At 38.1% G+C, this 65,297-nt stretch overlaps 3 protein-coding genes, 6 long non-coding RNA genes and 2 pseudogenes across 9 annotated transcripts; 8 read left to right on the forward strand and 3 right to left on the reverse strand.

Annotated features, from left to right (window-relative positions):
* The first annotated feature begins 2,431 nt into the window (after positions 1–2,431).
* Positions 2,432–4,106, forward strand: LOC148737369 (uncharacterized). Its single transcript, XM_088751312.1, has 2 exons — positions 2,432–2,666; positions 2,830–4,106. Exons 1-2 carry the CDS (start codon positions 2,558–2,560, stop codon positions 3,882–3,884), a joined length of 1,164 nt encoding a protein of 387 aa, XP_088607438.1. The 5' UTR covers positions 2,432–2,557; the 3' UTR covers positions 3,885–4,106.
* Positions 4,107–9,161: 5,055 nt separating this feature from the next.
* On the forward strand, positions 9,162–11,371 carry LOC148737370 (uncharacterized). The gene is made up of 3 exons (XR_015997403.1): positions 9,162–9,442; positions 9,650–9,810; positions 10,318–11,371. It is a non-coding gene; the product is annotated as an uncharacterized LOC148737370 (long non-coding RNA).
* A 213-nt stretch (positions 11,372–11,584) lies between these two features.
* LOC148737371 (uncharacterized) lies at positions 11,585–12,938 on the reverse strand. Its single transcript, XR_015997402.1, has 3 exons — positions 12,811–12,938; positions 12,443–12,603; positions 11,585–11,935 (listed from the first exon to the last, which is right to left on the reverse strand). It is a non-coding gene; the product is annotated as an uncharacterized LOC148737371 (long non-coding RNA).
* A 337-nt stretch (positions 12,939–13,275) lies between these two features.
* LOC148737372 (uncharacterized) lies at positions 13,276–15,209 on the forward strand. The gene is made up of 4 exons (XM_088751306.1): positions 13,276–14,312; positions 14,510–14,619; positions 14,884–14,939; positions 15,050–15,209. The coding sequence occupies exons 1-4, from the start codon at positions 13,943–13,945 to the stop codon at positions 15,141–15,143; spliced, it is 630 nt and encodes a 209-aa protein (XP_088607432.1). The 5' UTR covers positions 13,276–13,942; the 3' UTR covers positions 15,144–15,209.
* A 183-nt stretch (positions 15,210–15,392) lies between these two features.
* LOC148737373 (uncharacterized) lies at positions 15,393–18,753 on the forward strand. The gene is made up of 4 exons (XR_015997404.1): positions 15,393–15,426; positions 16,038–16,157; positions 17,549–18,002; positions 18,341–18,753. It is a non-coding gene; the product is annotated as an uncharacterized LOC148737373 (long non-coding RNA).
* Positions 18,754–22,473: 3,720 nt separating this feature from the next.
* LOC148737374 (uncharacterized) lies at positions 22,474–25,801 on the forward strand. The gene is made up of 2 exons (XR_015997408.1): positions 22,474–22,876; positions 23,589–25,801. It is a non-coding gene; the product is annotated as an uncharacterized LOC148737374 (long non-coding RNA).
* Positions 25,602–27,410, reverse strand: LOC148737375 (uncharacterized). The gene is made up of 2 exons (XR_015997405.1): positions 27,197–27,410; positions 25,602–26,444 (listed from the first exon to the last, which is right to left on the reverse strand). It is a non-coding gene; the product is annotated as an uncharacterized LOC148737375 (long non-coding RNA).
* A 6,945-nt stretch (positions 27,411–34,355) lies between these two features.
* On the forward strand, positions 34,356–37,591 carry LOC148737376 (uncharacterized; annotated as a pseudogene).
* A 771-nt stretch (positions 37,592–38,362) lies between these two features.
* On the forward strand, positions 38,363–40,199 carry LOC148737377 (uncharacterized). The gene is made up of 2 exons (XR_015997406.1): positions 38,363–38,641; positions 40,041–40,199. It is a non-coding gene; the product is annotated as an uncharacterized LOC148737377 (long non-coding RNA).
* Positions 40,200–40,592: 393 nt separating this feature from the next.
* Positions 40,593–42,952, forward strand: LOC148737378 (uncharacterized). The gene is given in 2 exon segments (XM_088749294.1): positions 40,593–40,797; positions 41,300–42,952. Coding segments are annotated over 2 exon segments (876 nt in total). The 3' UTR covers positions 41,971–42,952.
* A 4,460-nt stretch (positions 42,953–47,412) lies between these two features.
* On the reverse strand, positions 47,413–48,109 carry LOC148737379 (uncharacterized; annotated as a pseudogene).
* Positions 48,110–65,297: the final 17,188 nt, after the last annotated feature.

Genomic DNA, 65,297 nt, shown 5'->3' on the forward strand with positions numbered 1-65,297 from the left:
AGCCCGGTCTAACTAAGACGTCAATGGATGTTACTGTCAGGTTATATTCGAAGGGTACTCAAACTAAATTATTTGTCAGAGAGCGATCAAGAACTAGCGATTATTCAAATACAACTGAATCCGTTCACCTGAGATCTTTCGCCTTTACATATCGAGCTCTCATCGGAATGTGACTGTCAGGTTATATTTGTGAAATTCTGCGTGAGACTGTTTCAGTCTCTCCCACGTCGCAGCGATAAATAAAGAGTTATTTGTGTCGGTTGGTACTTACAGTGTCAAGAGCCGTGTAGTCCTGTTGAAAACTCCCAGGGGTAAGTTCTTTAACTGATTATTCGACAAGTCCCTGTTAACAAGAAGTGATTACGTCAGATAGTTAGATTTGCACTGTTAAACAGCGTGTAGAGCCTTTTTGGACTCTTAGAAATAACTTTGGTCGATGAAGTTTGAAGGGAGGTTTTTTCGATGAATATGAAGTGGGACACTCCATTCGATTAGCCATGATAAAACTCTTTCGCAGAAGTATTTTTAGAGAGCTAATTCAAGATTTTTCTAGATGATGCTACAAAAGTTAATAGTTTAACCGGCTCTCGATTACCCTCCTCCCCTGCCCTTAACTCATGATCGACGACTTTTTTAAATAATTACGTAAATAAGTAGGTCGACAATGTGGTAGAAATCATAGTCCACTTCAAAGCCATTCCCTCCTCTGTGAAATATTTAATTGCCGCCACTTTCGCTAGAATGGTTACAATCGCATTGTTACTGAACATTTACGTCGCTGATAATGAAAGTAACGCAATATTATATAAGGCTTACCAAACACTCAAAAACGGAGTATTAGATAAATGGGAGCTTTTCACACATTGTTCTATTGAGTTGTGTCCATTTTCTCTTATGAGGGTCACTTTATTTACTCATATAATATGAATATACCTAACGTAAACAGCTGATTCTGAATGGTCTACGCAAGTTAGTTATTAAATCAACTGAAACATCACACTTTCTATCGGTTTACTGGCGTAATAACCCACGCCGAGGTGTAACAAGTCGCAATGGGGCTTAAGTCAGCGGCCAAAATGAAAGAAAACCTATGCTCTATTACTTTTTAGATTTTCTTAGCCTTTGCTAGTCCTCAAAAGTGAAACAGTCAAGGCGAACAAATTCTTAGAACCGGAGAGTCTTTTTTTTTTTATATGATTGCTGGTTTGAGTAGATAAGAGACTCCAACTAATACTTCGGTAAGGACAGGTGTCAATCAGCCACAATCTTTAAAAAAAAAAAAAAAAACAGACAACGAAGTTACGGCGGTTTGGTCGATTTTTTTTTATGGATTTCTCTCACCTTGAGATACATAAGTAAGGATGGGCCTTAACGTTACCAAACATCGGTAAAGGAGGCTCGAAAGGGTTTTATTGACCCCCCGGAGAATGGATTCCAAGATACACGCAAGCAAATTACTCGCGAGAGAAATAAGCGATGGCGCGCGCGATCAGATCTGCGGGCGACTTGTAAACAAATATGTCAGCCATGGCCTCTGTTGTTGCCTGGGGATGTGGTTGTTTGAGCAACAAAAATGGAAAGTTTACTTCTTGAAAGCAGGTAGGAAAACAGAAGTTTGTGTTCAGAAGAGTCGTAACTGACTTAAACAATGACCAAAAGTCACTTGAAAAATCTTTTTTCATTCCAGAACTAAGAAAAAGCAGTTGTTATTGTATCAGTTTTCGACTAAATCTTCGAATTTACGCTATATGTTCTTTTCAGCCAAAATTATAGTGTCGGAAAGTAATAGTTAACTTGCCAAGTTAATCATTAACAGTCATTTAACTGACAACTGACACATGGCCGAGATTTGAACTGACAACTGACATTTCTACCCCCTTCCCCCCCCCCCCCCCTCCATCCAGAACCTATTAAATGGCGTACTCTGATCTTTCAAACCCGGTCTAACATTTAAAAAGTGTCATAGTCACGTTATTTTGGTACGGCACCCGAACTTAATTCTTCCTGAGATATCGATCAAGATGGGAAAGGAATTAACTGGACTTAGTGCAATAACTAGAGATTATTCCAATACAACTGAATTCACCTTTTTTTTCTTTTAACCATCATGCATTAAAGTAACTTACGAAATTCATAGTCGTCGATTTAATTTTCTATTCACTCTAACAGCATTTATTTGGCATTAGGTCCAATTTTAACATCAAAAGTGAAATCAAGAAAGTCGCCGAAGCTCCTTGTCGCATTTCAAGTGTTCACCAGCAGGTACCTTATCGTGTCCAAGTGATATATTTTGCTTAAGCCATAAATTGCGATAAAGTGCTGTGCGCTCTTTGTTACATTGCTGTAGAGATATATCAGTGACATATATCGGAAGAAAATTACCTTTACGCTGTACTTTTGATCATCTCAGTTAATTGTCTCTCCTTAGTTAATAGAGGGGACTGGTTATGAAGGCCGGCATACATGAAAGGGCCGGCCTATTGTTCGGCTCCTGAGGTTGAAACGGACCGTGACGTCACGCGAACGTGCACATCCTTGATTTGTACTACAAGGCAACATGGCGGATAGTAGTGACCTTTTTATTTTCGGAGACGATTTTGATGCCATTTTAGACATTTTAGAAGAGGAAGAAGAGCTAGATGAATACTTTACAGAAGCTGCTGACGATTTAAGTATTATAACCTTCCTCATCAGTTTAAAAAGCGAGAGAAAACAACTGTTTTGCTATTACCATTTCGGTATGTTTGACAAGATCGAGTTCAACTGTTTATCGTGCTTTTATATCGACGGGTATTCTGTAACCTTTTTAATATCATATCTATTTGTAATAGGTCGAATTCGATGACCTAGTATGCGAACTGTGTTCCAAGAAGTGCAAAAGCAAGAGTGGGTTAAAGCGACACAAAACAGCGAAGCACAAAGATCAAAATAGTGCAGATTCGTCCGAAAAGCCAAGGGAAACAGAGGAGTTCAGCTTCGAGATTTATTGTGAAATCATCCACAAAGCAAAAGCCAAAATAGTTGGAAAGAAATTGTATCCAAGTTCGATTAGAGAGGAAATAAATACCTACCAAACAAATCCAGCAATTGGAGGTATAAGCGAAATCAAAGACATGTATGGTCGCTTGGTCAAGTCTGGCAACGCGGAACAATTCTATACTTCCTTCTACTCTTCAGTAGTCTCAAATGCAGTAATTTATTTTAAGGGGTTATCTAGGGATGCAGCGACATTGCTATCTACCAAAGTGGCAGATTGTATATTGGCTAGCAGCAAGGAGAAAGTCAAAGACTCTAGTATTTGTACTTGTGCACCATTAACTAAACTCTCAGCTGAAGAAGAAGCTGGACTACAGTACATAGGAGGATATGTTCTACATAAACTTCATAACAAACTGGCAAATAGTAAAAAATCACCGGAAATTGAGCAAGTAATCTCAATTCTTAAGGTTGGAAAGTCAGATGATCAGGCAGTTTCAGATAGCCAGAGGCTAACTTCATCTTTAAACCGTGGAGGCTTATGGACAATAACAAAGAATACCCAAACAATTTTTGAAAGAGTTGAGCACTATTTTAGGGATATAACTTCAAAGGCTGACATAAGAAAGCTTGATTGTACTGACATTAGATCAAGATCCACCCATGACATAGATGTAGTCTCTGCATATCATTTAATTTTGTCTGATGCTGAACTTACAGCAGAAAGCACTGTTGCCAAAGATATACTACATAACATCATTCAACTGTATGTAAGAGTCCGCTCCTTTTCTTTCGCAAAGGATATCATACAGAAGCATAAGGTACAAGCAAAGCAGTTGAAATCCAAAGCGCTACGTAAGGACATAAGCAGAGCTTGTAAAGAATCTGAAAATGACAGGCAGTCCTAGTCCAATATAAATTTTAACGACTTTTCACCATATTGCTAAAATTGTATTGATTGACTCAGAGGATTTTAATGAGCATTAAAAGTTACCTGGCTTATACTTTTCCCAAGAAACATTGTTATTGATGTTATACAAAATGAACATTTTATCATTACATTTAAAAGCTGTTACTGACTGTATGCATGAAACCCGTGTTCCTCATCTCTCTGGAATCAAATAAATACTTGTCACAATTTATAATTACTTTCAGCTAATTGAAATGGTAACAAGTATAGTTTAGTTAATACAATAGAGTGAGCACAAAAATCATGCATTAAATATAGTCATTGGACTAAGAGTTATCTCTTGATCTTCTCCTGGTACCATTTGATTGATATTTTGTAACTGCCATATTGCAATAAATTATGGTTGCATAATGCATGTCTATTTCTTCTTTCTTTTGGCAACAGGGTCATTAGATACATTGACCCATGATTTATCGCGGTCTTTCCTGCCTTGTGTGTTACCTGATGGACAAGAAACAGCTCGCTGTACCCTAATGGTATTGTTATTATAACCGAACATCTTCATATCAGGATTGTCGTTCCTTCTTCCAAGCTTTCGTTGGTTTCCAGAGTATTCCTCAAGTGGATCTTGGCAAAATCTTTCCGATAGAACAAACTCCATACCTTTAATTTAGAATAAAATTAATCAATAATAATGTTATATTATGTGATAGAGTGGTTTCATAAGCCCTTGAATTTTTAATTTACTTTTTAGCTTGTTCTTGTTGTAAATTCATGGTCATTACTATTACTAGAAACTTAATAAGTATATTTAGTTTCAAGGGTTTATGAAAAGCACTCTAATTAACAGTTCTCCAATCAGTAAAATGCCATGTATTTCTGTAAATATGCAAATTGCAGGGTTATTGTGAGGAAAAGTGGGCTAGCCAGCAGTTCAACCAATCACAGGAGATTATGATATAAGTCAAACAAGTGTCATGCTTTGATCGGTTGATCAATGGGTTAGCCCATATTACCGAACCATAACCATACAATTTGCATGTTTCTGGAATGATAAATGGTGTTTTACTGACTTAACCCTAACACTAAAAAGCAGCCTAACCCTACCTTTTTCATCTGATCCTACATTAAATAGACCTACTTGGTTGTTTAATGCTGAAAAATGGATTTTTCACAAAAACCTTGCTGCTCTCTTAAATGGACTTTTATAATTATAGAGAATACTACTGTACACAGAGATACAAGTACATAATTATATTTTATTTTTGAGACGTGAAAACAAATAAATACAATTCAAGCCACAGTGAAATGTTCTGTTTTATTATATGGTTACTGGCGTTTTACTTGTTATTTTAAAAACACTAGTAACTGATAACATAAAAAGTCGTTCTCACCTTCATTGAAAAGAAATTTTGTTGCTTCATTCAGTGAATGTGCAGTGATTTGCAAACCCTCGTAGGTCTGCCATGACAGGAACATCTTACTTCTGGCATTTTGAGTGAAATTACCAGGGTGATTGATGATGCTGTGTTTCCAGTCCCTCAGAAAACCAAGGAAGTCATTGGTCAACCAGAGAAATCTACCATCATTCTGTGACATGTATGGGGCAAGGAAAGGTTTCTTCTTTCTGATGTGCTCAGTAGTGCTTTGCACATTGAGGCAGTCAAAATATGAATCCATCATCATGCACAATTTAGAGGTTGCCTCTGTGTCAGGTGGACCAAATGACCTCAACACTGTAGCTACAGTAGCACTCAGTACCTGAGCTGCTAAACTTACTCGCATGGTAGAATACGAGTTTAACTTGATATGATCGTAAGTTAATCTGGGTACTAACTTGAGACCATTTTCTGCATCTTGATGGAACAGCTGCACTATATGTTGCCACAATACATAATTGCCATCATTCCACATGTACCTAATATCAATTAAAAATCAGAAATTTTTAAATATTATTTAATCTTTAAAATCCTCAAAACAAATAAATTTTACTCCCTTACACAAAATTCTAGGGAAAATCCCAAGGGTAGGATTTATCACACTTTTCGTAATTACAGTACTTTGGTTTTTTGTGGTACTCAGTCATGATCATATGTAGGGTTAAAATGGCATATATTGATTGTTTATTATGAATTGTGTACAATGTGTAATTAAAGATACTTACCGAGTGCATTTTCCATGTCCTGAACTGTAAAGGCAATTTCTTGTGGTTTTGATGAGGTGAGGCGCATCAGAGAAGAAGTATACGTAACGATGTGGTGCATAGAAGTTCAATGTGCGATAGCACACTTCATCGGCAGCATTACCATCTAATGATTTGTGCATTCGATAGAATCTCCTGTTTGGAGAAGCTCCATCGGATGTACTGGCAATTACCCAAAGGTTGCATACCTTCTCAAGAACAAATATCGCTTCCCAGAAGAGAGGCATGAGCTGGTATGATGTTATCCCATTAGTAGCAAAATAAGCAAGGCTGAACTTGAGTTCAGTGAAAACACCTCTGATGAAAAACACCAAAGCACGACAGGCAATTTCATCAACTTTGTTGAGCGTTGCAAAGTTGAGGTCTGGATCTCCCAGATCTAAGTAACCAATAAGTTCACCAGTTGTTTTGTCAAACACTAGGTTTGAACTGACTTTCATCTCGTCAAACAAAAGTACTATGTACCTTTGTACATCAAAGTAACTATTGGTCATCTCTTTTAACTCCTCAATAACTTCCTCTTGAAATCCTGCCTTTGGACGAATACAGTTCCTGTAGTCTTTGAGGGTTCTTTGACTTGGAAGCACCAGGATGCCACTTCTCCGCAGTTCTTCGTAACATGCTGGAGATTTTGTAGCAAGCGACAAACAATATCGTATTATCATCAGATGGAATCTTACACCGGCAGAGCTGCAACCCATCAACTTTTTTTGTTGCTGCCAGAACAGCTCCATGAACGGTGTTAGTTTTTTGCCTGATTTACTTAGAATGTTAGTCAAGTCCTCACCCAGCTGATGATCTACCTCTACGCTTGATTTCTTTATTTCAGCCTCCATTTCTACAATCTTTTGTTCGAGCTCCGCACACCTAAGCCGCTGCCTCTGCAGAGTGAGTTTAATCCGCTGTGTGGCTGTCTGAGATACTGGAGAAAATAAGTGGGCAGGCTCATTCAGCTTCTTCTCTTTAGCCTTGTGATTTATCTCTGACTTGTGTGAATATTGGTGACAGCTGGGACATTGTGAATCGTCACTTTCACACAAGACAGAGCAGTTCTTTGTTCTCCAATATTCTTGATGTGGAAATGAGCTATCACTGTCAGCGAACAATGGATCGTCAGGCTTGGGAATCGAGTGATGAACTATTTTGCTAGATAACTCATAAGGCTCAACACCAGGACAGATTTGCAGGCTATTTATAGATTTGAGAAGATCAGAGACAGTTATATTGCAAACTGATCTCAAGTTTGTAGTATATATATCATGGTCTTCTGGGAGTAGCCATCCATATACAGAAATTGAAAACCCAAGGCTGTCATCGATCATTAGCTCAATTTCTGGAAGAGTTACTCCTGCTGTTTTCTTTTGAAAAAGCATTCTATCGCTAAGTTCATTCACCGTCCACTCCTGCAATGTTTTCAGCGTTTTGACTCTTTTACATACTTCAATAAAGCTGCTATAGCATTTCTTGTTGACTTCAACCGCAGGTTGATCTTGCACAACAGACCTCAATGGTCGTGAAGGAGGGTTTACTGAGTCATGACTTCTCTTTGGAAAATTTAAAGTCAGTAAAGCTCCAAACTTTAGCTTTAGCTTTTTCTTTACCATTTTTTCCGGTGGAACTGAAATAGAAATAAAAGAAAAGCAATATTAATAAGAATAAGCACGACAACTGCTGTTGGTACTGCAGTAAGCGTGTAGGTTTGTGAGCTGGCCAAACAGAATTGAAAATGCAAAAATTACTCGAATACTTACACGTTTCGATATCCTTTGGATCGAAATGCTTCTCACATGTGAATACATTTCCTTTATCGATTTGACTTTGGAAATCTTTGTCGTTAATTCTTGTTTTGGTCAGCTGATTCAGCCACTCTTTGCGCCATTTTTCATACTCGGCATTTCGCAGCGAGGGCAACTTAAATATGCCGATTCGTTTCGTTCTACGACATGTACCGCAACCAAACACGGCACAGTTGTCGCCAGGCATTGTAATTTCGAGTTTAGATACTTAAATAAACTGTCCCAGTGGACAGAACTACATCATGACGCTTTAGAAACAGATCAAACCATGTACACAAGTCTTCTAGCTCCCCGCCATCTTGAACGTGTGTGCACGGTCACGCTTGGTTGGCTTCAATGAACTCGAACAATAACCTAGCTTTCTGATGTATGCCGGCCTTCATAACCAGTCCCCTCTATGTGAGAAACCTGTTTTTACGACCCGCCACAGAAGTAACTTTCCAGTCATGTTTTCTTGAATTTTGCCATGAGACTAAGACTAAATTTGCGTTTTCTGATTTCCAATTACAAATGTACTTCTCTTAGATTGAATAATCATTAAAGTTTGGATATTATTATACGGTTTGTGGTGGTCGTCTGAGCTGACCAGTTCCGAGTAAGGAGACACTGAAGAAAAAATGCATAAATGTTTCATATTTCGCACACCGTGCACTCTCGTACTATCCCGGTATCTATTTTATTCGTGAGCTTTTGTGCTTAAAAGATATTGGTGTGAAAAAAAAAAAAAAAATAGGTTGGAATAGTTTTCAGAATTTTTTTCCGAAAATATTGTAATCGTTGCAGATATAAAGTAGTAATAATAATCTTCGTTCAATTAATTAATTAATTTTTTAATTATATAAATACGATGGTCGTTGCTATGTAAATTCCTCACGTTACTATCTTAGAGTTAGAGTTCACGTGACGAGGCGTTCACGGCTTAAGCAGATTCAAACACGAAGGCGCGCTATAAAAAGGTTGGCTCCGCCCCTTGATTTCAGCTCAAATGAAAGAATCATGCAATATTGCGACCAACGGTCCCACCATAAGAGAAACGGTGTGCATGGAGGACACTGTAAAAGTATTACTTTGGGTCAAAAATTAGAAGAAATTGAGTCTTGTTGACTCTCACTCCCAGAATTTAGCTTATTTTGATTCTATTTGGCACCTAAACATCGTTTGGCCGTTCAAAGTATGATCTACGGTCGACTCTGCAGTCGTACAGTTGTGTTTTCAAAATTCGCGCCGTGTAGCAGAGAGGCATTTTGTCTGCGCATGCGCGAGCGGAGTTAGTTTGTCGCGTTCGGCGCCATTTGTAGAGTTTTCGACGCGTTTCTGCGAGGTTTCACTGGACGATCGACACCTTTTTGTAATATTTTGTGCATATGGATGAAGGAGTATGACAAGTTCACCAACATTTCTAACGCTGTGGATACTCATGGTGTTTGCTGGCTCTTCGGTTGAGGATATTTTAATGATCAAAGTGCGAACAAAACGCGAAAAAAGCCCAAAAACTTGAAGTTTGAGATTTGAGTTACTGAAGATCAATATGTACACATGAGACAACAAACCTTGAAGGTTAGTCTTAAGATGTTGATGTTTTATTTTTGTGAATCACAAAGTTGTCTGTGGAGACGATCGTGAGATATTTGATCCGAGGAAAGATAGAAATTTAGAGTTTGATATTACTTTACTTCAACTTCGAAGTAGAATTGCGTTAAGTTTGAGGTGGCCCCCAAGCATCAAATCACTTTAAATAACATCGTCTTTTCCTTCTCTTTACAGTCATATAGGACACAAGGCTTTAAAAGATGTTCCAGCTTCAGGATTAAGTTGCTCTAACTACAACCCTCGGCGAATTATTTTTCGGGAGGTTTTGGTGGATTTTTCAAGTCATGACCCAAAACCGTCTTTGGCCTTTTTGCTCTCTAAGTCTGTTGAATATGGTGGGTAGGCATGTGTCTTAACAACGGTTATGGTCTTACCTCAATCAACTACGGTTTTGGCTTATTTTTTTACTGTGTTTTGGCGGTAATTTTTATTATTGCCTTTTCGAGCTTCATGTGCTAACTAGAGGAAAAAATTCGGTAAAACGTATTTATCAATTGGCCCCCAAATCCCTTTCTATTGTCAGTTCATTGTTTATTGATCTAACTTTCGGTCTAACTAGTCCATTAACCTCAAAAAAATGCGTGGGCTTTGTCTCATGAGTAAAACTGGTGCCCTTTTCTTCATGTTCATGTGTTATTCGAAACGAATGGCGTCAGCTGTATTCTGTCCTGTTCATTTCAGTACAATGCTTCGCCTTGCGAAATGAATGTTGAGTCGAAGTGCACTATGAATTTCAAACCAGTTGAGTTATATTTCACTTTGCTGTATATGTCGTGATCATGAAATTCTTATTTATTAAGATTGATGATATGAATTAACTTTTATGTTCTCTTCTGTTTAAGGTAATGTGAAGTGACCCAATAATTGGTAGTATAGACAGAATGGTTGGCAGTGACATTTACTGTGGCAAGCTGTTATTCAAGAATTTGTCATTATTCCCAGAAGCTTACCACTGGTTTAAATTATTAGTCTTTTGTTCCCTGTACACAACTTGCCTAGACTAATATGCTATATGGGAGTTATGCCTACTTTATTTGTAAAATTGGTAAAATTACCAATAAAATTTCCAATAAAGTTTTCAGAAGTTTTGTCCAGATTTCATTGAAAATGAATGTGAGAAGTGATCAGTCATATTCCTTAAGAGTGTTTAAGCTTCCACGATGAGAGCTTCCTCACTGATACTATCAGCTGTACAGGTTCTCATCAAATTGTCAGACAACTCTTGTAACTTAATAGGTTGAAACGCAACGTTGCGGAAGGTGTATGTGATGTTTTTGGGCAGTTCTGGGCTTTTACATAGATCAACCAGAGAGGCATTTTGTCTGCACTTGTTCAGTAAATTTCTGTTTGAAGTGGATAACTGCTGCTACATGCCTCTGTGGGTTTCCCGTGAAAAAAGTCAAGCAGGAAAATGCATTGGAAAACAATAGTAGAGCAACTTCTTGAGACAACTTTTCTTGTCATTTTTCCCTCTGTAACTTAGACGGAAGCACCCTAGTCTTAATATGGTTGTGTGGTGTGAAAGGAAGTCACATTGATTGATTTTCCAAATGCAAAAGCGTGTACAATCGAGTTCAATTCCTTTGAGTGTTTTAGAGCTTAAACTGCTAGTGCAATGTATTTGCAAAAAGTAAAAGTTCACAGAAGTTTAGGTTTTGGTTGAAAAGTTTTTTTAACAAATCACAACTGAATCAATTATTTTCCTAATAAAAAATATGTTTGACTTCATCCATCCTTCTTACAGCCCAAAAACATCACATACACCTTTTGCAACCTATTAAGTTATGAGAGTTATCTGACAATTTCATAAGAACCTGCACAGCTGATAGTATCAGTGAGGACAAAACCCAAACTTTTCCCCAAGGCTTGTATCCCCTGGAAACAAGACTGACTAAACTCAGATTAAAATAACGAGGAGAGTTTTGCGTTTTTATGAAAATGGATCACTTATACCTATAAGATTTTAGAGAAATAAGACTGAAGTCAAAAGGAGACTTTGATACTGCATTTTAAGTGGTACTGAACACCAACCTGGCTGCTATATTAAAGAAATTTATAGACATTTGCCAGGGGGCTTAGCTGTGACAATTTTACAGGAGACAAATCATGTATGAATCACTCAATAAATTTATTAGCTCTCATCCTGGAAGCTTAAACACTCTTAAGCAATATGACTGATCACTCCTCACATTCATTTTCAATGAAATCTGGACAAAACTTCTGAAAACTTTATTGGAAATTTTATTGGTAATTTTACCAATTTTACAAATAAAGTAGGCATAACTCCCATATAGCATATTAGTCTAGGCAAGTTGTGTACAAAGAACAAAAGACTAATAATTTAAACCAGTGGTAACCTTCTGGGAATAATGACAAATTCTTGAATAACAGCTTGCCACAGTAAATGTCACTGCCAACCATTCTGTCTATACTACCAATTATTGGGTCACTTCACATTACCTTAAACAGAAGAGAACATAAAAGTTAATTCATATCATCAATCTTAATAAATAAGAATTTCATGATCACGACATATACAGCAAAGTGAAATATAACTCAACTGGTTTGAAATTCATAGTGCACTTCGACTCAACATTCATTTCGCAAGGCGAAGCATTGTACTGAAATGAACAGGACAGAATACAGCTGACGCCATTCGTTTCGAATAACACATGAACATGAAGAAAAGGGCACCAGTTTTACTCATGAGACAAAGCCCACGCATTTTTTTTAGGTTAATGGACTAGTTAGACCGAAAGCTTGATAAATAAACAATGAACTGACAATAGAAAGGGATTTGGGGGCCAATTGATAAATACGTTTTACCGAATTTTTTCCTCTAGTTAGCACATGAAGCTCGAAAAGGCAATAATAAAAATTACCGCCAAAACACAGTAAAAAAATAAGCCAAAACCGTAGTTGATTGAGGTAAGACCATAACCGTTGTTAAGACACATGCCTACCCACCATATTCAACAGACTTAGAGAGCAAAAAGGCCAAAGACGGTTTTGGGTCATGACTTGAAAAATCCACCAAAACCTCCCGAAAAATAATTCGCCGAGGGTTGTAGTTAGAGCAACTTAATCCTGAAGCTGGAACATTTTTTAAAGCCTTGTGTCCTATATGACTGTAAAGAGAAGGAAAAGACGATGTTATTTAAAGTGATTTGATGCTTGGGGGCCACCTCAAACTTAACGCAATTCTACTTCGAAGTTGAAGTAAAGTAATATCAAACTCTAAATTTCTATCTTTCCTCGGATCAAATATCTCACGATCGCCTCCACAGACAACTTTGTGATTGACAAAAATAAAACATCAACATCTTAAGACTAACCTTCAAGGTTTGTTGTCTCATGTGTACATATTGATCTTCAGTAACTCAAATCTCAAACTTCAAGTTTTTGGGCTTTTCACGCGTTTTGTTCGCACTTTGATCATTAGAATATCCTCAACCGAAGAGCCAGCAAACACCATGAGTATCCACAGAGTTAGAAATGTTGGTGAACTTGTCATACTTTTTCATCCATATTCACAAAATATTACAAAACGGTGTCGATCGTCCAGTGAAACCTCGCAGAAACGCGTCGAAAACTCTACAAATGGCGCCGAACGCGACAAACTAATTCCGCTCGCGCATGCGCAGAAAAAATACCTTTCTGCTGCGCCGTGTAACTTCGGCTTACATCCCCAAGCCCCTTGTACACAGCGGTTGGCTGAGCCTTCACATTATTCCAATTGAATCTAGCGGCGTCATAAATACTGCATGCGCAATATTGTTTGTGACACTGCATCTAAAGAATGAATAAGTTCGCAAGTAAGTGCGATTAGAAGCCAGAATTTCACAACTCTAGTGGTAGTTCGGCAACATTCTTAGCTGTCGCTGCTTGAAGGATATTTATTGTGGAATTTGTGCGTCATGGCTGACGGAAATAACCCATCTATGCCCAAGAAAAAGCGGCCAACAGATCGAGCTCTTCAGTTCTCTTTCAACATAGAGCTTCCTCGAACTCAAGAGAGCAGACTAGACTTCTTGGCATCAAAGGCTGCGTCAAAATGGCAAAATGCGCGTTAAATCTAACAAAAGCGACCTCAAGTACACATAATGTGGAGCTGATGGAGGCTCTTCTGTTAGCTTTTGAGGAGAAAATGGAGAGGAAAGGACTTGCATGGAGCCAACTGAGCTTATCATCAACTGGAAGCACAGCTAGTGCGGACCCCTTTCTTGTTTCTACACCATCTATCACACGCTTTTCTTTTCCTTTAGCGTCTTCTATTCCATCTTCGCGTATTTCTTTGCCTTTCTCTGATCCTGTTTCACCAATTTTCACTCCACATGCAGAACATACACCACAAAGAATGTAGATCACTGCGCCTTTGGCAGAGAACGACCCCATATAAATTATCTCTGCAGCGAGGGAGCTCTGCGAACTTTGCATTCTTTTTTTTGGTAACACTCTCTCCCCAGTATGCTGTTATTGTGGAAAACTCATCGATTGCGATTCACTAATCTTCAATGGACAAAGTCATGTTGTGTCCATAACAGTTTCATGTGTATGTGGAGATTCATTCAAGTGGCTCTCCTCCTCTATCATGGAAGGATCTCCTCCAAAGTACTATGTAAATTTGAGGTAAGTACCTTTTCGTTTTCAGCTGGAAATTTTCTGAAATTCGCTCTCTCAGTATTCTTAAGTTTTGTCGTAACTGGTCACTTATCTGCCTCTCTTTTTCATAGATTGATCCATGGAGTATTGTCCTGTGGCGTGACAGAGCCACAGTACACAAGTTTCTCTCGAGTAGCCAACATTGGGTCAGAGGGAGAAAAAACCTTTGACACAGGTTATTAATGCACTTCTCTAATGCTCCTTAACTCGTGTTGTATTTCTTCTTGCAAGCAAATGGCAGTCAACAACAGTTTACAGGAAGCCAAATGATGATCTCTCCACCAAAATACCTCAAATGGACTGAGCAGTTTCTTATTTGGTTTCTCTCTTACCTGAGTTCTAAAATACCTCTTTTTTAAATTACTTCAACAGTCTTGAAAAAGTATTGTTATGCAACCATTATGAATAGGGTTTCCAATCAGTCCATGTCTGCTGCCCAGGAAGAAGTGAAAAACACCCCTGGTTATGGTGCAAATGGAGAGGTACAAGTTGGTTTCAATTTTAATTTCTCTTTGGCCACATACTTATACACCAGTCTTTGTTTTGTTTAATTGTTCCTTTTTGCAAGCGAGGATCTCTGCAAGCAGTCAGTTTGATGCATGGGATCTAGTAGACTTCTGCAAAGTTCTGCTGACCAGCACATCTAAGCATACAATATCTGATATCAAAGTGTAACCCCTGAGAGATTTGTGAGTACAGAAATGTGTTCAATGTTATGTTTTGATATCTACCATTTCTTCCTGTAGTGTGTTACTACAGATGCAAGGCATGACTCGAGTAGATCAGCAGCAGACATGACGGTGTAGGCATCTTCTTTCTATTAAGATGCTTTTGAAATCTTTGTATATGTTGAACCTTGATACACTCAATGCTATTCCTAAAAATATTTTTATTTTTACTGATTCTGTTTAGAACCAAAAAAGTTTTAGGGGTCGTAAACTGGAGTAGGGCGTGGGGACGGGGAGCGTTGCGTGACTCCGGCCCGAGCGGCTCTGAAGGAGACTAGTGAAACTTCAGCAGTGAGCATTGAAGTCCCTATGACAAAAGAGCTGCTGACTTTTCTAACTGAGACCCAAGGTATGATATATTTGCATCCTCAATAATATCCTACCATTAATGTAATATGAGTATGGAGGACAGAAAAATCTTCTATAGTGTGACTAAAGTAATTCTCTTTTGGTTTGTTTGTTTGTTTATTTATTTCTCATGTGTACTTCTGCACGAAGAACAGTCCACTCAGTGAGCAAGAATTCCATGCTAACCTGCTGATTATTGCTGACCATTATCAGGTAATTTGAATGACTGTTTATTGAGAGAATGCGTAGTAGTCATAAGGTACAAATAGTTTTTCTCAGGCTACTCCTTCAAAAAAAAACGATTTCACGAAACCAAAATTATTACTATTAATCTTTGTTGTTATGAACACATTGTGTTATGTAATTCCAACAAGACATAGCATAATTCATGAACTCAAAGGTTACACAATTTTCTATAAAAATGGAAAACCAGAAGCATTATACTTACTATTATTAATACTGATCTATTAATTTGTTTTTCTATAATTTTCTTTATTTATGACTCAGGGAAATCATGTCAATTGCCATGCAAAGTCACGGTGCAAGCAGAATGGCTACGTAATGAGCAAAAGGTTTTAACTAAACCTGAAGCTGTAGCTGCATGTAGGAAAGCCATTATGGGCACCTCAATATATAGAGATGCATAAATTATGATTACATGCGGGCAATTAATTGGCACATGCCACTGTATGTCTTTGTTTCTTTGCATGAAAAAGTTTGCCTTTTCCAAATTAGCCATGTTGCAGTAAAGGATTTGAAAGAGTTGCAAAAAATGCATCTTCCAGTTACAGAAAAAGCCACTCAAAATCTGTTACCCTCTGCAGTGTAGGGAAACATACTGGATTGAATCTCTCCATTCAGTGATGCTCATTTATGCTGCTAAGCGGATCCATTATGGGGATGACACCTACAACATGCACATGGAACTAGGCTTTCTTGATTGGGTAAAAGACTTATGCTGTTGTCAATTCTGCACAATTACTTTGGCACTTTTTGAATGCTGTGCTTACTCTTTCTTATTGACTTCCAGTGATTCTGACTTCCTGTGATAACTTTAAATGTGAGCCCAAATGTCTTGTAAAAGATGTGAGGTAACCAGGGAAGAATAATTACAGCAATTGCTGGTACTAAGTAGTGAAGCATTCATGAGTATTAGGTATTAATCAAGGGACTTTACATGCAGTTTTATTGAGGTTTCCACCTCTTAATTTTCTTTTGACTGTATATGTTTCATGAACTTATTCAATTGTTATTTATAATTGCTCTCCTTGACATGGGCATTTGTACGAGAATTTCCTTATTCTCTTTTATGCCCCATGTAAGGAATGCCTGGAGGGTTATGAAACCTTGACCTCACATATGTTATAACACATCTGGGCATCTTTTCCCGCACTGTATTAACATGGTCCTCAAGTTCCACTTTTCTGTCCCAGTAAACAGGGTCTTTCCAGGGCCCACACTTCTTTAGAGAACTCCAATAAGTCTTATAATCTTTACGACGTCGCACGTGATTTTCTATGTGCGCGTCTCTGTACCAAAGAGCTTTTTTCAGTCGTTTATTTCACATTGGATAAAGCTTCCCAACCTTTTTTTTTTATATATTGAGTGGCTATGGCCTTTCACTTCCATGGCAGAAGAAAGAAAAACTAGCCTTTTTGACTGACTGCTTCATGAAATGACTCGTTTACAATAGGTACGCTATTGGATGGGGCATGTGATTTTTTGGCTGCAAATGCAAGCTACAAAACCATTGACCACTTTCATAAATGGCTGCAGGATTAATATTCTTTTGTTTAAATTTAAATTAGCCTTTCTGGCCTCGCTTGAGATAATGTATTCTTTTGAATTTTGTACTGGAGAACGAGGCCAGAAAGGCCTATTTAAATTTAAACAAAAGAATATTAATCTGGCAGCAATTTATGAAAGTGGTCTATGAGGGGCCAGTTTCTTCAGGGTATTTCTGAGAGAGCCATTAATGATTATCAATATTCAGAAGATGTACTGAAACAGTCTGTGCCACTTCAATATATAAATCTTGTCTGTAAAACACAAAGTTAATTTTTTTAATACTGAAAAAGAGGTCTTCCTGCTATGTAACATTAAATGTCTTAGAGTTGACTTAAGGTTACCCAAGCTAAGTTTCTCAGATGATAATGTTGACAAGTTTTTTAAAAGTTTAGACATTGGCCATGTCACACAGATCCCAGGGGCATCAGGTGTTTCTCGCACAGTCACTGGCCTGGTGTTTATGATTATTGATTTGCACATGAGAGTTCCCCATTTTTCTTGTAAACTTGTCTGGTTTAATGCAAATGAAAAACATTTCATTTTTCAGTTCTCAGATGATGGAAACCTTACACAAAGGAAATGAGAACCTCTAATACTGAAAAGGTAAACAATTTTCTTGCCTCTCTTCCCCGAAACCTTTCAGAAAAAAATTGAAATTCCAGAAAGTTACAGTTCATGGCTGAAAATGGCATCTGCCAGTTTGGTCTTCCTAGGATTGGGCATTTTCCAGACAGGTTAAGGCCAGAACCCATGCATTGTAAGATGAATGCCTGGCAACATTATATTGATCTCCTGTACTTAGAGGCCATGGGAAGAGGAAAGTTTGATCCTTTTGTTTCTGCTCTGGGAGCACCTATAGGGAATAGAGACTCTTTTGAGGGTTTCTGGTACAGACAGTGTTGGGGAGCGTGCTAGGAAGCAGGGGATGTTGCAGAAATCAGAGGTGGACCTAAAGCAATACCTGCAGAAGAGAAGTTTCCCTCATGTAAGGCATGCATCAGGTAGGGGGGGGGGGGTGTGGACTGGGATACTTGGCTTCAAGAGTAAAAGAACATTTTAGTGATGAAGCTAATAGGTATAACAAGTTACCAGTTAGGCTTATTGGCAATCAAGCCATTGCATTGGCTTCATATTACCATTGTTTACTTGACACTTAAGAAAGTGAAGACAAAACAGAGGCATAAACAATCCTATGATTGGCTCTTAGCAAGATAGGTGAGTGTCTGAGGAATGCAGGGGGACTTTTTAAAAGAATAGAGACCAATTTTGCCCAGGTTGCAGAACTGAAAGAAATGTGTAGTATGTATTTTAACTTGATGTCTTTACTTTTTTCATCCAGTTGAACAGAAGTTGCATAAGCACACAGGAGACGCTTTTAGAGATGATACAAAGCAAAAGTTGCATAAGCATGCATAGACTAGATCACGAGGTTGTAACAGGAGATGCGTGGGAGATGATAAAATCAGTTTTAGTGTGTGAGAGCAGAAATTAAGAGAGACGTTGTGAAAACAAAGAGGGGAATAAAACAAGATTTGTTAAGGACAATTTTCGAGTATGTGAGTTAGTGTACCCCACAAGTTTGGTACATTTGTGTTGATGTCACAACACATGGACAGTTGGATATGCCATTCCCTATCATGGAAATTTGCTGTTTACAAGGTATAGGGTGGGTTATGGCATTGTCTCTTTGCAGGCTAAAGAGGCCAAACATTTTGGAGTGAGGGAGGATTTGACCTTAACTAACTGGTCAAATGTAAGCACCACCACTGGTAAATGGTGGCAAGTAATGCAAAGTAGTTATGTTCGCTCATTTCACCTCCAAGAACATCAACCAATGCCCTCTTGTTATCCCTCACCCTACCAATGACGTTCTCCGCCACACTGTTACCAACCAAATGTTTGCAATTGTGGTGGAAATAAAGAAATTGATTTGCTCAGTTGTCAAGTTTGTTTGTCTAGTATTGACCTGGTGACTTGTGCAAGCAGCAGAGGCGCGGCAGAATCAGTGTTGTGTGCACTAAAACCCATTGTCTGTAAACAGTGCAATACTCGCTTTGCTGATAACTTATCACTGTGGTCTCATTTAAAGTTCTGTAATGCCACTGAGCTAAGAAGTGTAGCTATCAATCCAACTTTGATGACAATACCTGGTTTAAAGGCAGCTTTACATAGTAGAGGATTAAGCACTTCAGGTAATAAGGAAATTCTAGTTAAGTGCCTTGAAGGTGCATTGGCTTGGGAAGGGTAGTTGAATTATTTTTTAATCAACAGTTTAAATCTCCCAAAATATTTGATGTGAAGTGTATTTTTCTTGGCCAAGTTGGTGCACAATAAGGCATACTTGCAATGAGAATGATAACTAAGATCTCAGCAAATTCTGTGTACCAGTAATGTGAGTAATATGCCTACTTAATAAGGAAAATATTTTCAAATTGATGCAAAATTGTTTAAATTAGCTATGTTTGCTGGACAGGTTAAACCTGTCGAAATACAAAATTACTGTTGTCACTGATATCACTTGGTATGCACTGATATAATTTATTACAAAGAAAACTTTATAAACCCATTTTTTTTTTTAACTGACTTGCATTTTAGAGGCAGGGTTTCTGGTCTAATGTATTTATGGAATTTTGTACTTAAAGGTTTGACCACTAAACCCTTTACATGCTAACAAGAGTAGGAATATTCTCCATACTGTTCTCAATACATTTTCCAAGGTGCTGACAAGGAGAATTTGTTTAACAATCAAGAGCTCCTTTAGTTAGTAATTATTTGCTTCATTCTTGTGACTTTATGTTTAATTTGGGATTAATATTGTAAGAAGAAATTAGATACTGGTCACTGTTAGGGGTCAAAGGGTTAATAACTAATGACTCAGCATTTTGCTTGTTATGTTGACACAATGCATTTGTTTTAGTAATGGATTTGTCTTAAATAAAAGGTACAAACGGTTGCAGCTTGATAGTTTTTAAGAGCAGGATGAAGTATACAAAGATAATAAAATTTTATTTAAAAGGAGTAATTCTCTATACTGATAGGATAATTGCATAGATCAATCAGACGTCATTATTAGTCAAATAATTAAGAAGCTTTTAGCTGTTATGTTAAGGTAAAACCATACTTTTATTTATTTACTTCAGTGTATTTCTTTCTACAAGATATGAAGATTAAATTTTAAAGTATATGCTTGTATTAATAAACATATTTCCTTCAGAACTTTGCTTCATATTACATTCAGGGTTGTCATTCTGTTGCTGTATGAAAGTTTCGTGACATTAAGGTCTTACTAAACATTAGCAAGTCTTGCTGTTACCTAATTAATTGTGAGGCTAGATCGTATTCAAATTCAATAGCTTTTGTAAATTTGAGTCTTTTCCAAATCCTTCTCGATCATAGCGCAGCACGTAAAATGAGGTTCAAATTATTGGTTATCTAGACCTACTGAAGCTGACATGAGAGCCATCAAATCGATTTTACCGCCGTTCGCGCAAAATCAAAATGCAATGGAACTTAAAGTATTTTGTCTAAATATAATTTATCCAGACGGCTAGGGGATTTTCAATTTTTTCATATTGCACACCTCCAGGCGCTATTTAGGGAGGGCCGCTCTTAAGTAATTAAGTTTAATTTGATGTACGAAAAAATTCGGCCAAAGTCGCTCACCATGTAAAAGTTTGTTTAGAATGACGTTATTTTATTACTTTCTTTATATTTATATCCGAAGTTATCACTTCAAATTTCTGAAAAAAGGAGCCTCTTCCTGTTCAATGTTGTACACTTTTCTCATCCAAAAAATATTTCTATCAGATTTTAAAAACAATTTTCATCTAAAAGACTTGAAAAAAGGACAAAATAGAAACAACACACCAGACCCCCATTGCACCCTAATTGTAGCACATCCCTTAATCCAGTTTAACAGAAATATAAACAACAGTAAATAGTCAAATTGAAGTACGGTTATAAGGAACCGGGAGTCTCAGCAAAGGCCTTAAAGAATCGGTGGGGGTCGTGAGTTATCTAACATCCTCCTGTATTTTGTGATAATGTGCAGAGAAGAGAGCTGAATCGTTCACCACTGGTATTTTGTTACTTCATTGAGCTAAAGAAACATGGTTCGGAGACACTGGAAGGGGGGGGTCTGGATTTAGGAAGGACTAGTACACGGGATTCGTACCCCTAGCTCCTAAGTCTTGAACATTTTTTTCACATCCAAATAATTTGTAAATTTCGCGTATACCATGGTAATGTTTCATAGACGCTTGGAAAGAAATAAAGGGAAATGACATCATCGTTTACAGTTATTGCACTGTAAGTGAAATGACTGGCTCATTTAAGCTGGGTTGTCACTATAGGTGTCACTATATAAGCTGCTTTTTCTTTTTTTTTTCTTTTTTTTTTTGTTTTTTTTTGTTTTGTTTTTTGTTTGTTTGTGCTTTTTCATTTGTTCGTGCAAAGATGGATAAACAGAAGAAGACTGAAACACAGCCTTGAACACTGAACTACATAGAACATTCTTGACTTGATAACGAGACTACTTAAGGAAGAGGGAAAAGGTCTAACGGTAAACTTGACCCTAGAATGATCCCTCAACAAACTCCCTTACAAATTTTTCCTCGATAATCCATTTTTGCGAACGAATACAATGCCTGTTTTAGAAACAAATTTCTTAGTCTATGTTTAGTACGGCTTTACTCGGGACATGACCACTAATATACATCAAATATGCAATATAACACACGCATTCAAATGTCTGTTTTGAAGGTGGGATTTGAATTGTTCTTCTTACACCAATATTAAGAGAGACTCCAAACTTACAGCCAACTCAGCTGGGTATTGTGACTGAAAATGCCTGATGGTAATTTCTTCAAATGGTTGTTGCTCACGGACCTGTCAAAATTTAGTAAATGTAGTGTCAATTACATAGTATTTGACAACAAATTTCAGAGAGAAAATGTGCTTGAATCTATTCCTCATGTACTACATGATACCAGGGCCTAAAACATACACTTCATCAAACCAATGTTGTCATTGACCTGATATCTCCATCATGACGAGCTTTGCTCAAGAAAAAAATTCTCAGCAGGCATCGTAAACTGATGCCGAGGTTTGGGGAAGAAGGCGTTGGGTGGATGTCATCACATTAATTACACCACAATGTAATTATACAGATTAGCGCCGACGAATCCACGAGAGATACGCGATTGCGTGCGAGTTAACGCGGGGTCATCTGTTGGCGATGAAAATCAAAATCATGAAATGAAATGAAGTTTGTTGTGCGCGTAATGGTCATACAATACTGCGTTTTCTCTGTTTCTGCCTGTTTCCTTATAACGACATTTTTAATCACGTAGTCTATCAAAGATCCTTCCTTTTCACAGAAAACACAATACCGGCGAGGCGCCGTATTCGAAAAGCCTCTCTTTCGATTATTTAGGTATGATTATTTAGGTATGGTTTGCCATAAAACAGTAACAAAAGATATCGCAATTTTCATGTGCCGCACGACCTGAATAACAACCGTATCGAATTTCCAGTATTGCGTCACTTGGTGGATCGATCAGTGTTCACGCTTTGCGATCGTAGTACACGATGTTATTGTTTTGGTACAAAACCTGTGGCGGTCGCACGACTTGGCCTCGTATCCTGGTTAAATTCTTACCAATATTATAGTATTAAACCTCGACGAGATTTTTCATGTCGAAATGTCGAAAAGCATCATGTTTTCGATTTCGAAACCATTCGAAATGAAGTCATAGAGGCAGTCGGATTTTCGACGTGCGGCTTTCCACCGGCTAACTTAACCACGCAGAGTCTTTGCAGGATTACAAGTGCCACACTTGACCCTTGCAAGCATTGGTATCTACTTTTGAAAGAGGTATGTGACGTTCCTTTTCGTAAATATTTCATATGCGATGTATTTAAGATATTTCCCGACGAAATCCAAAGTGTGGCGACACGGGAACTTCAGCCAGCCAACTCATCTTTCGGAGTAGTGAGGTTAGCCAGGATTCCCGACCTCGTTCACGTTGTGTTCACGTTCTGTCTAATAGCTGGTCTATCTTCTTCGTAATAAACAATCCCCGACGAACTTATTAAATCTGCGGGATTTATGACTATCGTAAATCTGGTGAACTCCGCCACGCTAGACTTTGAGCCCGAAGGCGCGAAAAATTAATCTTTTGGCGCCAAACTCAGTCACGACTCCGAAGAGCTCGCTTCCTAACTTACCGAAAGATCAGCTAGAGTAAATTCCCTTGGAGTGGAACTGAAGAAGCTTCGAACACAGATTTCTCATCTCGAATCAGCATGGAGTCAATTTTTACAGACCCTTTTTTCCACCTCAATGTTCGTACCTTGTCGTGGTGAGGTGGCTTGAGTGTCTCAATGACCAATTGCAATACAATGCCTTTAAAGAATTCAGCTTCAGTTGGTGGGCTGTATTTTCTGCAAGGTAGAGGCCAGACTAACACGGACTTTGTCATTGTAGTTATTGTTATGATTATTATAATTATCATTATTATTAATGATTTTGTTATTGTTATCATTATCTTTATGATTGTCATTGAATCATTTTCAAAATGAAATAGGCTGCTCAATGAGGATGGCATGCTGAGGCAAGTAGATTTTCATTTATTTACCCCCCCTCCCCCCAATTAGAAATTCAAGTGTTTCTGATAGTTTTTCTCTTCAATAGATTGTTAGAATGCAGAAGATTTTCTAAGACACATTGTTCAGAGGGCTTGTCTTAAGTAGTTGTTTTCTGATTCAAAACCACCTGCCTAGTTCTGTTTCTCTTGGGTAGTTAGTCCATGGACTGTTGTTATCTGATGGCAGAACTAACAGGTGGATCTGTTTCTCTTGGGTAGTCAGTCCATTTATGGGCTGTTGTTATCTGATGGCAGAACCACCAATCTGTTCTGTTTCTCTTGGGTAGTCAGTCTATGGACTGTTGTTATCTGATGGCAGAACCAGTCCCTATTTTTTTCAGCTCTATGCTGTCAGTCTTTTATGGACAGTTATTTTTATCTGATGGCAGTTTTAGCTCGCTCTTTTTGTTTTGAAAAATGTGTTGCTTATTCTGTTTGTCATGCATCATCTGTTATTAGTCGGAGGCACTTTGGTCAATCAATGCTATTATTGTCTTCATTATTATTATAATTGTTAATTCAGCTGCTACTCTTCTCTCTTTGCCACAGGGCCCACTACAGACAGCACTAGCTTAATGAAGTCCCAAAACCTTTCACAATGAGCCAACTCAAGAATTGCAGTCCTGAACAGTCTTTGGGGTTTTCCTGGCTTTTCTTGAGATTATTTTGTAGCAGTTTCAATTACTTGGATACTCATTCAGCTAGACTAACAATAACACCATTTTGTTCATAGATAAACATTGAAATAATCATAATAGTAATAAAAATGATAATAACAATGATTTGTTATTGTTATCATTATCATTATCTTTATGATTGTGATCATCATTTTCAAATTGAAATAGGCTGCTCAGTGAGGATGGCATGCTGAGGCAAGTAGATTTTCATTTAATTCCTCCCCCCTCCCCCCAAATAGAAATTCAAGTGTTTCTGATAGTTTGTCTCCTCAATAGATTGTTAGAATGCAGAAGATTTTCTAAGACACATTGTACAGAGGTCTTAAATAGTTGTTTTCTGATTCAAAACCACCTGCCTAGTTCTGTTTCTCTTGGGTAGTTAGTCCATGGACTGTTGTTATCTGATGGCAGAACTAACAGGTGGATCTGTTTCTCTTGGGTAGTCAGTCCATTATGGGCTGTTGTTATCTGATGGCAGAACCACCGATCTGTTCTGTTTCTCTTGGGTAGTCAGTCTATGGACTGTTGTTATCTGATGGCAGAACCAGTCCCTATTTTTTTTTTCAGCTCTATGCTGTCAGTCTTTTATGGACAGTTATTTTTATCTGATGGCAGTTTTAGCTTGCTCTTTTTGTTTTGAAAAGTGTATTGCTTATGCTGTTTGTCACGTATCATGTGTTATTAGTCATAGGGTGACTTTGGTCAATCAATGCTATCATTGTCCTTAGTATTATTATTATTAATTCAGCTGCTACTCTTCTCTCTTTGACACAGGGCCCACTACAGACAGCACTAGCTTAATGAAGTCCCAAAACCTTTCACAATGAGCCAGCTCAAGAATTGCAGTCCGGAACAGTTTTCGGAGTTTTTCTGTCTTTTCTTAATTTGTTTTTGCCCCAGTTTCAATCACTTGGATACTCATTCAGCTAGACTAACAATAACACTATTTTGTTCATAGATAAACATTGAAATAATCATAATAGTAATATGAATGATAATAATAATGATTAGATTAATGGAAATAATCATAGGAATTATAACCATCAGGATAATGAACATTATTTCTCTAACTATTGTAAATATTTTTATCATTATTATTATTATTATTATTATCATTATTATTGTTATCATTGTTATTATTATTATTATCATTATTATCATTATTATTGTTATCAATGTTATTATTATTTCCATCATGAATTATTAGAGATGCTTGGAAAAAAATGATCTATAGTTCCCTCCAACTCATTATTCTTTCACTTAAGTGAATTAAGACTTTGTGAACAGTTACTGCTTTATTCTGTCATTCCTGATGACCATAGAAATGGTGAAAGTCCACAGATATTATCCCTCTAAGAGTTTCTCCAGGTGTTTTTTTTTCCTCTGAATTTGGTTACAACAGAATGAAGGGCATCAGAGTATAGTGCGCCCAGCTAGACATGAATTGCATTAATATTACAGGGTCATTTTGCTGTATTCAGGGTTTAATCTTAGCCTTCTACAGACAAGTTTGTTCCTCTAAATGCAAAACACATTTTATCGTTTTTTAAAACAAACTTACAAAAACTGCCAAGAAACAGCTATTAAATTTATGGAAACATGACGAACAAGTCAACTAGACTGTGTACTACACATCATTGAAATCAAAGTATCACTTTAGGAACATAAAATCGCAAGGTCAGTTTCCCATTTTTAGTGCCTGAGAAAAGATCAGGCCACCAGATTACTTCAAATTCTCTGGTTGCTCATCCATCTCAATTTCCAACAACCATTTTAGTTTACTGGGTGAGAATCGTGCTTGATTTCTTGCCCCATGCTCTTTAATTGGCTGCCTGTAATGCTTGTTGAGAGTTTAACAGCTACTACTTGCAGCAACCTCCATATTCCCCCGATAGCTTTTCTTAACTCTAATGGTACAGAACTTTGATGACTCAGACCAGAAATAACATCATTCACTCTACCATCCCTGTAATAAAAAACTTTGGATTTTTCTCTCCATACAGGGGGCCGCAAATGTATTTTTACCCTCGCACGTTTATAAAGGCATTCGGCATGCCTGCTAACAAAGCTTGGATGTATGTTTCAGGAACTTAGTATCTTTCAACTCGACACCATTTGCCTGAAACCAAAATAATAATTACGAAAGTTAAGAGATTATTTACTTCTGGAGTGAAATGTACTAAATGATTTGCCCTTTCAAACATAAACCTGAGTTATCAGGTTTTGTCAATCACAAAATTACACGCCGGGTTATTAGTATTCCTTGGGGACCTTCCTATATTATCATAAATATCTGAGACAAGCAGGTCATTTAGCTAGGTAATCTATGTTAAAAACCGCGCTGTACAGCACTTAGAATTATTTTCCTCACTCATTTTTCTCACACTGCAACTTCGCGTACTACGCAATTATTACTACGCAGTCATATCTGGTGTCCAATTGGGAGAAGAGCTTATTATTTTTGTATTAGAGGTGAATTGCGATTTCTTGTATGTCCCCTATTTCGTCGAAGAAAACCTCGAACAAATACTGAAAGTAATGAGTAAGTCACTATGAGCAACTAGTGCAAAGTGACAGCACTATCGAGCCAAACTGAGAACTGTTCTTTAATGATTTTTAACATGAACCACCAATTCTTACTATTTTTAATTTCTGCGTTTTAATAGACTCTCACATGTTCTTGAGAAGATATTAAATCGGTTAGCGCTGTTGTTCCCTTATAAATTATTTTGGTGGAAGCGCCTCAGAAGACACTGGTTTAACTAAAACCATGTTGGGCGACGTTACATTTTGACTGCACAACCCGCAATTAAATTTAACTTTAACAGCTATTCGAGTGTGTGAACAACGGAAAAGAGCAAAATTACATACCATCGGCCTTTCGATGCACGGACGAATTAAAACTTTTTACAATTCCACTTATCCATTGCTTGTAACTGATAGACCTTGTCCTTATTCTTGCGGGAGGCCGTACGATCTGTTGTCCATTGTAGAACTTGACAAACTTAGCGCACTCTGCCTCGAGCGCAACAATGTGATCTTTCGATTCTCTATCTCACTAGCGCAGTTGTTGTGTTGAACATGGACGAATCGCAGCGTGTCTTGTAGATAGCTAAAGATGCCATGCATGGTTAGGATAAGCGCTGAATATGGACGAGCGTTAAAGCCGCCACTGAAAAAGCACAATCGACCGTTTTTCATTGTAAGGATCAGGTCTTTCACACAGCTGTCAGAATTAAAGAGAGGAAGAACGTCGATCTCGCTCACCTAAGTAGCGAAGTACACCACGAGCGGCGACGATGATCAAACACCTGGAAGATCACCATGGTGTCCCTCTACTCTTTGGTATCATAACCAAGAGCGAGCCCTTTCGACTTGTCACTAAGTTTTACGGTTTATAAAACAAAGGCCCCGCTCTACACAAAGCCTTAAAGAATGAAACACTAGAAAAGCTTACTTAGCTTGGAATTATAAAAATTTCCTTTCTTAAAAATCGAAGATTTTCATGGTTTCCGTAACTTCGTATTTTTCCAAATTTCCTCTTTTACATGTTATGCTGTTTTGCATTTTCTTCAACGTATAATTGAGTTCACCGTCGATCATTTATCATCCTTAGAAGAAAATATTCTGATCTTTACGTTTAACTATAAAATTGCTTTGGCTTACATTGTGCGCATAAAAGGAGCGTTAAATTAAACATGAGTTGATTCCACGCGAGGGTTTTACCTGGAAAGATGCCTGCACACGAGAGACACCGACATTACCGCGTGTCCCTTTCTGGAAAACATTCGTGTCATGACAAGAAAGGTCAGCTTAAGGGTTTTGGGTTACCCAAACTATGCAATTTTGACGCCGAAAAGTGCCAAAAAGTAATTACAGAAACTTCAGCCGCAACACCTTGTACGTGCTGTGGGCGCGAACTGAGATCTTCTCTTACAGTTAATAATTGCCAGGCGGAACTCAGATCCGGCTTAGCCTAATTTGCATAAATTTTTTTGGTGGGCAAAGCTCGTCATGTAGTCTGACATCTCAAGGCACCAGAGAGGATAACAAGCTATAATCTGTGTCAATATATATAAATTGAGACAAATTCGATCTCTTTAGCTCTGAGAACAACTTGATTCTTTACAAATCCTTTTTTCACCCTCCTCCTATTACCATTTTTTTTTTTTAAAGAAGGCTTGACATTACACAGATAAATGAGATTTGTATTTAAAAGGAGTAATTCTCTATACTGATAGGATAATTGCATAGACGAATCAGACATCATTGTTAGTCAAATAATAAACAAGCTTTTAGCTGGTAGGTTTAGGTAAAACCATACTTCTATTTATTTACTCCAGTGTATTTCTTTCTACAAGATATAAAAGATTAAGTTTTAAAATATTTGCTTGTATTAATAAATATATCTCCTTCAGAACTTTGTTTCAAATTACATTCAGATTTGTCATTCTTTTGCTATATGAAAGTTTCGTGACAAGGTCTTACCAAACATTTGCAAGTCTTGCTGTTACCTAATTAATTGTTAAGCTAGATCGTATTCAAATTCAATGGCTTTTGTAAATTTGAGTCTTTACCAAATTCTTCTCGATCATAGCGCAGCACGTAAAATAAGGTTGTTACCCTTTAATGTTTTACTGAATAGATAATTTGAAGTTGCGTAGTTTGCGTGACAACGATATTTGACTCGCCGCTGTAACTTTGAAGCACGCGACCATCCTCAGGAATTTTCTCCAAGTGCCGCTTCTTGAGAAACTTCTCTCCCTTAAATGTCGCCGGAGACCAAATTTCTCTGCTGTGTCGAGCCTTTGGAAACTGAGCGTGATTTTCTCACCATTCACGGTCTCTCATCCCATAGTTGCATTTATTTTCTGCCAAACGAACCCTCCTTACGCATTGTTTCTCCGTATAAAAACTTCATCTTGGTATTCCAAAACCGGTCTCCTCTCTCTGTCTCATCCTTCATGCCTAAATGCCTTAAACTTAGTTTGTTTGATGTGTTCGCACTGTCATTATTTGCCGCCACTTTTGAATAGGCCTTTACTTTTCGTGCCAACTGCCGCTGACGATTTCTCCGCCAGCGCGCATCAGAGTTGCGGGAGGAGAACCCTGGGCAACTGACCATCATTTGCTTGGGTGCTAGGAATTCATCTACAATGACTGATCTGCGGCTCAATATTCATGATTTCCATGCCCCATATCCTGAGCCACCTCTGCAGGATCTGCTATGATTCCAGTGTGTTCTCCTATTTTAAATTTGTCTTCTAGGAAGGCCTTCTGCTTAGCACTAAAATGGAAAGCCTTTCTCGAAGATCACAATGCCCAGCTCTGCGGTAACTCCTGAATTCTTTACTCTGAAATCTCAGAATTGGCAATATAGTTCTGTGCACTAGATCCTTCCTGATGTTTTTCAAAGGCATCTTTGCCTTGTCGAGAGGCGCGTGCCTTCCCTCTGTAAATACGCACCTGCCGTACTGTATACGGCGCAAAACTTTGCAGTGGTGCTGAAAAGTACTCACAATCCTTCAACTTAAAAAGTAAAAAAGATCTGCGTGTTTTTTGGCAATGGATGCAACTTCTCTTCTTAAACGATTTTTTCTGTCTTTTCTTGAAGAGGAGACTGCTTTTTTTTCAAACAAAAGGATGTCTTGCCATTACTTTGTCCACCTAAATGAGTGGAATAATGAAAAAAAAAAAAAAATTACCCAAAAACTTAGTTCGCGACGGATTTGGACAAATAACGCTTCAGACTGTTCCTAAATACGCGTTCTTTCCATTGAGAAAATCGTTGGTCACACTTATGGTTCGGTTTATTTTCAAGCGAAGTTCAAATATTGTTTATCTAGACCTAGTGAAGCTGACATGAGAGCCACCGAATCGATTTTACCGCCGTTGGGGTAAAATCAAAATGCAATGGAACTTAAAGTATTTTGTCTAGATATAATTCATCCAGACGTATATTCTGCCAAAGCTAGGGTATTTTCAATTTTGTCATATTGCACACCTCCAGGCGCTATTTCGGGTGGGCCGCTCTTAAGTAATTAAGTTTCATTTGATCTAAGAAAAGATTCGGCCAAAGTCGCTCATCATGTAAAAGTTTGTTTAGAATGATGCTATTTTATTACTTTCTTTGTATTTATATCCGAAGTTATCACCTCAATTTTTTGAAAAAAGGAGTTTCTTCCTGTTCAATATTGTACACTTTTCTCATCCACAAAATATTTCTATTAGATTTTAAAAACAATTTTCAACGAAAAGACTTGGAAAAAGGACGAAATGGAAACAACACACCAGACCCCTATTGCACCCTAATTCTAGCGCATCCCTTAATCCATTTTAACAGAAATATAAACAACAGTAAATGATAAAATTCAAGTACGGTTATAAGGAACCGGATGTCCTCTATAAAGGCCTTAGAGAATAAGGGGTTCGTGAGTTATCTAACACCTTCCTGTATTTTGTGATAATGTGCAGAGAAAAGAGCTGAGGTGTTCACCAACGGTATTTTGTTACTTAATTGAGATAAAGAAACGTGCTTTAGAGACACTAGAACATGGAGTCTGGATTTAGGAAGGACCAGTACACAGGATTTGTACCTCCTCCAAAATCTTCAGCACTTTTTTCAGATCAACAAAATTCGTAAATTTCGCGTAGGGGATAAGGGGTGAGTAAATTAACAGCAATGGTTTTGAGTGGGAAATATTGGATTAGTCATATAAAACTTATATTGAAAATAGTTTGTTAAAGATTACATAAAAGTTGTTTTATTGTGCACGCACAGATTCATATGATACGATCAGGCTTATTTCCAAAGACAGGAGGCCGGAATAAAATATGTATCTCTGTTGAGAAATCAGCTGGAGCTTTTAAAAATCAAAAGAAACCTGACATAGTAGTCTTGCATTCAAGCTCTATTGGACAAACTTTGCATATTTTATGATTAGTGATGTTCATTTTTAAAGGTGGATAAGTAGGATTATTCGCACACGGATTTGTCGAAATCGGAATAAGCTGAAAGTTTGAATGTTTTAGATAAGGCTGCTACCATATTCTATTCTATCCTATTCTTTCCGCTATTGGTTTTAAACAATTTTTTTTAAGTTTTCATCTAAATCTTAACAAAATATTTCTGGTTCAATATTGAAGACCTTTCGAATACGTTGAATGTTCCCACCGTCCCATGTCAAATTAAAACTTAGAAGTAAAAAGCTTAGAAAACTTCAAAATAACTTGTAACAAAAGGAAACAAGGTAACCAAGTCCTGGTTACACTGTAACTGAAGAGTCAGAAAAAAGTGTAATTCAGAAGCTTTCCTTCTTCCCTTTCTTTTTGTCAAGGAGCCTCTGAAATAGCGTATCAATTTTTCGTAATAAGGCGCTGCGCAGTCATGCAAAATAAAAAGCTTAACCCTGTGGAAAGGAGGCTTTTTCTTTGCCATTATGAAATGTAAGGAAAGATCATATTTTCGCAATTTTTGCAATTAAGTTACAAATGTCTTTCATCTGTACTCTATGATGATGTATGTTGCGAACGAATTTTTCTCAGCTATTGCATGTTTTTTAGAATTTCCTAGTTTTAAGTGTAGGTGCGGCTTTATAAAGATGTACAATTCACCCAGTTAGAAGAAGTGGTCCGGGTCATTTCGAGTCCAAAAATCGATTTCGTTAAAACTTTGCCCATGAATCTTTCCTACTATAAAGTTAATCGAAACCTCATTGGCTTTTCAAGAATTGTGCATAATTGATACGGGGTGATGGCCTTTACGGCTAACGGTTGATATTTTGACTAATTCATGGTTAACGGGATAATTTTTTTTTTTCATTTTTAGCACCAGCATCATATTAATTCGCATAATTGAGTTGCAAAACACGAAATAAGGACTCTAACGTTATAGTATTTTCAATAATTTGAATATTTTCCTAAATATCATCTCTCGAACCTTACTAAGGACTAAATCTTCACAAATGATGATTACTCCCCTGGCACACCACACCAAGAGATCATAAAATGAGGAAACTTATCCCCGCGACCCATGATTTATTTTCAATTTCCGAGGGCACATTTATGCAAGTGTATTTTCTTATATTTCCTGACGAAAATTTCTGACACACTCTAATAATGAGCAATCACAGTGGAACCTCTCAAAACCGGACGCCGTTGGGACCGGAGGAACTGTCCGGTTTAGAGGGGTGTCCGGAGTACTAAGGTTTTACCCATAAGGCAATTTTATGCAGCAGAATGTATTTTATGACTGCATGGTACTACATGGTACTTACAGTACATGGTAACTAGGCTAAGAACCTGTGGACTGGGTTGATATATACAGATATCATAACGGTTGTCTGATTGATGACTACAAAGTGTGGCCTTATCTATCGGTATTTTATTTTAAACAATAGTACATTTTTTTTTAACTTTGGTGAATATGTCTGATAATTTCAGTGTAGTAACTGTTACAACTATCTCTTCAACACTTTCGTTTTCCCTGTGCATTGTTCTTTTACATTGCCTGCAGGATTAAAATTAGGAGGAATAGTCTTCCCTTTTGACTTACAGAGATCTTAGGTTGGTATTGTTCATGAATATCTCTTTTGGTAAGTCCTCCAACTTGTTGTTGTGCAAGTACCTGTCAACAAATGATGGCAGTTAGTTTGTGTAACGAGCGTTCAGCTGCGTTGCTGATATAAACGCATTATCGTTATCATCAATATCTTCGAGTGGTGAGAAATGTTTTGGGTAAGAAGGAAAGCTACTGATACTGCAAGACATTCATACTTTGAGCCAAACGTGTCCACTGCATTATTACATTTCGTTTGATCACGCGGAGCCGATATATCAGACATCCATCCATGCAACATGTATTAGCCATTGGCCAATTCTATTTTTTAAAAATCCACAGGGCGTTTGTGCTTTCTTTGGTGGCATTTCTTTTACCATTAAGAAATGAGCTCAGGACACAGTCATTTTGTCAAGGAGCATTTGAAATAGCGTATCAATTTTTCGTAACAGGGTCCTGCGCAGTAATGCAAAATTAAAAGCCTAACCCTGTGGAAAGGAGGCTTTTTCTTCGTCATTATGAAATGTAAGGAGAGATAATTTTTTGGCAATTTTGGCAATTAATTTACCAATGTCTTTCACATGATTTCTATGATGATATTCTGGCCAATTTACGGTTAACGGATACATATTATTTTCATTGTCGGCAGTGGAACCCACTGATTCGCATAATTGAGTTGCAAAGCACGAAATAAGGACTCTTAAGCCTTCGATCTTTCTTTTGGAAATACGGTATGTTTAATTATTTTTCTTCCTTTTTTCCGCGAGCTTTGAAAATTGTGATGAGTCTATTACAACCAATCTCAAGTCTCTACATCTTGGAAGATTTCCTTGCTCTATTCTGCTACGTTTATAGTATTTTCGACAATTTGAATATTTTCCTAAATATCATCTCTCGACCCTTACTAAGGCGTAAATCTTCAGAAATGATGATTACTCCCTGTGCACACCGCACCAAGAGATTATAAACTGAGAAAACTTATCCCCGTGACCCATGATGTATTTGAAATGTCGCGCCATGCTGGGAAGTTATTCTTATTTATACCTCCCGTGGATCATCATATTTCAAAATGCAATTTGTCCGTGAGTGAAGAGATCTCAAGTTAGATAGAAACTGTCAATAGGAAGTAAGACTAAAATGGCCAAGAAATATTTCGGGACTGCAGACTTATTCAAAACAGTTTTTGATTTGCTGTTAGAAGTGAAAAACGTACGAATTTCTTACGTGTACAAAGCCCACGCGGTAAAATTCATCATGCTTAGATAGTTGTTTACTTGCCTTGAAGGCCAGAATTTGCGCAGCGTTATGTTGAAAATTCTGAAAAAACTTCGATTTGACGCGAAATCTTCTATTAAACAATACTTTTTGAACACATTGTTACTCGAACATAATATTTACCGGGCCATCGAATCGTCAAATCGTCGCTACGCCCTGCTTGAAGTCCGAAAGTTCGGTTTTCACTTTACGTTTGTCATGGTCGAAGCACATCTGCCATATAAAGAAACACTTCTCACAAAAAGTTGGTGCCTTAAAACGTATGCGGAAATAACTTACCCCCTAACCCTATTGTAACTTGTTTTTAATTGAGCTTTTTGGGATGACTAGCAAATAACCCATTTCCAGGAAACAAACAATGGAGGAAGTATACAAAACTTTATATGGTTTTTAAGAAGATAAAATTTTCTTTCCAACTAAGAAATTTTTTTGATTGACGGGCGGCCCCCTGCAGAGTTCTCACGTCATATATACAGTTAAAGCCATGCTCAACCAAGTAAAAGTTGAGAATATTTCTCTCCTGTGGTCGAGAGTTTAGTGGCTGAAGGGGATTTTAGACTCAAGAATGTAAGTTTAGGGTCTTGCAATTAAGTTAAAACATCTCACAGATTTCAACAGTGTTCTATTTGATTGACAGGTGACATCCAATTTGTCACGCTTTCCATGCTCATTTTACAACTTATGTAACATATGCAACTTTCAAATGCCTCATTGGCAATATAATGAGTTGAAAACTCTGTAAAATATGCTAGGGTATTTTCCCCTACCAATATACACCTTACTAAGGTTCAGTTGCACCAAAAAAAGATAAAATTTGTGATGAGCAAGCTGGATAGAGTGTCACACAACACCCAAACTCAATGACAACAAAAGATAATTGTCTGAATTAAGTGCAGTTTAATTAACAAAAAACCCAATTACATGTTAAAACTTAGGCTCTCAAATATATCAATCTCTTAAATGATCACATTCAGCAGTGTGCCACCTATGAAAACAATTACGATCAAGTTGAAGGCAGAGGGGAATATTACAAACTGGACACTGCCAGGGGGTTTTCATTTGCTTCTTGTCAAACTCATAACATAGCTTACAATTTTTTCTGCCCAAAGAAGCCTTAGTGGATTTATTGTCAAGTCCCTCTGGTGAAATGGCTACTGGACAATGATCAACCCTACAATTATACTTTCTTGGACGGCCAGGTCCAGGTGAAGGATTCTGTGCCATTTCACTCCTTGATTTCAGCTGAAATGAAAGAATTATCCAATATTGCGACCAACGGTCTGACCATAAGTGAAATGGTGTGCATGGAAGACACATTAAAAGTTTGTTTTTTTTTTTGGTCAAAAATTAGAAGATAGTGAGTCTTGTTGACTCTCATTCCCATAATTTAGCTTATTTGGATTTTATTTGGCACCAACACATCGTTCGGCCGTTCAAAGTGCGAGCTACGGTCGACTATGCAGTCGTACAGTTGTCTTTTCAAAACTCGCGCCGTGTAACTTCGGCTTACATCCTCAAGCCCCTTGCACACATCGGTTGGCTGAGCCTTCAGATTATTCCCACTGAAACTAGCGGCGTCATAAATACTGCATGCGCAGAATTTTCGCTGACAGTGGCTCTAAGTAAGTGCGACTAGCAGCCAGAATTTCACAACTCTAGTGGTTGTTCGACAACATTCTTAGCTGTCGCTGCTCGAAGGATATTTATTTGAATTTTGTGCGTTATGGCTGACGGAAATAACCCATCTATGCGCAAGAAAAAGCGTCCAACAGATCGAGGTCTTCAGTTCTCTCTCAACAGAGAGCTTCCTCAAGAGAGCAGACTTCTTGGCATCAAGGAACGCGTCAAAATGGCAAAAGGTGCGCTAAATCTAACAAAAACAACCTCAAGTACACAGAATGCGGATCTGATGGAGGCTCTTCTGTTAGCCTTTGAGGAGAAAATGGAGAGGAAAGGACTGACATCGAGCCAACTGAGCTTATCATCAACTGGAAGCACAGCTAGTCCGGACCCCTCTCTTGTTTCTACACCATCTACCACACGGTTTTCTTTTCCTTTAGCGTCTTCCACTCCATCTTCGTGTATTTCTTTGCCTTCCTCTGATGCTGCTTCTCCAGTTTCCCCTCCACATGCAGAACATACACCACAAAGAATGCAGATCACCGCGCCTTCAGCAGAGAACGACCCCATATACATGGTGTATCTCTTCAGCGAGGAAGCTCTGCGAACTCTGTATTTTTTTTTTTTTTTTGTAACACTCTCTCCACAGCATGCTGTTACTATGGAAAACTCATTGATTGCGATTTACTAATCTTCAATCGACAAAGTCACGTTGTGTCCGTAACAGTTTCATGTGTATGTGGAGATTCATTCAAGTGGCTCTCCTCCTCTATCATGGGAGGATCTCCTCCAAAGTACTATGTACATTTGAGGTAAGTACCTTTTTGTTTTCTGCTGGAAATTTTCTGAAATTCGCTCTCTCTGTATTCTTGAGTTTTGTTGTAACTGGTCACTTATCTGCCTCTGTTTTTCATAGATTGGCAAGGCACTTTCTCTAATCCACCTATGTTGTATTTCTTCTTGCAAGCAAATGGGAGTCAATAACAGTTTACAGGAAGTTAAATGATGATCTCTCCTCAAAAATACATCAAATGGACCGAGCAGTTTTTTATTTGGTTTCTCTCTTACCTGAATTCTAAGATACCTCTTTTTTAAATTACTTCAACAGTCTTGAAAAAGCATTGTTATGCAAACATTGTGAATAGGGTTTCCAATGAGTCCATGTCTGCTGCCCAGGAAGAAGTGACAAAACACCCCTGGTTATGTTGTAAATGGAGAGGTACAAGTTGATTTCAATTTTATTTTGTCTTTGGCCACATACTTATACACCAGTCTTAGAGTATGGGAGGTGCATGCATGAGTTTTGTTCAATTGTTCCTTGTTGCAAGCCAGGATCTCTGCAAGCAGTCAATTTGATGCATGGGATCTAGTAGACTTCTGCAAAGTTCTGCTGACTAGCACATCTAAGCATACAATATCTGATATCAAATTGTAAACCCTGAGAGATTTGTGAGTACAGAAATGTGTTCAATGTTATGTTTTGATATCTACCATTTCTTCCTGTAGTGTGTTATTACAGATGCAAGGCATGATTCGAGTAGATCAGCTGCACACACGATGGTGTCAGCCCTTTCTTTCTCGGAAGATGCTTTTCAACTCTTTGTATGATATGTTGAACCTTGATACACTCAATGCTATTCGTAAAAATATTTTTATTTTTACTGATTCTGTTTAGAACCAAAAAAGTTTTAGGAGTCGTAAACTGGAGTAGGGATAGTGAAACTTCAGCAGTGAGCCGTGAAGTCCCTATGACGAAAAAGCTGCTGACTTTTCTAACCGAGACCCAAGGTACAGTACATTTGCGTCCTCAATAATATCCTACCATTGATGTAATATGAGTATGGAGGACAGAAAATTCCTTTATAGTGTGACTAAAGTAATTCTTTTTTTTCTTTGTTTATTTATTTCTGATGTGTACTTCTGCGCAAGGAAGAGTCCACTCGGCGAGCAAGAATTTCATGCTAATCTGCTGATTGTTGCTGACCATTAACAGGTAATTTGAATGACTGTTTATTGAGAGAATGTGTAGTAGTCATAAGGTACAAAGAGTTTTTCTCAGGTTACTCCTTCAAAAGAACGATTTCACGAAACAAAAATTATGATTATTAATTTTTGTTGTTATGAACACATTGTGTTATGTAATTCCGACAAGACATAGCATAATTCATAGACTCAAAGACTACACAATTTTCTGTAAAAATGGAAAACCAGAAGCATTATACTTACTATTATTAATACTGATCTATTAATTTGTTTTTCTATAATTCTCTTTATTTATGACTCAGGAAAATCATGTCAATTGCCATGCAGAGTCACAGTGCAAGCAGAATGGCGACCTAATGAGCAAAAGGTTTTAACTAGACCTGAAGCTGTAGCTGCATATAGGAAAGCCATTGTAGGCACCTCAATATATGGACATAGAGCGGGTAATTAATTAGCACATGCTATTGTATGTTTTCGTTTCTTTGCCTGAAAAAGTTTGCCTTTTCCAAATTAGCGATGTTGCAGTAAAGGCCTTGAAAGAGTTGCAAAAAATTCATGTTCCAGTTACAGAAAAAGCCACACAAAATCTGTTACTTTCTGCAGTGTAGGGAAACATACTGGATTGAATCTCTCCATTCAGTGATTCTCATTAGTTTTATGCTTCTAAGCGGATCCATTATGGGGATGACACCTTCAACATGCACATGGAACTAGCCATTCTTGATTGGTTAAAAGAGTTATGCTGTTGTTAATTCTGCACAATATGCTTACTCTTTCTTATTGACTTGTTTCTCTTGCAGAATGAAAATTTGAATACAGAAGTATTGTCTCTGCAGATGTACCAACATGCCAGGCATCCGAATCTTCCGGCAGAGATCAGGGTGCTTACTTCAAAAACATTTAAATTAAGGGAAACCATCTGATCTACTTTTTTTAATCTAAATAACTGATGTCCACTCTGCTTGCTAGTGATTCTGACCTCGTGTGATAACTTTAAATGGGCGCCCAAATGTCTTGTAAAAGATGTGAGGTAACCAGGGAAGAATAATTACAACAACTGCTAGTACTAAGTATTGAAGCATTCATGAGTATTAGGTATTACTCAAGGCAATTTCCATGCAGTTTTATTGAGGTTTCCGCCTTTTAATTTTCTTTTGACTGTACATGTCTCATGAACTTATTCAATTGTTATTTATAATATTTTATTGCTCTCCTTGACATAGGCATTTGTATGGAAATTTCCTTATTCCCTTTTATGCCCCATGTAAGGAATGCCTGGAGGGTTAGGAAACCTTGACATCGCATCTTTTATAACACAATTGGGCATCTTTTCCCGTGCTGCATTAACTTGGTCCCCAAGTTCCACGTTTCTAGCCTGATAAACAGGGCCTTTTCAGAGCCCACACTTCTTTAGAGACCTCCAGTAAGTCTTATAATCTTTACGACGTCGCACGTGACTTTCTATGTGTGCTTCTCTATGCTAAAGAGCTTTTTTCAGTCATTTATTTCACATTGGATAAAGCTTCCCAACCTTTTTTCTTTATATTGAGTGGCAATGGCCTTTCACTTCCGTGGCAGAAGAAAGAAAAATCAGGCTTTTCGACTGACTGCTCCACGAAACAACTAGTCTACGATAGGTACACTATTGGATGGGGCATGGGATTTTTTGGCTGCCAATGCAAGCTATGAATCCCTTGACCACTTTCATAAATGGCTGCTGGATTAATATTCTTTATTTTAAATTTAAATTAGCCTTTCTGGCCTCGCTTGAGATAATTTATTCTTTTGAATTTTGTACTGGAGAACGAGGCCAGAAAGGCTAATTTAAATTTAAACAAAAGAATATTCATCTGGCAGCCATTTATGAAAGTGGTCTATGAGGGGCCAATCTCTTCAGGGTATTTCTGAGAGAGCCATTAATGATCATCAATATTCAGAAGATGTACTGAAACAGTCCGTGCCACTTAAATATATAAATCTTGTCTGTAAAACACAAAGTTAAATTTATTAATACTGAAAAAGAAGTCTGGCTGCTACATAACATTAAATGTCTTAGAGTTGACTTTAAGGTTACCCAAGCTCAGTTTCTCAGATGATAATGCTGACAAGTTTCTTAAAAGTTTAGACATTGGTCATGTCACACAGATCCCAGGGGCATCAGGTGTTTCTTGCACAGTCACTGGCCTGGTGTTTATGATTATTGATTTGCACATGAGAGTTCCCCATCTTTCTTGTAAACTTGTCTGGTTGCATGAAAATGAAAATCATTTAATTTTTCAGTTGTCAGATGATGGAGCTCCTGAAACAAATGAGCTGACAATGTCAATTGGAAGTATGGTGTGGTGGAACTTTGGTGATCAGGTGTAAGTGTAAAAGAGAAAGATCAAATAATGCATGACCTCTGGAAGCAGCTCACTGAAGAGATGAAAATGTTTGAAGGTAATGTTTTGACTGTTTGTGATAAAGGGTGCACTGTTGAATTTCAGCCAGGAGCAGGCATGTCCTGACAGAGCTGGGCTGCCAATGACCTCAACCAGGCAGCTACATATCCTTCCCCAAATGCAAATGTTCATAAAGGAAACATGAACACTATGGGGGGGGGGGGGGGTAGTTTTGGAATGGGTAAAGATGACACCTGGAAACCTTACACTAAGGAAATGAGAACCTCTAATACTGAAAAGGTAAAAAACAATTTTCTTGCCTTTCTTCCCCCAAACCTTTCAGAAAAAAAATTGAAACTCCAGAAAGTCACAGTTCACGGCTGAAAATGGCATCCGACAGTTTGATCCTCCTAGGATTGGGCATTTTCCAGACAGGTTAAGGACAGAACCCATGCATTGTAAGATCACTGCCTGGCAACATTATATTGATCTCCTGTACTTAGAGGCAGTGGGAAGAGGAAATTTTGATCCTTTTGTTTCTGCTCTAGGAGCACCCATAGGAAATAGAGACTCTTTTGAGGGTTTCTGGTACAGACAGTGTTGGGGAAGCATGCTAGGAAGCAGGGGATGTTGTTTTAGTGATGAAGCTAGAACAGGTATAACAAGTTACCAGTTAGGCTCACTGGCAATCAAGTCATTGCATTGGCTTGATATTACCATTGTTTAAATGACACTTAAGAAAGTGAAGATGAACCAGAGGCATAAACAATCCAGCGAATTGCTCTTAGCAAGATAGGTGAGTATCTGAAGAATGCAGGGGGACTTTTTAATAGAATAAAGACCAATTCTGCCCAGGTTGCAGAACTGAAAGAAGTGTGTAGTATGTATTTTAACTTGATCTCTTTGCTTTTTTCATCCAGTTGAATGGAAGTTGCATAAGCACACAGGAGACGCTTTTAGAGATGATGCAATGTGAAAGTTACATAAGCACGTGTAGGCTAGATCACGAGGTTGTAACAGGAGATGTGTGGGAGATGATAAAATTAGTTTTTGCGTGTGAGAGCAGAAATTAAGAGAGATGTGAAAACAAGAAGGAGAATAAAACAGGATTTGTTAAGGACAATTTTCGAGTATGTGAGTTAGAGTGTACCCCATAAGTTTGGTACATTTGTTGTGTTAATGTCACAACATGGACAGTTGGATATGCCATTCGCTATCATGCAAATTTGGTGTTTACAAGCTATAGGGTGGGTTATGGCATTGTCTCTTTGCAGGCTAAAGAGGCCAAACATTCTGGAGTGAGGGAAGATTTGACCTTAACTAACCGGTCAAATATAAGCACCACCACTAGTAAATGGTGGCAAGTAATGCGAAGTAATTATGTTCACTCATTTCACCTCCCAGAACATCAACCAATGCCCTCTTCTTATACCTGACACTAGCAATGACGTTCTCCACCACACTGTGACCAACCAAATGTTTGCAATTGTGGTGGAAATAAAGAAAATGATTTGCTCAGTTGTCAAGTTTGTTTGTCTAGTATTGACCTGGTGACTTGTGTAAGCAGCAGAGGCGTGACAGAATCAGTGTTGTGTGCAGTAAAACCCATTGTCTGTAAACAGTGCAATACTCGCTTTGCTGATAACTTATCACTGTGGTCTCATCTAAAGTTCTGCAATGCCACTGAGGTAAGAAGTGTAGCTATCAATCCAAGTTTGATGACAGTACCTGGTTTAAAGGAAGCTTTACATAGTAGAGGATTAAGCACTGCATGTAATAAGGAAACTCTAGGTAAGCGCCTTGAAGGTGCATTGGCTTGGGAAAGGTAGTTAAATTGTTTTTTAATCAACAGTTTAAATCTCCCAAAATATTTGATGTGAAGTGTATTTTTCTTGGTCAAGTTGGTGCACACTAAGGCACACTTACTATGAGAATGATAACTAAGCTCTCAACAAATTCTGTGTACCAGTAATGTGAGTAATATGCCTACTTAATAAGAAAAATATTTTAAAATTGGTGCAAAATTGTTTAAATTAGCTATGTTTGCTAGACAGGTTAAACCTGTCGGAATGCAAAAGTACTGTTGTCACTGATATCACTTGGTATGTACTGATATATTACATAGAAAACTTTATAAACCCATTTTTTTTTTTAAACTAACTTTTATTTTAGAGGCAGGGTTTCTGCTCAAATGTATTTCTGGAATTTTGTACATAAAGGTTTGACCACTAAACCCTTTACATGCTAACAACAGTATGAATATTCTTCATACTGTTCTCAATACATTTTTCAAGGTGCTGACAAGGAGAATTTGTTTAACAATCAAGAGCTCCTTCAGTTAGTAGCTATTTCCTTCATTCTTGTGACTTTATGTTTAATTTGGGGTTAATATTGTAAGAAGAAATTAGATGCTGGTCACTGTTAGGGGTCAAAGGGTTAATAACTAATGACTCAGCATTTTGCTTGTTATGTTGACACAATGCATTTGTTTTAGGAATGGATTAGTCTTAAATAAAAGGTACAAAAGGCTGCAGCTTGATAGTTTTTTAAGAGCGGGATGAAGTATACATAGATAGATGAAATTTGTATTTAAAAGGAGTAATTCTCTATACTGATAGGATAATTGCATAGATGAATCAGACATCATTGTTAGTCAAATAATTAACAAGCTTTTAGCTGTTATGTTTAGGTGAAACCATACTTCTATTTTTTGACTCCAGTGTATTTCCTTCTACAAGATATAAAGATTAAATTTTAAAATATATGCTTCTATTAATAAACATATTTTCTTCAGAACTTTGTTTCATATTACATTCAGGGTTGTTATTCTTTTGCTATATGAAAGTTTCGTGACAAGGTCTGACAAAACATTAGCAAGTCTTGTTGTTACCTAATTAATTGTCAAGCTAGAACGTATTCAAACTCAATAGCTTTTGTAAATTTGAGTCTTTTCCAAATCCTTCTCGATCATAGCGCAGCACGTATAATGAGGTTGTTACACTTTGATGTTTTACTAAACAAATAATTTGAAGCGGCGTAGTTTGCGTGACAACAATAATTGACTCGCCGCTGTAACTTTCAAGCACGCGACCATCCTCAGGAATTTTCTCGAGGTGCCGCTTCTTGAGGAAACTCTCTCCCTTAAATCTCGCCGGAGACCAAATTTCTCTGCTGTGTCGAGCCTTTGGAAAGTGAGCGTGATTTTCTCACCATTCTTGGTTTTCCATCCCATAGTTGGGTTTATTTTCTGCAAAACGAACCCTCCTTACGCATTGATTCTCCGCAGAAAACTTCATCTTGGTATTCCAAAACCCGTCTCCTCTCTCTGTTTCATCCTCGTTACAGAAATGCCTTTAACATAGTTTGTTTGATATGTTCGCGCTGTCATTATTTGCCGCCACTTTTGAAGAGGCCTTTACTTTTCGTGCCCACTGTCGCTGACGATTTCTGCGCCAGCGCGCCTCAGAGTTGCGGGAGGAAAACCCTAGGGAACTGACCCTTTGCTTGGGTGCTAGGAATTCATCTACAATGATTAATCTGTGGCTCAGTATTCATGATTTCCATGCCCATATCCTGAGCCACCTCTGCCGGATCTGCTATGACTCCAGTGTGTTCTCCTATTTTAAATTTTTCTTCTAGGAAGGCCTTCTGCTTAGCACTAAAATGGGAACCCTTTCTCGAAGATCGCAAGGCCCAGCTCTGCGCGCGGTAACTCCTGAATTCTTTCCTCTGCAATCTCAGAAGTGGCAATATAGGTCTGTGTACTAGATCCTTCCTGATGTTTTTCAAAGGCATCTTTGCCTTGTCGAGAAGCGAGTGCCTTTCATCTGTAAATATGCACTTGCCGTACTGTAAACGCCGCAACTCTTTGCAGTGGTGCTGAAAAGTACTCACGCATCCTTCCACTTAAAAAGAAAAAAAATCGGCGTGTTTGTTGGCAATGGATGCAACTTCTCTTCTTAAACGATGTCTTCTGTCTTTTCTTGAAGAGGAGACTGCTTTTTGTCAAACAAAAGGATGTCTTAGAATTCTCCAAAAGAAAAATAACTGTCGGGAAAGACTGAATCCCTCTCTGAACCCATCATTTTGAACAAAAAAAAAAGAGAGAGGATAAAAAGATAGCCAGAAAAAATGGCTATAAATAACGCGCGTGAGAAATTAAAATTTTGTAAAAGTGAGCAAGAATTATAAGGAAAGAATGCCAGTGATTGTGGTAATTGACGTTTGCTTTGCAATTGTGGCCCTGGACATGGGGGTCCGCATGTCGTGTAATCTGAGAGAAGCAGAAGGCAGTTCACGTCAGCATTTCGTGAAGCGAATGCGCAATCTATGTTTGGCGCTAATGCATGGTATGTACAAATTCATTAACAATACTTAAAATTAAAGTGTAAATATGGCAAACATATTGATTTTATGGTTTGTTACCAGTTTCAAATTGTATCCGTATCGTACAGGATGCTTTTGCATTTTGGCTTGTTTTGTTTGTAAAGTAACCGCTAACATTTTGAATATCAGGTAACCTGAGCAACAGAAACGACGAAAGTTGAATTAAATTAGCTTTCTATCCAGTGAAGGAACGATATTTCGCCCCAAAACGGCCTGGTGTCTTTTCAACGCGCACATTGTTGATTTCTCACCTCGAATTGCATGACAAGGAATGGCGTATTTTGACCTCTGTGTCAGTTTTATTTGGGGTCTTAAAATTTCGTAGTCTTGAGTAGCCCAAAAATTTTATTGGATTTTTGTGAATAAGAAACCTTGTTCTTCGCTGGATTAACTTGGTTTAACCCCATGCCATGTATCAAGGTGCGATTTGACCCTCGCAATTTTGCCATTTCTTTGTCCGCCTAAATGAGTGGAATAATGAAAAAAACAAAAACTGCCCAAAAGCTTAGTTCGCGACGGAATTGGACAAATAACGCTTCAGACTATTCGTAAATACGTGTTCTTTCCATTGAGAAAATCGTTCGTCACATTTATCGTTTGGTTTATTCGCAAGCGACGATCAAATTATTGGCTATCTAGACCTAGTGAAGCTGACACGAGAGCCACCAAATCGATTTTACCGCCGTTCGCGTAAAATCAAAATGCAATGGAACTTAAAGTATTTTCAATTTTTTCATATTGCACACCTCCAGGCGCTGTTTAGTGAGGGCCGCTCTTAAGAAGTTAAGTTTAATTTGATCTACGAAAAAATTCGGCCAAAGTCGCTCACCATGTAAAAGTTTGTTTGGAATGATGCCATTTTATTACTTTCTTTGTATTTATACCCGAAGTTATCAAATCCAATTTCTGAAAAAAGGAGCTTCTTCCTGTTCAATGTGGTACTCTTTTCTCATCCACAAAATATTTCTATCAGATTTTAAAAACAATTTTCAACTAAATGACTTGGAAAAAGGACAAAATGACGCATATTTTAAACTGCGGTATGATGCCCGATCCTCGCAGTAGAGAGCGCTATTTATGCGAAAACTAGACCTGAAAAAAATCAGGCCTGTACGAGATGCGAACCACTGACCTCTGCGATACTAGTGCAGCGCTCTACCAATTGAGCTAACAAGCCAACTGGGAGCAGGCCGTTAAGTTGATTCGTAATAAGCCCGTGATCATAAATCAGATACAATGTATATATGAAGTTCATATCTTTTAAACTGCGGTATTGGATACGTATGATGCCCGATCCTCGCAGTAGAGAGCGCCATTTATATGCAATAGCAAAAATCAGACCTGAAAAAAATCAGGCCTGTACGGGATGTGAACCACTGACCTCTGCGATACTAGTGCAGCGCTCTACCAATTGAGCTAACAAGCCAACTAGGAGCAGGCCGTTAAGTTGACTCGTAATAAACCCGTGATCATAAATCAGATGCAATGTATATATGAAGTTCATATATTTTAAACTGGGGTAGTAGATACGTATGATGCCCGATCCTCGCAGTAGAGAGCGCTATTGATGCAATAGCGAAAATCAGACCTGAAAAAAATCAGGCCTGTACGGGATAATGTTGTATATTTAGTATAGCTTCACTTATTATTATGTTAGAGTTGGCGTAATGTCCTAAACGATTTTGCCAACATAACGATATTTAGATTTAGATTTAGAAATGAACCATGTTCGATGTCCAGAACACACGTCTTGACTAGGAACGTTTCTTCTCATTCTCATGCATGCGGTAAATCTGCTGCGGTTCCAGATTTCTGTACGACTCAGCGTTTGGGTGACAAACTCGAATATCGAAAAATGCAGATCCATTGTGTCCCGAAAAACCACGAGCATGAATGTCTAGCCTTGCATCTTGCGCCATGTTAGAACCAGTGTTTAATTGCTCTCCTGCCGTGTCTTGGAGTTGGGGTTTAATTTCCACATCTTTGCAGACAATTCCTAAGAGCTCAGCTTTTAAGTCTCTAAGTTCGTTGTGGCGCTGTATAATAATGATAATAATAATAATAATAATAATAATAATAATAATAATAATAATAATACCAAAAACGAAATGGCTGCTGAAAGACCTATACCACAAGGATTTTTAAAATGAAGAATTGAACGTGGGACGGTAAACGGTGTACAATTAAGATATATTCTGAAAAAAAGTGCATAAATGTTTCATGTTTCGCACTCCGCGCACTCTCGTACTATTCCGTTATCTATTTTATTCATGAACTTTTGTGCTTAAGATTAAGATATTGGTGTGGAAAAAAAAGCTTAGAATAAGTTTCAGAATTTGCACCCAGAAATATTGTAATCGTTGCAGATATAAAGAAGTAAAAATCATTTTTGTTTAGTTAATTAATTGATTAATTAATTGTATGAAAACGATAGCCGGTAGCTATGTAGATTCCTCCCGTTGCTATGTTAGAGGTCACGTCACGACGCGCTCACAGCTTCAGCAGATTTAAGCGTCAAGCTAAAGAGCACTTTTCAGTCGTTTATTTCACATTGGATAATGCTTCCCGACCTTTTTTTTTTTCATATTGAGTGGCTATGGCAGAGGAAAGAGAAATCAGGCTTCTCGACTGACTGCTCCACGAAACGACTCGTCTAAGATAAGTACGCTATCGGCTAACAACGAGTTTTCAGAAGCCAAAACGTTAACGTAACCGTTGCGATTACGATATTTCTAGAGTCCTGGGACTCCCATTGAGTAGTTCCCTCTGCTAAAAGAATTTACTTGCCTCCGGTGATGAATAACCGAGCAGGAATCCTGTAGGTGTTGATTGCAAAGACTGAGATAATAGGACACAAAATGCGAATGTTCTGAAGGGCTGCAGAGCTATCGATCATAGCGCTGCATGTAAAATATGGTCGTTACTCTTTGTTGTTTTACTGAATAAATCATTTGAAGCGGCGTAGTTCGCCAGACAACAACAATTGACTTGCCGCTGTAACTCTGAAGCACGCGACCATCCTCAGGAATTTTCTCGAAGTACCGCATCTTGACAAAATTTTCTCCCTTAAATCTCGCTGGAGACTAGATTTTCTCTGCCGTGTCGAGCCTTTGCAAATCGAGCGTGATTTTTTCACCGTTCTTGGTTGTTTCCACGCTTCCCCCGTAGCCTTGTGCTAAAACCCAGATATGCCTAAAGATTTGAAATAGCATAGATAGAATGATGGACACCATGAGATCGGTCATTATAGAGCGAGCGAGTTTTGCATTAATAGAGAGCCCGATTTCTTTTAGGAGGCCATCCACCAAGGGACCCACAACTGGCTCCAGCTTGTTCCCTGTGAGTTCCTCTAACACGGGATTGTAGTACCTATGATGTAATTGTGTACGGCCGAAAGGAACTAGGGGAATTAAAAGCACATGGTCGAGTGTCGAGTTAAATCTGTTTTTTGTTCGTGTAATTTGGTTGAATCCGAATGTTTCACAGACCCTGAAACCCTACAGGGTTCAAGGTCTCTCATCCCGTAATCTCTACGGAGTTGGTATTCCAAAACCGGTCACCTCTCTCTGTTTCATCCTCCATGCCGAAGTGCCTTAAACATAGTTTGATGTGCTCGCGCAGTCATTATTTGCTGCCATTTTTGAATGGGCCTTTACTTTTCGGGCCAACTGCCGCTGACGATTTCTGCGCCAGCGTGCTTTAGAGTTGCAGGAGGAAAACCCTATTTTCTAGGCAACCGATCATTATTTGTATGGCTGCTAGGAATCTATCTAAAATGACTGATATGCGGCTCAATATTCATTATTTCCAGGCCCCCTATTTTGAGCCATCTGTGACAGATTTGCTTCGAATCTAGAGTGTTTTCCTATTTTAAATTTCTCTTCTAGGAAGGCCTTGTGCTTATCCACGGCGGACGGGCAGTCTTTCTCGAAGATCGCAATGCCCAGCTCTGGGGTAACGCCTGAACACTTTACTCTGAAATCTCAGAAGGGGCAATTTGGGCTGTGCACTAGATCATTCCTGATGTTTTTCAATGTAAAGCATCTTTGCCTTGTCGAGAACCGAGTGCTTTTCCTCTATATTATACACTTGCCATACTGTATACGCCACTACGCGTTGCAGTGGTGCTGAAAAGTACTCGCGCAACCTTCAACTTAAAAAGAACAAAAGATCGGCGTGTTTGTTGTCAATGGATGTAACTTCTCCTCTCCTTAAACGATGTCTCCTGTGTTTTTTGAAGAGGAGACTACATTTATCCAAACAAAAGGATGGCTTAGAATTCTCCAAAAGAAAAGTAACCGCTTTGCCTACAGAAAGTTTACGAGAAACAAAATCGGAAATAACAGAATCTATAAGAGTACAAGGGTAATTAAGACGGCTAAAAATGGAGCGAAATCTGGCGCATTCTTCATTAAAAGCCTCTATTGTGGAGGATAGCGCATAAGCGCGATGTAACATTGTCTTTAATAAAGAGTCTTTATAGCGTTTGTCAGTATGACCGTGGAAATGTAAAAGCAAGCCAATATTAGTTGGCTTTCTATAGACTTAGTGGCAGCATCAGTATTTGAGATTCTTCCAAGAGTATCATCAACGTTCTTCTGTACAAATGAGGCCTCATAGTCATGTATTGTAGTTCTCATAATAATCCAAGCAGCACTGAGTAGGGGATAAGGGGTGGGTAAATTATCAGCAATGGTTTGAGTGGGAAATATTGGAATAGTCATATGGAACGTATACTGAAAATAGTTTGTTGAAGATTAAATAAAACCTGTTTTATTGTGCATGCGCATACACAAATTCATATGATACGATCAAGCTTATTTCGCAAGACAGAGGGAGGGAATACAATTTGTATCTCTGCTAAAGAATCAGCCGAGGCTTTTAAAATCAAAAGAAACCTGACATAGTAGTCTTGCATTCAAGCTGTATTAGACAAACTTTGCATATTTTATGATTAGTGATGTCCGCTCCTAAGGATGGATAAGAAGATTATTCGAACATGGATTTGTCTAATTCAGAACAAGCAGAAAGTTTAAATGTTTTAAATATGGCTGCTATCATATTTTCTTCTATCCTGGGTTTTTTTTCCGCTATTGGTTTAGAACAATTTTCTTTAAGTTTACACCTAAACAAAATATTTCTGGTTCAATATTGAACACCTTTTTAATACGTTGAATGTTTCTACCGCCCCGCGCAAAATTAAAACTTAAAAGGAAAAGGCTTGGAAAACAACAAAATAACGTATAATAAAAGGAAACAAGGTAACCAAGTTGTTCTTAAACTGTAAGTTAAGAGTCTGAAAAAAGTGTAATCAAGAAGCTTTCCTTTTGCCTACTATCGTTTCTTTTGCCCAAGCATTATCGGGGCCACTATGTTGCATTCTTTTTTGAAAACAAGTCACCTTTTTCTGCTCTACCAACCGCAAACCTCCCCTCCTCCACCCCTTACGAGTTTCTCGAGTCCAAATGATGGGAGATTTCTTTTTCCGTGTCTTCTGAAAACTTCGATACCAAACACAACTAATCTTCTCACGCTGTATTTTTTTCGGTCATCACTTTAAATATTTTTTTAGCAGGTAAGGAATTATTATTCGAAAGATTGTTCGCATTGTAACCAAAACAAAATATCCCACGCGGTATCACGGCTCCAATACAATATGAAAGATGTAACATTGGATGACATTCTACTAGATATATACACTGTAAATGTCATTGTCCCTGATTATATGTCCTTGGGCTGACTTTAACTTGAGAAATGAAAATGTTATTAAACAATATGTCTTATGTTACTAATTATATTCTTCTCATGAGAGTCTCAGATGGGTTTATTCAATTTAAATTGATTCTCTTTTTACCATAGTCACCTTATTTCTTGTAAAATTGAAAGACTTAAGTACCTCTTACGTATATATTTGGTCACAATATATCTGAAGCGTTATTGATTAGCGTAGTTCATTTTCTATTGGTAGAGATATTGGGCTACAGCCTCTTTTCCTTTGAACCTTCCGCCCATGCCCCCTACAAAATACTTTGAATCCACAGCAGAAAGAGGATTATCATTCATTTCATGTCTTGTCCTGGTAACCCGTAAAGTCTTTTACCGCGAAAAGGACGCTAGAGAGTTCACGTCGGCAGAATTAAGCGGAAGTGGACAAGTTTCCTCCCCCCTTGGATGGAAGAAATAAGCCTCCAGTGGCTACGCAACTTTTCATCCCGCCTCCTTCCTCCCACCCTTAAACTCGAAGGGTAACTAGGCTAAGAACCTGTGGACTGGGTTGATATACATATATCATAACGATTGTCTGATTGACGACTACAAAGTGTGGCCTTATCTATCAATATACTATTTTGAACAATAGTACATTTTTTTTTAACTTTGGTGAATATGTCTGATCATTTTAGTGTAGTAACTGTTACAACTATCTCTTCAACACTTTCGTTTTCCCTGTGCATTGTCCTTTTACATTGCCTGTAGGACTAAGATTAGGAGGAATAGTCTTCACTTTTGACTCACAGTTCTTTTTGACTTACAGATCTCTTAGGTTGGTATTCTTCATGAATATCTCTTTTGGTAAGTCCTCCAACTGGTTGTTGGACAAGAACCTTTCAACAAATGATGGCAGTTAGGTTGTGTAACGGGCGTTCAGCTGCATTGGTAATATAAATACATTATCGTTATCATCAATACCTTCAAGTGGTGAGAAATGTTTTGGGTAAGAAGCAAAGCTACTAATACTGCTAGAGATTCCTATTTTGAGCCAAACGTGTCCTCTGCATTATTACATTTCGTTGATCACGCGGAGCCGATATATCAGACATCCATCCATGCAACATGTATTAGCCATTGGCCAATCCTATTTTTGAGAATCCACAAGGGGTTCGTGCTTTCTTTGGTTGCATTTCCTTTATCATTAAGAAATGAACTGAGGACACAGTCATTTTGTCAAGGAGCATTTGAAATAGCGTATCAATTTTTCGTAAAAAGGTGCTGCGCAGTAATGCAAAATTAAATCCTAACCCTGTGGAAAGGAGGCAATTAATTTGCAAATGTCTTTCACACGATTTCTATGATGATATTTTGGCCAATTTACGGCTAACGGATACATAATATTTTCATTGTCGGCAGTGGAACCAACTGATTCGCATAATTGAGTTGCAAAGCACGAAATAAAGACTCTAAGCCTTCGATTTTTCTTTTGGAAATACGGAATGTTTAATTATTTTCTTCCTTTTTTCCGCGGGCTTTGAAAATTTTGATGAGTCTATTACAGCCAATTTCAAGTCTCTACATCTACGAAGATTTCCTTACACTATATTGCTACGTTTATAGTATTTTCGGCAATTTGAATATTTTACTAAATATCATCTCTCGAACCTTACTAAGGCGTAAATATTCAGAAATGATGATTACTGCCTGAGCACACCGCACCAAGAGATTGTAAACTGAGAAAACTTATCCCCGTGACCCATGATGCATTTGAAATGTCGCGCCATGCTGGAAGTTATTCTTATTTATACCTTCCGTGGATCATCATATTTCAAAATGGAATTTGTCCGTGATTGAAGAGATCTCAAGTTAGATAGAAACTGTCAATAGGAAGTAAGACTAAAATGGCCAAGAAATCTTTCGGGACGACAGACTTATTCAAAACAGTTTTTGATTTGCTGTTAGAAGTGAAAAACGTACGAATATCTGACGTGTACAAAGCCCACGCGGTAAAATTCATCATGCTTAGATAGTTGTTTACTTGCCTTCAAGGCCAGAGTTTGTGCAGCGTTATGTTGAAAATTCTGAAAAAACTTCGATTTGACGCGAAATCTTCTATTAAACAATACTTTTTGAACACATTGTTACTCGAACATAATATTTACCGGGCCATCGAATCGTCAAATCGTCGCTATGCCCTGCTTGAAGTCCGAAAGTTCCGTTTTCACTTTACGTTTGTCTTGGTCAAAGCACATTTGCCATATAAAGAAACACTTCTCATAAAAAGTTGGTACCTTAAAACGTATGCGGAAATAGATTACCCCCTAAGGTATTAGATGAAATTTATTTCAAACTCATTATACCAGCAGTAACATATGCTATAGTTGTGTGGGGAAATTGTAGTACTGCCATACTCAACTCCTTGAATCCTATACATGAAAGAGTAGCTGGGCTAACTCATGAACAAGATAATCTTCAAAGTCTTAATTGGCTTCCCATGTTATACTTCTACAATAGGAGTTTACTGCTGTTCATGTTCGATATCATCAAAGATAATGTTCCTGACAACCTTGCATCTTTATTTACTCTAAAGTCCGGCAGTAGATCTTCTCGAAGGGGCAGCCAATTTGTTATTCCACGTGTAAAATATGAAATTGGCAAACAATCTATTCAATACAGAGGACCACCAATTTGGACATTTCTTAATAGATTAATCAATTTAAATGAGACAATAAGTAAAGACAATTTCAAGCAAATTTTACGTAGATTTTCCAAGGACATCAATAATTTCTCATTCAGAGCTCCATTTCTAGTTAAGAAAGATAAGGACTATATATATTTTTAACTTAATTTTATCCTCTACAGTTTATATAATCTTAACTTATTTTTCTTTTTACTTGACCATCTTTTATCACCAATATTGTTATAATATATGTGCATATGGACTTTTTATAAATTTTGGATGCAGGTCCACATCAGCCCTTGGCTGCTTTATCAAATAAATGTATGTATGTATGCATGTATGTATGTATGTATGTATGTATGTATGTACGTCCATAATTCGCATCGCCTTAGAGAATCGTAGTGGCGTTGACTCGAGAGCTTATTCTGTCCCCTTTAAGACCTTGATATCCATTCTTTTCCAAGCAGAATATTCTATAGTATTGTTACTTTACATTCTGAGTTCCACAAGGTCTAACTCGATCGCAAATGAACGAAAAATCCGACCTTAAAATTTTGAGGGTAAGCTGCTCGGACGTCATTTTCAAATTTGATCATATTGAATTTTCGTGATAGCATACATGACAGAGGGCAGGTGCGTACGTACGAACGTACGCTCGGTCAGTCACGTGACAACCAAACGAAAAGAGGTTGACCATATTCCATGGGTATGGGGCTCTGCCCCACGCGTGCTTCGCGCGCGTAGGAGTCCCGCTATCATTCTCAAGATATCAGGTGGCTCCACAGGTCTTGTAATACTCTTATCCCTTTGGCCACTTGAACACCCAAGGGTGATGTGGTTTCCTCTTTAAAATAAAGTTTCAGTTCAGTTGAACAGAAATTTGAACAGAAATAGATAGCCAAATTCAAATGCGGTTAATAGGAACCGGATGTCTCTATGTGGGCTTTAAGGATTCCATTAGAGTTCGTGAGCTATCTAACACTGTCCTGTATTTTGTGATAATGTGCAGAGAAAAGAGCTGAGTTGTTTTTTCTTTTTTCCATTCCATCGATCGTGCAAAGAAGAATAAACAGAGCTGAGGAAGACTGAAACACAGACATAGAACACTGAACTACATAGAATATCCTTGACTTGATAAACCTTCGGGTTAGGGATAAGGTTAGGGTTAGGGTTATAGGGTTAGGGTTTTTAGGGTTAGGGTTTAGGGTTTAAAGTTAAGGTTTAGTTAGCGTTAGGGTTGGGTTTAGGTTTAGGCCGTTAGTCTTAGGGCTAGGGTTAGGGCTAGGGTTATATGAAACAAACGAGTGAGTAGGGGGGGGTATAAATCTGCGAAGGGGAGGGGGTCCTTATTCGCTAGTGGATATGGACTGGGGGCCCAAATTCAACTTTAAAATTTAAGAAATGTGGGGGAAGATTAATAGTCATTGGTTTTTTTCAAAGAGCATTTGAAGTAGCTTTGCAAATGTTGCTAATTTTCTTAATTTATTTAATTCCATTTTTAAATGACCTTCACAAGTTTTCTATGAGAACGTTAAGTCTGTAGGGATGAAGTTTTTCCTGAACCAATACATTTCCTAGTTTAAGTGTTGAAGATTACAGAAATCCTGTTCATTTCTTCAGGCACATATTCGCATGCTACGTTCAGCCCTATATTGCAAGGTATAAACAGGAAATACGACCTGTATATTGTGCTTGAAATTAAAGAATTTTTCGAAGGTTGTATAAAGCAAACTTTGCATATTGTAGTAAAGTCCAGTCTTTGTGGTTTTGATCTTTCAAGGGTGGATGAGTTTAATTATTCGTACGCAGAGCTGTCTACAACGGAATAAAGAGAAAATTTGTGTTAAGTCAGTCTACGTCCATATCCTATTCTATCCTTTTATTTTTTTTTACTTCTCGTTTTATACAACTTTCTTTATATTTACACCTAAGATTATATACACAAAACCTCAGCAAACCTATTTCTGGTTCAATACTGTACACCTTCTTTATGCATTAAATATTCCTACTGCTCCACACAAAATAAAACCTCTTTTACCTAAAAGGCTTTGAAAACAGCATATTACGCACATTCTACTCTGATACGGAGAAGAAAGATCTTTGGCTCAGGTCCCGCAGATTCTTATTTCGCTAACCAGGAGTGTCCTCTTAAGCGCGTGGAATGAGTTGACAGACAGTTGTCAACTTTTAGGCATAACTCGTTTAGATTGGGCACGAGAGGTTTAGCCAACTGAAAGATATGTGACTTCAAATCGGAGAAGAACCCCCTTCAGTTAGCATTCTAGCATTTTGACGAAGTTAGGGGAAGGACAGGCATTAACCTCTACCGCTCTATCTCAGCGAGATAACAGGAAATTTTCCATATTAACACAATAGCACCTCGATCTGGAACTTCCCTTGATGCTTAAATTTCATGGTTAAAGCGAACGAGTAAATATGTCTTGCAAAAAACGAAAATCGATATTACTTTTAAAAATGATTAAAACAATTTATTCAACATTTCCGGATCCGTTAACCGTAACGGAAAGAAATTCAGCATTATCCGTAGAACAAGTCAAATGCTTTAGCTGCTAGCCGCCATAGCCATCACCCCATTGTGACCCTCAGAGGTGAATCTGTGGACTCTCCATCATTCGATTTTCCTCATCTTACCTTTTCGTCTGTTTATACATCAATCCATGAATAGGCCATTGGTCAATCTGTTTTTAATGTTCAGCTAAAGGATCTCAATGCCGTCATGAGTTTATCAACACTGTGTTCGTGCTTTCCCAGAAAAGCAAAAAAAAAACCCAGTCGTTCACCATTAATGTTCCGAAATGGTGAATGACTGAGAATTTCAAGGTTTTCCGATATCTGAAAACGTACGGAAAACTCACTGCTCATCCTCAGTAAAACTGAAGAATAACACGAATTTCATCGCAAGTTGTCCAGCACCAGGAAAATACCAATGAATATCCCGTTCCCATGAACGTTTTTCTACAGTTTTCCCGTGCGCACGAACGCTGCATTTTCCAAGTGTTTTCCCACACAATAACGGACGGCGAATCCCATAAAAACAGGATATTTTTCGATTGTTTTCCTGCTCCACGAAAACGTTATTGTATAGCTTGTTTTCCTAAACAATTTACCATAGTTCTCCGGAGTGCGCGATCGCTGCACTTTTTAATCGTTTTCCCGCAGAATTACTAACCGAAAATGCCATGAAAACATGATGTTTGTCGATTGTTTTCCTGCTTCACTAAAACACCAGTGTATAGCTTGTTTTCCTGAACGTTATTTTACTGAATTTTCCCGAGCATACGAACGCTGCATTTGTCGAGGGTTCTCCCGCAGAATACTCGATGATGTGTCAGCAAGCGCTGGATATAAAAAGTTGAAAGCCTTCAACTTTTTCAAAGAAGGTTACAACAAGGATCTTCAACTTTTCCAAAAAGGCACCTATGTATTTGTTAAAGCAGAGGTTCTGGCCTTTATGAAATCCCAGAAATACAAGTCTGTTTTGGTTTTTGATCGAACGAACAACTATATAGTAAAGGCAGCTTGCAAGTGTCTTGCAGGGTAAGTACTAGTAAGAATTTTTTTATGATTTCAAGATAAAACTTGCCATTTGGGAGCCTCAAATACCTCGTCTTTAATGGATGGTTTATTCTCTTTCCAAAAGTACAGTAGTATAATTAGCTTTTCTTGCCTTTAAATGGTGCAAGTTTGACTTGGCCCAAAGAATATGTCTTTTCAGAACTTAGGTTGCTGTATTTCGATGTCTTCTTCACAAGATAATCATAGAGTTGGACAAACGTAAATGCGGGTAGTTCTCTCACTTCTTTGCTCCACACGCAATTATTAGCTTCCCTGATGATTACTTCATAAGTAACATCAGCTGTATAGGATGTAGAAGGCGCAGAATCGTTGTTCATATCAAACTCACGGGGTACAAATAGTCTCTTACTGAGTTTCGTGACCACGCCCACTTCATAGGCCCACTCAAATCCAGTGCGATTTTTGGATGTTATATCATCTTGCCGACTTTCTGTATAAAAAGTTAACAATGTACCACCGAAATATTGAACTAGAATATCATGGCTTTCCATTTTGTGTATTTTCGTACTACAAAGTAAAGTTTTTCCCTCGTCATTTTCACCTTTTCCCGAGCGAGTCCGTCAAAATTAAGAAGGCATTCGTGGTCAAAACAAGACCGAGCAAGGAGTCTTGGGCGATTTCTCTCTTATGCAAGCGCAAATTGAAAATATACCGCCAAAATCAAAGAGAGGAACAAATTTCCTTTGTTTTGATATGTAAATTACAAGGAGCAGATTGAACCTCGTCAAATGGTTAGTCAAAACAGCCACACCTTCCTCCTTTTGCTCGTTTCCTGTTTTATAAGCGTGAAAGCAGTGGGAGAAGAATCGGGTAGCTCGGAAAGGGCTTCACCATCGTTTACTTACGAGATAAACAAGTAAGATTTGTACAGTTATTTTCCGAAAGAGTCGGAATAAATACATTTTTTTCAGTTTAGATTGCTGTTTTTACCCTAAACGTCGTTCAATAAATTTTTGTTGCAGCCTACTAATCTATACAATTTCGAAGGAAAATATTCAGATGCTTCACCGTCCCCGAAGGGGGTTCTGTCCTGGTGTACCGGTTCACAAGGGAATTACCATTGTTCTTTCTTTGTTTAGGAGTTATCGGTTAGCTATTGTGTATTGTGTGGTCTTTTGTATTGGCTCTTGTGAACCGGTACACGAGGACAGAACCCCGAAGGGTCTCCACTCATCGAAGCGTGTACTGTCACCAATGTAGTGAATTTTCAGTCTCTTGTTGGGTTTGTCAACCTCCGTGACTTCAATATCATACAATTTTGTATCTTTTCTCTGTGAAATGACCTTTTTAACAGGGGTGTATGCTGAGTATTCGTTGCAGATTCGCTTTGGTTCTCTTATCTCTCTCTTTGGCTTGTCCGCCATTTTGAAAATTTGATCAGGAGGGCATCTGGGTTAGCGGCTGCGCCAGGCTGCAACCGACATAAACAAATGTTCATCGCAGTGGGGAAACAGTTTGATATGGTATCACTCAAAGGACCGGCTTTAGATCGTCCGACAAGAACGAAGCAACGCAGGACAAGATGTTCTTTTTTTCCGCTTGTTGGCTCGCCAAAATTCCTGAAGATCGCCTTCAGTTCTTCTACTTTGAGTTTTCTTAAATCGTTTGTAGATTTGAAATGATTTAGATTGCTACGATTATCGCTTGAAGTCATGTGTGAAGTTCTAAACAACAGTTTGCTAAGAAAACTACACGAAGCACGCAGTGTTAGCCTCAGTCTGACGACTCGGCCAGTCGTGAGGGAGACTGTGTCCGAATTGTGTCAGGAATTCGAAAATGGAGTATTGCGAACGGTAAATGCCATAAAAAATTAAGTTCTTCTATTGTTTTCCTGCTCCACGAAAATGCTAGTGATATCTTGTTTTCCTGGACGTCTTTCTATAGTTTTCCCGAGCGCGGCCGCTGCATTTTCCAAGCGTATTGCCAGAGAATTACTAATAGCATGAAAAAATGCTCTTCGTCGATTTTTTTCCTGCTTCATGGAAACGCTAGTGTATAGCTAGTTCAACCGAAAGTTTCTCTCTAATTTTCCCGAGCACGCGTACGATGCTGTACTCACAGAATTACTAATGACCGTAATTAAGCAATGAAGCCGTGTTTTTCGTCTTTTGATTTCCTGCTCTATGGAAACACTTCTGAACACCTTGCATTCTTTTCCTGTAGTTTTTTTTTCCAAAGCACAAGAGCGCTTCATTTTCCAAGCGTTTTACCGTGAATTACTAATCGCTAACGTGAAGAAAACACGATGTTTTTCAATTGTTTTCTTTCTCAAGGGAAACCCTAGCGAATTGTACGCGTTTCGATGTCAGAGTAGATTTGGAATCTCCACAGATTTAAATCCCCGGTCCAAATTCGCCAGCGGATTTTGAAACCCCTACACAGATTTGGACCGCCTACCGAAATTTTCATTAAGCGTCGTTTGTATCATATAGCCCTAACCTAAAAACCCTAATCCTAAACCCTAGACCCTACCCCTAACCCCAAACCCTAGACCTTAATCCTCAGCGCTTTCGCTCAGGTATGTAAGGGATGATGTTTTCACTCAGTTTTGTTGGGGGTCCAAATCCGCTTAGAGGGCGGATTTGGACCGGGGGGTCTACAGAATATTGACCATGATTGGGTCATTTCCGCCAGGTAGTTGGGTCACTTGCATTTATTGGGTCATTTTCGCTAATGGCCACATGTCAGGTTCTGCTAATTAAGAAAGTAAAAGTCATTTGAAATGACTGGGTCATCTGAAACAATTAGGTCACTGGAACCAATTTGGTCCTTTGAGGCAATTTAGTCATTTCAGGCAGTTGGATCATTCGAGGCAGTTGGCTTTAAATGACTGACTGGGTCATTAGAGGCAGTTGGGTCACTAAAAATAAAAGAAAGAAAAAACCATTTACTATAGTAAATGGCTTTTTCTTTACTATCTTATTGAATATTAATTATTTTTTTTTTATTTGACAGAAAATGAAATTATTTCCTAAAGACAGAGTTCTCAATCGTATGTAGATTGGGAGTCGAAATAGAATCCAGTGCAGGTGGAGTGTTCATGGAGATCACCGATGTACTTGCATTTTGGTTTAAAGCCTGCCTTCGTTCAACATCCTTCTAAAAATGGCTGCTTCAAGATTCAACTCCTACTTTTATAGAGCAAACAGCATCTCAGTGAGCTATACCACAAGTACCCGAAGTTAATATTTGCTTCATATACAAGACAGCTTTATCGAGAGCTTCGAACTAAGGCTTCTTGTCCCTCTTTGCCTCATAGAATATTCAGGAAATGATTATTTTATTGAAAATATTTACTTTCTATGATCTTTTCGGATGCTCATTACCATACAGAACAACGAGTAAAATAACGATGTCAGCTCTGTTCGTTTGACCCGACCCTGTTTTGAACTGTTGCAAGATGTCCATACAATGTCGCTTTAACGTCTAAGTTTAAGCGAGAAAGCTTTCTTTTAATGAAGCAGTATGCAGTATTTCTCTGGCTTATTGGAAACTTATCGCAGAAAAACTTGTGAAGGGCGAAATTTACCAGTGCAGTTGACTTGGTAAAGAGACTAATCAGAAAAGAGGGGAGTAGTCTAAAGGAAATGCTTTCCCAGCATTCTTCTCTTTACAACTGTTTTCTTTTATAATGTATGTAACGAATAACAAATGTTCCTGGTCAAATGCATTTTTTTATAGAGAATGTTCTAATCCAAGGGTTAATCAAGCTTTATTGGGACGTAGAAACCACACTCTTAAACGCCTGTTTTTTCTGGCAAAGAGGGTCAGTTTGGCAAGAAAGTTTTTTAATGTAGGAAAGAAATGAAAGTTACATAGATGAGGACTGACACCCGATGTCGAACTGAAGTAGCTAGAGGTGGGGACAAAGGAAAGGCAACATTTGTACCTTGCAACTGTTTTCAGTTGGAGCTAATGTATCGCTGCTGTGATCTGCTGCTATTCTTAACAATACGAGTTGGATTGGAAGCATTCATTACACTTGTATTTTAGAATACTCCAAAATATTCCAGAATATTCCGCTCTTTGCATGGGTAGAGAGTCATAATGGTGCATTTCAGGCACCCCTCCCCCTTCTTCAGTTTTTAAGAAATCATAACAATCATTGCTTCTCTTTGTAGCTGATAAATTGTTGCCCTGATCTCCTGGTATTCTCACAAATGCGATATGCATTAGACGCGTTCCTTGCACAAATATAAAAGGCTTCAAACTTACAGCCGCTCCAGCTGGGTATTGTTACTGAAAATGTCTGATGGTAATTTCTTCAACTTGTTGTTACTCAAGTGCCTACCGAAAATAAATCAAAAGTAGGATCAATTGCATGGTATTCGACAACAAAGTTGAGAAATAAAGTATGCTTGGAAAAGTTGTATTTTTTTTTTAACCTACTGTCATAAGGGACTAAAGTATGCACGTTATCAAACTAATGTTGTCTAAGAAGTTTTGTTTTCTTTTTGGTTTGACATCTAAAGTCCCCGGAGAGGATATAAAACTATAATCTGGGAATAAACTAAATGAGGCACACTGGGTATGAGGTGCCAAAGTGGACAAAAATATGAGGCGCCAAAATGGACAAAAATGCCGTTTAGCAATTTTTCTTTCCAATCACATAAATATGTTCTAAACTCAAGATTTTTGTCCTCAGTTTACATATTAGATGCTAACTTAGTGAAATATTTATACTCTTTTTTGCATTTATTTTCTAAGCTCTTCAGGACAGGTTAGGTTAAGTTTCAACCAAGTTTTCACAAGCGAAAGGAGTTGGTGGTGATCAGTCAAGTGTGACGATGCAGTGTGTGTTGAATTTGGCGGAGGCCGTGAGTATTTTCAAGTTTATCGAAGTTGGTGGAGGCAGCGAGTATTTCTCAATGGTAGTCTGGAAAGTCTGGAATCCTGAATTCCACCGAAATCCCGCCGGAATCCTGCCGGAATTTTTCAACGCCTGTTTTCTTATTTAAAACGACTCCGATGGTTTTCCGAAGAGTGTATGAACTCCAAAAATACTCAGATGATTAACCCGAAGATTATTCCATAGTTTCTGAAGCTACCCGGAGAGCTCTGATATTTTGAAGGATCGTTTTTTCAATTCTTCTTTCTTGTTTTTTCAAGATTTTTCGGAAGAGTGTACGAGCTCCGAATGTGTACTCCGAAGATTAACCGATAAATATCTGAGGGTCTCCGAAGTTACCCGGAGATCCTCGAAGAACAATCGAACCCCCAGCTTAATCTTTTTTTCTCTATTTTTTTAATTTAATCTTTTGTTTATCTTTAATTATTAACCTATCTATTTTTAACGGTCGTGAAACAAAATAATAAACAGCAAATCATTCGTCAAATTATAGGTTAACATGGTCAGAGTCCCTATAATCGAGATCTCGATCATTCATTACAAGGGTACAAAGAAAATATAACAATGCCTAAGTCAGTTTGCCATTTATTCAATTTCAATTCCGGGAAAGCACTGCTTAACGAAAGTGATAAGCTCTTCCGTTAGAGACAGGCCTTCCTCAGTCCTCCTCAACAGACCTTGCAGGTTTTCTGTCGGACTATCGACCGACTATCGACCGACTGTCGACCGACTGTCGACCGACTGTCGAGCGACATGTTTGTCGCCATGTCGGTCGCATGTCGGTCGCCATGTCGGTCGCCATGTCGGCCGACACTACCTACAGTAGCATTGATCCTTCCAGCTTACCTTTTCGAAGAGCGTACAAGCTCCGGATATGGAAAAAGGATATAGAATATAGACATAGATATAAGAATATAGACATAGCAGAAGGAACTTGCCCAGAATCCCTACATTGTAGGGCAAGGGCCAAAATAAGAGCGGACGAGGATTTCAAAAAAGAGATCAAAAAAGCAAATCCGTAACAACGCGGAGCAAGAAACAGTAAAGGCGATCATGTGCTTCCATCAACATGAAATCGGTGGCTTTAAGACCGAAATAACGAAAAGAAAACGAGCCAAAACGGCCGGAACACTGAACACTAAGAACTGCAGTACGATCGAATCAGCGCGCGTGGCGCAAGCTGAAAGCAATCAAGACAATGTAACGATCGAGACAGTCAAAAACATAGCTGTTAATCTCCAAGAAGAAATCGCTTAGTTGGGCAGTATGATGAAAAGATTAGAAACAGTGGAGAATAAAGAATTTGAAAAGTACACACGTGTATTCTGACTCCCAATACAAACATGGGTCAAAAAACGAATCTCAAAAGCCAAGCGGCTAGCAACTAACAAGCGCAGGGAGCGTAGAGAAGTCAGACGCCAAACACGTTCAATTATCAAAATAGAGGCGAACAAAACGCACATAAAAAACCTCTCAAATAAAGAACTTACAAACGACCAGCTTATTTAATGGCAAAAGGACTTAAATTCATTCCAACACCCGTGACAAAACAAAAGCAGGACAGACAACAACTATTGCGTGACTTTTATCAGTTCGCAAGGAGAATGCGTCTGATTTACATATTCCGAGAGGAGGACAAAATAACCCATCCTGCCACGTCAAATCTACATGGCTACCACCAATACAAAAACCAGTCGCCCTTGAAAGCTATTTAGAAGAGGTTAAAAGTGACCTTTTAGAAATAGAAATAACAAAGCCAAAAGATCATTTGCTTCCGGTCGAACGCAAGGCGCTCAGGACCTTGAAACGCGACTCTGAGATAAACCTCAAAAAGGCCGATAAAGGAACAACAGCCGTAGTCATGAACAAACGCGACAAAATTTTTAGAAGGCCAAACTCTACTAGATAACAAAGATAACTACAGGCCTCTTGCATCACCCATGGTTAAAGAGACGGACCATAAGGTCAGAGAACTTATTGCAGACCTCTACAACGGTAATCATATAGACGTAATGACTATAAAATGGCTTCGTCAAACCCCAAATCCGCCTCGAATTCCAGAATTCTACACCCTAACAAAAATACACAAACCTTCCCCGGTCAGCAGACCGATAGTGTCAGTGTGTGATGGTCCTACAGAGAAACTGTCATCATTTGTCGACAAACTCCTTCAGGCGATAGCACAAAAACAAAAGTCGTATCTTAAGGATACTACAGACTTTGTCAATTTCATAGAAAACAGGAAAGTCCCGGAGAACGTAATACTTGTTTCAATGGACGTTACGAGCTTATATACAAATATACCACAAGGAGAGGGAATAGACACTGTATGCAGAGCATGCGAAGTATTCTACAGAAACGGAACTCCTATCCCTACACAACGACTAAAAGTAGTGCCTAGGCTAATTCTCCAAGAAAATTATTTCCAGTTTAATGGAAAGCACTACCTTTAAACACATGGTACGGCCATGGGCACGAAAATGGCAGTGGCCTTTTCTAATATTTTCCTTAAACTTTCATCAAGATCATTTTTTCGCAATTTTTGCAATTAATTTACAAATTTCTTTCATCTTTCTTCTATGATGATGTATGTAGCGAACAAATTTTTCTCAGTTATTCATGTTGCATGTTTTTTTAGAATTTCCTAGTTTTAAGTGTAGGTGCGGCTTTGTAAAGGTGTACAATCCACCAAGATAGGGTAGAAGAAGTGGTCCGGATCATTTCGAGTCCAAAACTCGATTCCTTTAAAATTTTGCACATGAATCTTTCCTACTTTAAAATTAATCGAAACCTCATTGGCTTTTCAAACTGATTTGTGCATAATTGAATTTTTCGATCTGGGCGATATTCACTTAACCCATAATGCGAAGGTCCATTTTTAACAGTGGCTATATGGGGTGAGGATTTTTACGGCTAACGCTTGATATTTTGACTAATTTATGGTTAACGGGATAATTTTTTTTTCATTTTTAGCACCAGAACCATATTAATTCGTATAATTGAGTTGCCAAGCACGAAATAAGGACTCTAACCTTTCGATCTTTATTTTGGAAATACGGAAGAGGCTTCTTTTTTTTTCCTTTCTTTTTGCGTGAGCGTTGAAGATTGTAATGAGTTTATTACAGCCGATCTCAAGTCTCTACATCTTCGATGATTTTCTTGCTCTATTCTGCTACGTTATAGCATTTTCAATAATTTGAATATTTTCCTAAATATCATCTCTCGAACCTTACTAAGGCGTAAATCTTCACAAATGATGATTACTCCCCCTGACACACCACACCAAGAGATCATAAAACGAGGAAACTTATCCCCGCGACCCATGATGTATTTTAAATGTCGGAGGGCGCATTTATGCAAGTGTGTTTTCTTATATTTCCTGACGAAAACTTCTTACACAATTTAATAATGAGCAATTACAGTGGAACCCCTCAAAACTGGATGCCCTTGGGACCGAAGGAACTGTCCGGTTTAGAGGGATGTCCGGTGTACTGAGATTTTACCCAGAGGGCAATTTTATGCAGCAGAATGTATTTTCTGACTGTAAGCAACAGTACATGGTACTCGAGCACTAATAAAGCACATCAGTAAAGGAACTGACAACATGGATTACAAGGAAGTTTTTTAACGTCATTTTATTTAATCTATCCAAAAAATTCAGTGTTACACAGGGTATTATGATCGCCGCTTTTAATTCATTTGTAGACTTCTTTCTTCTTTAAAATATCACCTACAGTTGATTTACCTATCTCAGATTTACCGCTTAGAGCCTTCAGTGTAGTTTAAGGCACCGTTTCGGTGCATTTGATCAACTCAATACTAGTACTCTTCTCCAACGATAATTCGATTCTTTGGCGTTTCGCTGGTCTCTCAAACATAGTGACGTTTGCTACTTTGTTTTCGCAAGTGATTTCACCCTCAACATGACAGTTTTG

Source organism: Stylophora pistillata, chromosome 2, assembly GCF_964205215.1.
Source record: "Stylophora pistillata chromosome 2, jaStyPist1.2, whole genome shotgun sequence".
NCBI classification, from domain to species: domain Eukaryota; kingdom Metazoa; phylum Cnidaria; class Anthozoa; order Scleractinia; family Pocilloporidae; genus Stylophora; species Stylophora pistillata.

Bases quoted from the DNA above. Each gene is read 5' to 3' on its own strand.
- LOC148737369 (XM_088751312.1), top strand. From the start codon at position 2,558: ATGGCGGATAGTAGTGACCTTTTTATTTTCGGAGACGATTTTGATGCC. The intron at 2,667-2,829 runs ATTTAAGTATTA...TCTATTTGTAAT, and splicing joins CTTTACAGAAGCTGCTGACG to AGGTCGAATTCGATGACCTA.
- LOC148737372 (XM_088751306.1), top strand. From the start codon at position 13,943: ATGCTGTTATTGTGGAAAACTCATCGATTGCGATTCACTAATCTTCAA. The intron at 14,313-14,509 runs GTTATTAATGCA...TTACTTCAACAG, and splicing joins AGAAAAAACCTTTGACACAG to TCTTGAAAAAGTATTGTTAT. The intron at 14,620-14,883 runs GTACAAGTTGGT...TTCTTCCTGTAG, and splicing joins GTTATGGTGCAAATGGAGAG to TGTGTTACTACAGATGCAAG.